The sequence below is a fragment of the Lissotriton helveticus genome, chromosome 4_1 (assembly GCF_964261635.1).
Source record: "Lissotriton helveticus chromosome 4_1, aLisHel1.1, whole genome shotgun sequence".
Classification (NCBI taxonomy): domain Eukaryota; kingdom Metazoa; phylum Chordata; class Amphibia; order Caudata; family Salamandridae; genus Lissotriton; species Lissotriton helveticus.
Window position 1 is genome coordinate 1,032,852,232 of NC_136063.1, and position 72,089 is coordinate 1,032,924,320.

Genomic DNA, 72,089 nt, shown 5'->3' on the forward strand with positions numbered 1-72,089 from the left:
CAAGAGCCTGATGTATGGGCTCCCTATCTGGTCTTGATATTTAATGCCATCCTTAGGGGTATGGAGGTTCCCTGTACTTGGCTGGGTGCAGAGATTGTTCCCATATTTAAGAAGGGATCACCTCTGCTCCCAGCCAACTACAGGCCTATTAGCCTCATAGACGTATCCCAGAGGTTATTCGGTAGGTTGATATTAGATCGCCTCCAAAATTGGATAGAGGAATCCTCTATTCTTAGTCCCTATCAGGCGGGATTTAGAAGGGGGTGTCTACTATGGACCAGATATTCCGCCTGAACCTTTTTATGTATTGGAAGACAGCAGTACTTGAGGGTGGAGCTTGTACGCCGTATTCGTGGACTTGCAAGCCGCCTTCGATTTAGTACCCAGAGACAGACTTTGGACTGTGTTGTTGGAGCTGGGTATCCCGGTTGATATCCTGACTATCCTGGTAAGGCTACACCAGGGAAACTTCGCACGTGTCAGGTGCGGTAGAAATGGGGCATTCTCCGACAGCTTCCCCGTTGGCAGGGGGGTGAGACAGGGTTGTGTGCTCGCACCGACCCTGTTCTGCCTCTTTGTCAATGGGGTAATTGCCTATCTGACTAGGATCAACGACATCGGTGCTCCCAAGCTGAACGGCAGCAGGGTGCCCGCTATTATGTTTGCGGACGACACCCTGCTGCTGTCCAAATCTCCAATGGGAATACAAAGAGTCCTGGACGGATTTACAGCATTCTGTGTGGAGCGGGGGCTTGAGATCAATGCGTCTAAAACCAAATTCATGATTCTCAACCCCCCCCTGTCAACACGCCCCAACCCTACTATAGGTTCATCAAGATTAGAGAGGGTTTTTACCTTTGAATACCTGGGTATAACCATTAACCAGGATATGACGTGGGACACGCACCGGGTCAAGGCCCATATGAAACTGGCCCAGCTAACGGGTGGTATTTCCAGGATGACCAGCAGGTCGACTTATAGACCTTTTAGTGCTGCCCTGGAAATTTACAAAATGCAGGCTAGAGGGGCAGTTTTATATGGAGGGGAATTGTGGGGTCACTGTCCTGCAGAAAAACTCCAGATCACTGAAAACAATTTCATTAGGCAGTTGGCGGCACTACCCGCAAGTACCCCGCTTCTCCCATTGAGACTCGACCAAGGCCTGACACCTATTGTGGAGGAACTGGGATTAAGACCAATCACCTTCTGGCGCCACATCTGGAGCACGCCCGAACTTATGAGCTATAGGAGTGAGCTTCAAGAGATTCTTAGTCTACCCAAGTCAAGACAAATCCCATGGTTAAGTTACATCAAAGAAACATGTGAGAACTTGGGTAGACCAGAACTATGGCTAGATCCAGTTAATACATGCCCCAGGATCCCACGCAAACTCATAGTGAGAGACTTTTATGAGATGAAGCTTACAGTTACAATGGGGGGTATACGGGAGGGGTCCCTGACAGAATTGTTTATTAAGTCTAAAGATTCGTACACACGTGTATTAGATGGCATTTCACGTGTCCTTACTAGAATTTTTTTTATGCAATGGCGATATGGTACGCTTCCCATAAGGGCTTTTACTAAACACTGGGCACAGTCTCCATCAAGAGAGCAATGCCCTTCATGTTTACTCCACCTGGAAGATGATCTGCATATTATATTTTTCTGCAAGGCTTATCGAAGACCTAGGAAATACTGGCTTGTCCCCCTTCTCAAAAAACTGGGCTTCACTAGATATTTCCCAGCTTATAGAATTTTAAAAACAGATCTTTCACCCCTTATTGTATTTGGGGTAGCAACATTTTTAACTGCGATGTGGCACATCCGCAACCACTTTTTAAAACTTGAGTAAGATTTGATGTAAAGGAAATGTTTAGATGATTTCTAACTGTAACATATAGCACATGCTTTTAATACTATTTCTAAGTGTTTTTATAAAGATGTTGGGTGGATATCATCTGTTTCTTAAATTGAATATGTATTTGTACATCTTTTATGATCTAAAATTGATCGAAATAATGATTGAAATGAATGAATGAATGATTTGCATATGGCCATGTCTGAACTGGGGTGGCAGAGTGGGCTAAAGAACGGTGATGGATTAAACCCAGATCTGTTGACTGGGTGTGAGTGTTTGATTGGTTCAGATGCTCCGTCCATCACCACCCCCTTTTGTACCGCTAAATGGAAAAGGTGGCAGACACAAAAACACTCAGTGAAATAGTGCCAGAAACACTTAATGATTCATTCACACAGACAGGGAAGCTGATATGTATCTAGCGCTAAAGAAGGTAGTTGCACACATACTTCAAAAAGCCTATACTCACTAACACAACAAGTAGGCTAACCATGCAGTCTTTTCAATTTCACTTTAGAGAACCAGAGAGGTCACAAACAGAGGCCGTCATTTAAACAGAAACAAGGGTAGTAGTGGATAAAGAAGTTGCACCTCGTGCCCTCAAACTACTTGCTAAAGCACCTTAAATTGTCATAAAGGAAGCAGATGAGGGAGTGATATAATGGTTATGTAAAACAGTGACTATACTTAAGAGATAGACAGACAACTCTCTGATGACAAAGTCGACATAAGACTAACCAATAACATCACAGGACTAATTGAATCCAAACTAAAGGTTTGGAAGGAACAATGTCTGGTCACGGATGTGGAATACAAATACATGTTCATCCCCTCACGGAGGGCACCATGCATGTAAATACTGGCCAAAATACACAATTCAGGTACATTCCTCCCTGGTTGCCCCATTATTTTGGGCATTGGTTCTCCGACAGAGCACATCTCAGACTACATAGATGTTTTTCTACAATCTCATTTGAGGGATAATTATGACCTCTTGAATAAATTGGAAGATATTGAATGGGTAGAAGATTACACTTTTGTTACTTTAGACGTCTGCTCCCTTTATCTTTGAATAAACTTGGAGATGGGAATTCAATCATTGGTAGCTACTTTATCTCTTAAGAGTTGAGACATTGTTTGAACATACAGAAATGTTACTGGATCTAACACGATTAACCCTGGAAAACAATGTCTTTCTTCACCAAGGCAATTGGTTTAGACAGGCTAAGGTGTTGCCATGGGCGGTCAACCCATCAGAAGTTATTGAGCACCTAATTCACTGGGGGGCGCTACATTGACAACATCTTTGTCATTTGGGCCAGAGATGATGTACAGTTAAAAAAATCACTGAGACATCTGAACAAGAACACATATAATCTGCAGTTCACCCACAAGACACAGAAGCAAGAAATAGAATTCCTGTATGTGGTTATTTATGTCAAGGAAAACAGGATCATGTCAAAACTTTTCAGAAAGTCGGCAGCATGCAATTTTATTTTACATGCAACTAGTGCTCACCCACATTCTCAGACAAACGCAATTCCCCTGGGTGAGAAGGCATGGGTTAAGAGAAACTATAGCGAAGACTCTGTCTTTTTGACTGACCTTCAAGGATTGGAAGAACGCTTTATCCGTGGTGGCTACTCACAAAGTCCAGAAACTAGATACTCACCACACTGGGACAGTTATTACTTAAGAACAGGGATGATAAACACAAAAATTCCAAGGACAGGGAGTTAGCATTTTGTGGTGATGCTGGCAGAATCATCAGAAGTGTGTCACCTGGAGTGTTGACAAGCGTCTTGCCACAAGTGTTCTCTATGTGGCAGTTGCTGCTTGTGCCTTGGGTGTGCCAAATGGGACGGCTCTCCGTACCTGCCAAATAAATACCTCAACAGAAAACCTACTACATTGTTCCTTCATCATCCTTTCAGTGGCGACGAGGATGGGATACAAACCCATGCGTGCATAGCCATGCCATATACTAGATTTTACATAAACACTGGTATCTTCTCAGACTGGAACAATCAGTGGAGAAATACATTCTAAACAAACCTAAGATTGTTCATAGCAGGGGCACAACTTTGAGGAATATACTTTGGCCTAGCTATTTAATGCCCAAAAACAACACCCGTCCTGGTTACCAAACTACCACATGGCTTTTACAAATGCACACAATGCAGTGTCTGCAGTGTTGCTCTTAACAAACTGGCACAATTTCAATACAACACATCTACCAAACACTGCATACAACAATTTATCTACTGTAACACCATGTTTGTCGTATATTGCATAACCAAAACAAGTTAAACCTGCAGGAGTGACTAAACCCAGGGCAGTAAATGCAAAACCATCTAATCTAGATACTGCAACATTGCAAGCTTTACCAAGTACAAGTCCCGCTCCTGAGAGTTAGAGGTGGACAATGATTTTCGGATAGAAGTCACCAAACGAATGACCACTTTTCTTGAGTCTCAGTTTACAACTGTTCCATCTTTAATCCATAATGGAGAATCTACACACAAACGCATGACTAATCCACAGGAAAATGCCTGTGCTTGTGGGGATGTGATCACTCCACCATCTTCAAGTATCCCCCCATGTCAGTGAAGCCAGTATTCTTTGCAGGGTTTTGGTCTTTTCACACTCCAGCCGTTCCTTCAGCATCAGGCAGAGCAAAGGGTGGTTTACTACCCTGGTTTCAAACACACTTTCGGTACAAGTAAAACAGTTGGGTCCTGAGAATAATTACTTTCAAATTATCCAATTGGAGATGAAATGTCAGGCTCATTGGATATTAATTAATTTGTACAATAATAATTTTGGGGGCAACATGAAACAAGTGGCTGATAATCTAAATAATGAAGGGGCATATTATCAAGAAAGGGCGTTACATTATCGCCGCTTTTATCGGCAGGAAACTGCTGTTAAAGCGGCGATAATGGGCTTAATAATATGCTCTATGAATTCCAATCGAAGCCCATGTTAGATGTCTTCACATCTAACATGGGCTTCGGTTGGAATTCATAGAGCATATTAGCAAGCCCATTATCTCCGCTTTATCGGCAGTTTCCTGCCGATAAAAGCGGCGACAATGTAACACCCTTTCTTGATAATATGCCCCAAAATTCGATCAATTAACTTACGGACACAGAAGGGCCCTCCCAGCCTTATATGGCTGGGGGATTTTAACACTCATCTATGCAAACATAATGAGGCGAGAGTGTGTGGGCTGGAAGATCCGCAAGGTAACCCACTTATACATTTTGCGCACAGTGAATATGGTGACACGCTCAATAGGCTACTGTATACAAGGCACCTGACTATAGTTAATAGTGGCAAGACAGTCAAATAGAGCCCACATTTAAGAGAACCAACTCGAAGTCCACAATTGATTTTATTTTCGTTTCTTCTGTATTACAGGACAGAATTGATCATTCTAGTAATATTTTTACCAACCACAGTGATCATGTAATATTACTTATTCATTTAAGTATCCCCAAAAGAGTGAAGGGACACCATTCGTTAGTGAATAACATCTCCCTATCTAGAAATAATGGGTATCAACTGAAGTGGGCACAGGTGGAGAAAAGGAACCTGGTCCCTGACATATTAACTAAAATGATGAGGGACATTCTACTCTGTCTAACTGAGGATGTTTCTGCCTACCTTTTAGTCTCTCAGTTTGAACTTCTTCTTCTAAAATTAAAAGTCACACTTACCCGTCATATACCAGCAAATGGTATATCACCCTGTTGGTGATTCGATTCACTTTGCTCCCTAGCTTAGAGAACACTGGATAGTGCCTTAAAAATGAAACCCAGAGTTCCAGCACTGATAAGATCACTTCACAAAGATTATAAGCAGGCAAGAAGTATACGTGTTAAGGAACTAAAGTAGAAGGCTTGGGACAATCTGGCACAAGCAGCAAGTTCAGGTGATAGCAGGGAGTTCTGGAAAGTTATAAATGCTCCATACTTCAAAGACTCAAATGATTCATCCCTGGATAGCCATGTAGATGAAGCTGCATGGATAGGACATTCTGAAAACATCTTTGCATTGCATTCCCCACAAGAGTCTCCCCAATTAGACAAACTGTGCCACACTAATGGGACCCTGACCTTCTCTCTACATGAAGTGAGAAAGGGATTAGAAGCCTGTGTCAAAGGAAAAGCTCTGGGTCCAAACGGGATCCCAATTGACCTTTTCCAGGTCAATTTTGAGCTAAGGGTCCCGTAATTGACAAATGTGCGGTGGTGGGTCCCCTATCTTCTTGGAGCCACAGCATAATAGTCCCAAGTTTTTAAAAAGGGAGATAGAGGTTGCCCCATGAATTACGGGCCCATCTCCCTCCTGGACACAACTGACAAACGTATGGGCTGGCTGTTGCTAGCCAGGTTGGAGGAGTGGCCCAAGACTGCAACATTTTAATGCAAGCGCAATATGGCTTTCAGAAGGGCAAGGGGACAGTGGACCAATGTCTCAATCTTTCGCTTTGCATAGACAAGTACATGAAGGCAAAAGGAGGGAGGTTATATATGGCCTTCATGGACTTGTCAGCGGCCTATGATTGTGTGTCCCACCCTAGACTGTGGCTGAAGATGGAGGGTATGGGGATTGACCCGCTGATTATCAGCTTCATTCATCAGTTGTATGCCAATGCCACTGCCTCCGTGCGGTAGGGCAGAAATGGGGATTGCATGCGGTCATTCAAGATTGAGAAGTGAGTCAGGCAGGGCTGTGTCCTCACCCTGTTTCTTCTTTCCATCTATACTAATGGGGTGGAAGTTGCCCTGTCTGGCCTCGCCCTAGATGGCCAAAATTTGACGACATCTCCCTCCCAATTCTGGCATACGCTGACAATGCGATTTTAATCACCAGGACTGGGATAGCCCTTCAAAGCCTTATATCTGCATATGCCTCATTTATGCCCTCATTAGACCTCAGGGTGAACAAATCTAAATCATTCATTATTATAGCGGGAGCTCCTAGAAGCGCTAAAACACCATATTTCCCTCTGGCTTGAAAAAAAAAATTGAGGTAGTTGATTTGTTTCTATACCTGGGGATCTTGTGTGATAAGAAGCAATCATGGAACAAACTATTTGCAGCAAGGGCCCTGGGTATGGAAAGAGGTACCCAAGACATAAAGAGCTTTGTTGAAAAATCAAGCGCCAGCCCTCTTAATACAATAAAAAACATATATCTAGCTAAAACTAGGGCGGCGACAACCTATGGGGCGGGAGTGTGGGGAATGGCCCAAATTGATCAAATGCAGATAGTGGAAGACACCTTTTTAAGACCTGGGTCTCGCAACTGTCATCCACATCTAATTACATCCTGCACCTCGAATTGGGCCTCCCGTATCTGTCTGACTTTATCAGTTGTGGCTCTCGATTTGGCGAACGGCCACCGTCAACCTAACCCAACGTATAATTGGTGATTGCCTGGGGCTCGAAGGCTATAGCAGGATTGGCTGGCTCAGATATGTGGAGATTGAATTGAATGCAAGAGGGCTGGGAGACCTCTTTAGGGATCCAACAACCTGTATTAAGGTCCATAAACAGAAATGAATTAACCTCTTTCTGCTGAAGGCCAACTGTGACCGCTGGGAAAAGAACAAGCATTCCCAGGTGCTTGCAGTCTATGATCAAATCTCACAAAGATCAGAGGAAGGCTACTGTTACCTTTCTTCCGTAACAGTACCTCAACACAGATTTATTCTGCTGCGCTTCCGCCTGAATCTAATTCCATTGATGTTGGGGTTCCCAGAGAAGAAGCACAAACACACAGATCTAAGGCCCTGTCCCTGTGATAACTGTTCACCACAGTCCGACATACATTTGGTCTTTTTTTGTAAGTTTTATCTGAATGAAAGAAAAAGGTTCCTCCCAATTTTAAGGCAGAAACATTTCTTGCAATGCTCAGTGGCACTGTATTTTCTGAAAGCTCTCTCGAATCCCCATGTCTGTTATTTTGTAGCTTCCTTTTTATGAGCCAGTTGGAGGAATAGAAGGGTCAGGGGTTTGCTGTGATGAATTATGACTCTTAATTTTCACGAATTAAATTGTACAGACAATTTTGGTCTTAACAAATTAAAAAAGCTTAATAAAGTTTTTAAAAATGTTTTATGCTTTTTTACTTAATGTGATTTAATTGATGCATTATTATTTTATGATCTGTCTGTACATAGATTGAATAAAGATTTAAACTGAACTTAAACTGAGTATCAGTTGGATTCGTATCTTTGAACCGGAATAGCTTCTCTAGACGGTCAGTCGATCTTCTATTTCTTCTTGGACAACAGAAGTTTACTACTAGTTCATTTAAATGAGACAAGGGTGGGCTACTCTGGCCTTTTGAATTTCGCGGCAGAGAATAATGAAAAACAGTTAAGTCCCTCTTTTTGTGAGCCATTTGTATACTAGATCAGCAGTTTTTTCCCTCTCTAAGGGGATGGCCGTTTTCGCTTTATAGTCTCGTTCTTCCCATGATAATCCTCTTCTTTGTTTCTTTATTGCAGGTTTGGGCTTCTGTGGTGCGTCATTTCCGGTATGCAAGAAAAAGAAACACAGGGAAAGGAAGGTGAGTAAAAAGGGTCTGGTGTATTTGGTATAGGGAGGGATTGAGTCCTTCACCACACCCAGGGGTGGTAGGTAAATACCTCTTTCTGACGTGAATCATAAGTCATCACCCCCTCCTCTTTTTTTTATCAGGCGGTCCCATGGCTCTCAGGTCGGACCTCCTGGTTTGTGTCCTTGGTTTTTGGCAAAGGGTAGTGCACAAGTAGATCAGGTGAATTTGTAATTTTTTTATTCCCATTATCTTCCCTTTCTGGTTTAGATTCTATATTGGGTTTTCCTTCAAACCCAATTATCATCAATTCTGTCCCCTCTGCATAGTAGAAGTGAACATTACCATAACGTACCACAAGTTCAACTGAAACCACAAAAGACAAAAAAACCCCATAAACAATTGATTCCACCAGGCCCGACCGTTTCTCTGGGTACTGCGGTTCTCGTTTTCTTTTTAGGGCAGCCTCTCCCCCTGGCTCCCACCTTTCTCTTTCTCTTTTCATTTTGAGAGTTCCCTATTTCTCCCACCCTCTTCCCTTCCTACACCCATATCTGGTGAGCCGCAACTCTCCGGAGTTGAGGCAGCAGAATCACGTGTACCAGGGTGAGCATCACTCTTCACTCCAGGATTTTGGTTTAGATTCTATATTGGGTTTTCCTTCAAACCCAATTATCATCAATTCTATCCCCTCTGCATAGTAGAAGTGAACATTACCATAAAGTACCACAAGTTCAACTGAAACCACAAAAGACAAAAAAAAAACATAAACAATTGATTCCACCAGGCCCGACCGTTTCTCTGGGTACTGCGGTTCTCGTTTTCTTTTTAGGGCAGCCTCTCCCCCCGGCTCCCACCTTTCTCTTTCTCTTTTCATTTTGAGAGTTCCCTATTTCTCCCACCCTCTTCCCTTCCTACACCCATATCTGGTGAGCCGCAACTCTCCGGAGTTGAGGCAGCAGAATCACGTGTACCAGGGTGAGCACCACTCTTCACTCCAGGATTCTGGGGGTCCGTCTTCTTTGGGAGCTGGTCTTCCCTCTTTGGTGCGGTCCACGGCACCTCCGACGGCTCCGATGGAACTGGTCCCGCTCTCCTCTCCCCGTACGCGGCTTGGCTCAGCGTTGTTCCTCTAGTCTTCCGGGTTCCACCCCTCCAATCGGCTTGTCCTCTCTTGCCTCTCTGCCCTCCTCTCTGATTCATCATTAACCTCTACAGTCCCACCTTCTGACGTCATCAGGGGTTCCTTGTTAATGACGTTAACCCTTTCTTCTTTTTTCTTCCAGGGACAGAGTTGCTGGCGCAACTGGCAGATACCCAGAGCAGGGTGTACGAGCATGGAGGTAAGGCTGGAAAGCTGATAGCCTGGTTGGAAAAGGGGGTGTGGGAGTCACAGTTGGTACCGGTGTTGCACTCCGACGAATCGGGTAACATAACGGATCCACAGGAGATTGCGGATACGTTCGCTTGTTATTACAAGGCTGTATATGCTGCTGAATGTCATTACTCGGAGTCCGACAATGCAGATATGATTCGGGATATTCCGATGCCCACCCTCTCGGATGAAGACAGGGACTTCCTAGACTTGCCATTTACTAATGACGAAGTGGCCCAGGCCATTAGGGGGTTCGTTCAGGAAAAGCCTCAGGCCCCAATGGTCTCCCCATAGAGCTTTTTAAAGTAAATGCAAATAAATTGGCTCCCTTTGTCAAAGATATGTTTAGCGAAAGCAGGGAGAGGGGCCAGCTTCCCTACGACCAGCGGGTTGCAAATATTGTAGTCATATACAAGGAGAGTAAACCGAAAACTGAATGTTTTTCGTATCGGCCGATGTCCTTACTGAATGCTGAGCCGAAGGTCTTTGCGAAGCTGCTTGCAACTCGGTTGGTCAAGGTCATCACAACGTTGATTCACCTGGATCAGTCCAGTTTCATGCCTCGCCGTAATACGGCTCTTAACCTGTTCAGGCTACATGGGATTCTGGGTGGGGCTTCTCAAATACACAAGCAGACGGTCTTGCTGTCATTAGATGCCACCATGGCATTTGATAGGGTGGAATGGCCCTATCTTTTTGCCGTCCTGGATAAGTTAGGCTTTGGTCCGGAGTTCGCTTCCTGGGTCGGACTCCTGTATTCCGACCCTCTAGCCCGGGTGGTCGTGAATAATCATAAGTCAGCTGATTTTGCCTTAGGGATGGGCACCCGGCAAGGGCGTCCCCTCTCCCCATTGCTCTAAGCTCTGACACTGGAACCGCTCGCGGCGTCGGAACGTTGGGGCAGATCGATCAGGGGCCTCAGGTGGACATCCGAGTGGGAGGATAAGATGTCACTTTATGCCGACGACATATTATTGTATTTGACTTCCCCCCTGACTTCACTTATAGCATTTCTAGATGTCTTGGCGGTGTTTGGGAGGTATTCCGGATTCGCCATTAACTGGGCGAAATCGGTCCTTTTCGTCTTAAGTGGTGATCCTCCAACTGTTCCTGCGGGCTACCCGGTCAGGGTGGAAGAGGGGGGAATTCAAGTATCTTGGCATTTTTGTATCCCTGGATCCACAAAGTAGGTATGTTAATAACTTGTTGCCGCCTTTGGACAGGCTCCGGAGGGATGTAGTGCGGTGGAAGTCTCTTCCACTGGCCATGCTGGGGCATGCGGTGTTGTTTAAGATGATGGCGCTTCCCTGCTTCCTGTACGCGCTCCAGAATTCCATGGATCCGGTCCCCATATCATACTTCAAGGAGATCGAATCTCTTCAGAGACAACTCCAATGGGAAGGCAGGCCCCGAATTGCGTTTGCTAAACTGACTTTGCGTTGGTATGACGGGGGGATTGGCCTACCGAATATCCGGAAGTATTACTGGGTGTCTCAGCTGGCAGCAGTTAACCATGCTATTTATGGTTCGCCGCATGATCCCGGGTATGCTATGGACCGTGGCCAGATACCCGGCGGTGAGTTCTCAAGGGCACTGTATGCCAGAAGGGGGCGTTCCATTGGTGGGGCCTACGGCGGTGGCTGTTCAGGTGTGGCATGACGCTACTCGTTCCCTTAATTGGGAGGGGAAGATAACTATGGCCATGTCATTATGGAATGCTGAATGCTTGGGTAGCCTATGGAAGTCCAAAGGATTCGACAAATGGGACCTTATTGGGATCTCCAGAGTACGGGATATGTGGGGTAAGGATGGGATACTTACGTTTGAGACTTTGCAGGAGCGGTATCAATTGCAGGGGAGTGAGCGGTTTCGCTACTTGCAGATCAGGCACGCGTTGCTGGCCGGTATTTCCCGGGGGGTGACACCCCTGGAGGCCTCCCCGTTGGAGGATCGTGTGCTAGATGGTCATCTTACGACGAAGACGATCTCCCTGATTTATAAAAAACTGGTTAATCATATGGGTGATCTGCTCGTGGCTCTCAGAGATCACTGGGCTGCTGATGGACTGATCCTCGATGAAGAAGATTGGAGGGAGGCAGTGGCTTCTCCTAGAGTCATTGCCATCCAGATGAGACTCAGGCTGGTGCAATTGAAGATCCTCCACCGCTCCTTTGTCACTGGTCCGCGATTGGTGCGCATGGGATTGGCTGTCAGTGGTGAGTGCAGAAGGAGATGTGGTGAGATTGGAACATTCCTACATGTGCTGTGGGACTGTACCCTTATCTGGGGGTATTGGTCGGCTGTTCACGAAAAATACGCTAGGTGTGGGGAGTTGGCTTTGAGTTGGAGGCACAGCGTTGTCTCTTGAATGTCTGGGAACCAACTGATCTTACGTCCCACGGAAAGGTGTGGGCCACGCTCGCATGCGCTATTGCCAAGCGTAATATTGCCCAATTGTGGGGGGCTACTCAACCGCCTACGATCGGGAAGTGGATGGAACACCTGGATTGGTGTATGTTTAGAGAGCGTGCTGTGTATGTGGCTAGGGGGAGGCCCAGGAAGTGGGGGAAAGTCTGGGGTGCCTGGAATGTATATAGGGGGATATTTGTGCTCCCCCGGTCGTGTTAGATGACCCGCCAATGTCGGAGGATCCCTGAGCCCGTGGATCATTAATTGTGCTGTATCTTTTGTGACCAAACAGATGTGACATCTTCAATGTTTTTGCCTGACGGTACCTAGTTTATTTTATTGTTTGTATTTATGATTTATTTTGTGTGTTTTAATAAAAAGAATTATAAAAAAATATATATATAATGTCATAGTATATAATTAAAAGGTAAATATGATTATGCTGTTTTTTCTTTTCAGACATCAATTTGAAGTTAACTATAGACAGATATAATGCCATCAAAGAGTGAGTGAAGAAAGAAACAACAGCAAAAACCCCATGTTATCAGAACTGAGGAACAAAAGGGGCAAAGTGCAGACAAAAGTGGTGAAAGAGAAAAAAGCTGCTTGTAAGAGGACAAAGACATTTGTTAAAATTGTTTGTGCTCAATTGGAAAAAGTGGAAAAAAAGTAAAGAAAAAATAAAATTTCAAATGCAGTAAGAAATTTGAAAAGATACATGGAAAGAAGACTAAGAAACATAACTGAAAAGGACTGACTTTAATTAGAAGGCAGAATCAGTTTAAGGAAATCAGACTTAGAATGTTTCCCAGTAGAGTAATTCAAAATGTAATTACAAGTATGAAGAAGTATAAAAGAAGTGAAGAAGCAGAGAGACAAAAGGAACGTATTGAGGGTGTAGTTGATAATGTCCTGGCTCTGAAAGAAAGCTATTTGTTTTGATACTGAACAGAATCAAAAAAGTTGACTAAATAGTATTGTCAATGAGATGACAAAGCCAAAAGAAAAGACTTGCCAATAGAAGTAAACTTTGCAAGGTTTTTAGTGGTAAATGGATACACACTTCTAGCACTAATCCTTTCTTCAATGAGGAAGGCTTCTTGCAAGACAACACATTAGTGCATACAGTTGATGAAACTGGACGATGTTATGAGTTGAAGAATGGTACTCATATTCCCAAAAAAGAAATGGTACCTAGAAAAGTAGAAAAAGTGAGTTCCGAAGAAGTTCAAGAAATGCGTAGACAGGCCCCTGTGTACAAATTGGATTGTAGTACTGTCTGCAGTGTACAACAGCAATCAATCGATATATTGAGAAATTTCTTTTGCAACCTTTCAGGGAGAAGTCTAAAACAGAAAATGATGGCTTAGCAAGGTGTAGATCAATGCAAACGGAGGAAGCACACTATTTTACAGGGACACTCACTAGCATGTCTATCAAAGAAAGTGTACCAATGCATCTTTCATGATTTCAGAATGATAGGTGTACACCACTCAAAAATGCTAATTTTTGTTAGGATGTTTACTATGTGAACAATCCTGCTCTATGTTTAGGAGAAATGAGTAGAGCTCTTTTGCATGGTACTGTAGTACAGGTAGAAAATGTTAGTGATAAAGTACAGTTTTGTTTCTTTGTCCCTGAACAGGACTGTAGGGAAAATGAAGAGTTGATAACCACAGGAGATGCAGAACAGGATACAGGTATTACTGTTGGTAGTTTTAAAAAAGAGATTGCAAACTTTAACACAATGTGTTCAGAAAAACCAAACTGTGCTTGTATATGTTGTCAACACACTCACTACAAAAGTCTGTAGTGAAGAAGCAGGAAACTGGATAAGCTTGAAGATGTTAATTTCATGGCTAAGTGGATGTGGAGACAGCAGACTGCAAACCAGCTCCACCAGACACAGCTTCAAGCATTCAATTTAATATCTTTAAATGTCCCCTGACAACAGGAAACATTTTAGATAGTACTACAGTTCCAAAATAGAAGAATATGCTTAAAGAGGTATACACAACACATTAACTACATACTACAAAGTCAAACTCAGAATTTTGATTTGTACATTAAAAGTGAAAAAGAGAAAAATGATAAGTGATGATTTGATGTGTCCTTCCGACAAGTTATCTGTTAGAACTGCTATAATAAGTTAGAGGAAAACAAAATGCCTGCTAGAGCGGTACAGAACAAGTTATAAATAGTACCTATTCCAGAAGTACTTAAAGATTTGAATGAATATGTGTCCATACTAATCTAATGTATACATCCATTCCAAGTTATAGTTCAGATGGAGGCAATGACAGGGAAATTACCTCCAGCTGACCTCCAGAGGAGTTCTCAAAGGTAGAATTGTGTACAGAAAAAAACTGGAATAAAACGTCTAAACAAAAGGAGTTAAATGAAGGACTATTTTGGAGCATTAATGTGCAACTACTTTTTCGGCTGCACGACTGGGAATTGGGGTGTAATATCGCTCCACACTGTTCGTTGGATTAGCAATAGCAGCGTGCCAACAGGGCACGGCACTCACCCAGTGAGCAGGCACTCTTGGATCATCATTTTGGTTAAACATGGTTGAATTGACAAGCATGGTGTGCACCCCATCATCCCTGATGTATCATCGTATGAATTTGCCCTTTGGATGGTTTGTACCCGACAGAGAACAGAAGTCATTTTTGTCAAGATTGTCAGCATTGCCACATGTATGGCATAACATCACGTCCCCGAAGCGAGTTTGAGTCATCAGTACATTGAAAAACCACCAATGACATGCATATGTGCATTTTGAACTTTGGAAAATTGTGCATAAATATATGTTTAACAATTCATTACGCAGTGAGCTTGCAAAAACAGTATTTTTTCAAGAATAGTTATTTTGATTCTGGGAACATAATGAGTTATGGGAACTGTAGTTTTTTGGGAAATCAGAGTTGTCTGTGGGTAGATGAAGGAAAGTCAGGTGGTTAATGTACATTCAGTAATGAGGGAGGGGGGATGATGTTGGTTGGTGGTTAAAAATGAGCGGTTAGACGGGGAGGTAACACTTTCACTACAATGGAGGCCGGGATAACAGTGTGTTGCAGTTTACACAGGTACATGAGGAGTTGCGGTCGAGGCGATTGGATGTTTGTTAGTGGCTTGTGTGTGAGAGCAGGGGAGATTATATTGTGAGAAGGCGTGGAATTTGGCAAGAGCGTTATTTAAGCAGTTTGAGTCCCGGAGTTGGAGAGATGGGGGACGTGAGGAGGTCCAGTTGAGGTGTTTGAAAGTTTGTAAGTGGTTTGAGTGCGAGATTAGGGGGAGATTGTAAAATATGAATGTAAGGAAATTTGGCGAGTGTGAAGTATGGAAGCTGGAAGAGAGATGCGGGTTTTAATATCACGGGGTAGGGAAGAGGTGGAATTCTATTAACTTGTCAATTGGGGGATGTATTTTGCAGTTTAGAACAAGGGTGTTTACAACACTAAAAACATGCCACTGAATAAATGTTGTCTTTTGAGCATCGCATTTAGGTTGTACTCATGCAATATGGCCAGGATATATGAAGTAATGGTGGGTTTTTTCAATTAACGTTTGTAGTTACCCCTGAAGAAGGGGTCACAAAGCCCGAAATGCATTGGGTGGAAATAAAGAAAACTGTTTCAAACAAATCTTGTGGTTTTATTTTGTTATTGAAAGAGGTCCGGATGGGCACAGCTTGAGCATGAGAAGATTTTGAAAATAGCATGATAGCCTGCATGTGGTGTGAAGAAAACAGAGTACATGAAAAAACTGGAATAAAACGTTGAAACAAATGGAGTTAAATGAAGGATTATATTGAAGCATTAATGTAAAACTACTTTTTCGGCTGTGCGACTGGGAATCGGGGTGTATTATCGCTCCCCACTGTTTGTTAGAGTTGTGTACTTGCCATTGGATTTCAAGCAAAATATTGAAACTAAAGGGGTGCAGAGAGATTTGGAAGAGGGACTTGCAATTCTAGTAACTGATGTCATTACCAAGAATAAAAATATATGGCAAGAGTCAGTAGATGTTACTAAAGTTAATTAGGCAACTTTATATCTGGTATAAAACATTTTTACTATAGAAACGTGTATATTGTTCAAGATTTCACACACATGGAGTACAACACATCACCATCAACAGGTCAGATAGAAAAAGAGGATTGATATGAACATTATGCCATCCATCCCCTATGCACTAAAGAAATTATTGTTGATGCTATTTATCTGTATCAATTGAAGGAAGAGAATTGAGCTCTGTCAGGAATTTCCCAAAAAAGTTTAGAAGCTCACTGTTTCCCGCATCTCTTTCCTACTGGACAAGGTGGTTGGTACGATGACTGGCCTGGAGAAATACCGAGTGGCTGAGTACAGATCAACTAGAATTTATCGGAGGGTGCTAGATCTCGTCAGTATATCCCTTACTGTAAAAAAAAGTTCAAGGAAAAGATGGACAGCTGGAATACAACCTGATTAAGCTCATGGCATGTCAATGTGGTACTGAGTGTTGGTATCGTTGTCATGGGGAGCTGAAATGCATGTTGAGAAACCCAGGAGCATCTACATGGTTTCTAATACTCAGTTGTACTGAGTATGCATGGGATGACCAGCTAGAATTCTTGCAACTTCAAATATAAAAGGCATCTATCTGAAGACAAGAGAAGAACTCTGCTCATTGGACCCTGCAAACTTTTTCAGATATTTTAAAGATGGATTTCAAGCCATGATGGCTTTTATCTGCAAAAAATCTAATCTTCCTCTCGGTGAAGTGATTGATTTCTTTTAGTGTAAAGAGTACCAAGCTAGAGATGTTCCACATATTCACATAATGCTATGGGTAATAGATGCCCTAAAACTTGGAACAGATACTGATAAGTCTGTGTTGTCTTTCATAGAGCAGTCTGTGACTTGCACAATCCCAAAGGACAGTGGTGGCAAGATCTTAAAACAACAAGTTCTACAATTACGCAATCATATTTGTGGAAATGCTGTTGTCAAAAATACAGATGCAGGGAAAAAATTTACACTAGATGTCATTTGTCATTTTGGATTCCCAGGACCTGTAATCTCAGAGGGAAGCGTGAACAGCTTTTTTGCGCAGACAGACATGCACTCACATGAAAATCACCCAAAAATACATACAACGTGAGAAGAGCAGAGACACCCAAGTGCATTAATGACTACAACCCTGTCATTCTGAAGATGTGAACTGCAAATATGGAGCTACAGTTTGTTATACACAATTCTATTGCTGTTGCTCGCTACATCATTTCATATATAACAAAGTCAGAGATGATAGATTTGTAGTAGGCGATTTCAGCTGAAAAATGTCTTACAAAGAAATTGAACAGAAAATGCTTTCCGACTGTGAAATTGCTTCATATGAATGCTTGGACAGGTTAAGCTCAGCTAGTTTATTCTCTAAGTCATGAGGAATTGTGTGGTTGAGCCTAAGGTGTGCAAACAGTCCTAACAGAGTATTAAAGTATTTACCAGAAATACAAAATCTTGCTGAATTTGAACCTGAGAGTAGAGACATTTTGAAACTTAACATGCTGAATACATACTACCCATGAAGAAGTAAACATCTTGGAGGCATTAACCTACATGAAATTCTTCAGCGCTATAGATATAGAAGTAACACTACTGAAAAGATAGAAGAAGGAAGATATACAGTGCATGGATGTCGTGGTTATTTGGTGAGACACAAGAAAGTAAATCTCATTATCACACTAACCTGAGTTTGCAAACACCATACAAAAAAGGGTTTGTCTATTTGGCATGTTTGCAGTGCAACCCATGGCATGCACAGTAGGAATTATGTGGATACCTTGACTGTTATGAAGACTCTTTTAATGCTGTGATAGACACCATAGACTGCTCAGTATCTCCAAATTACCTTCAAATGTTGAAAGATGAGATTAAACAGGAGGAAACAATTGCTGCTGAGATAGCCAGGGAGAGTTCTCAGAGACACAGTTCAGCGCCAGCAAGTCAATATCCACTTGGAGAGCCAATGATTCAAAATGAAGCAGCTATAGCTATGACTGAGGTGGAGAATGCAATGCAGCATGCAAGAGTTGAAACTGAACACTTTCACCAGTTAGCACAGCAACTGAATACTGAACAGAAACACATTTTCAACACAGTTAAACATTAAATAAAGCATGGACACCTGCATGAAAAGATAAAGTGTAATTGTTCTTCATTTAACCAGTTCTACTGTATATAAGTGGATAGGCTGTTACTGGAAAAAGCTTCTTAATTAAAATACTCACGATTTATCTACAGAAGACTATAGATTAAAATTTCTCATGTGTAGGTACTGCACCAACAGGATTAGATACACATAACATTAAACGATTTACTCTTCATTGACTACTTTTGCTACCTGTGGAAAATGACAACAAACTGGGATACCAAAAGTCATCAGGTGACGCATGTCACAAGGTTGAAAGAGTTTAAAAAAACCTGCAGCTTCTAAATATTGATAAAGTCAGCATAGTGTCAAACCTAATGCTTGCCTTCATATATTTAAGAATCCAGCAGATATTGAAAACAAACTATGTTGTACTGTCTAGTAGAAATCTTTTAATTATATTTGGTGACATTCTACAACTAACACCTATAAAAGGAAATCCTGTTTTCAAGACACTTCAACATAAGGAAAGAAGAAATTCTCTAGGAAGTATTGGAAATGTAAATATTTGGCAATACTTTGAATACAAAGAATTAGTGCAAAATATGCGGTAACTAACAAAGGTGGAATATGGATATATATTAAAGGACATTAGAGTAGGAGCTCTGACAAAATAAGGAAAACATGATTTGGAAACAGACTTGTTTTCTTTAATAAAATTATACATTAGTTGAGGTGGTGTCATGGTCAATGGGAATATTAGTCTGTAGTTTATTTAATGCCAACCCTGAAAGGATGCGCCAACTTCAATGAACAATTACTCCAAATGGAGAATGAAGATTTTTAAGAAATTTCAGCTACCGGTAAAATGTAACATCAGGGAGTAAGGATAATACTGACAGATAAACTAGAAGCAAAGTTGGATTCTTTGGAAAAGTCGCATCAAAAACTGCAGGATTAATGAAGCGATGACATCTTTGCAAAAACTGTCATGTAATTGTACATCAGAATCAAAATGTTGAAGGAAGGTTAGAAAATGGTGCAATGGGTAAAGTATACATGTTGTTAATTATCTAAACGGAGATGACATGGTATACATGGTGATAAAATTTGATGAGGGTAACAGTGTCAAGCAGATTAGTCGATGCGTTGCATGTTTTTTGTTAGTGAAAGACTTATATGTGCAGCAAAAGCAGTTTCCAGTGTCATTGACATAAGCTGTAAAAACTCCCAAATCTGAAGGGTTAACTGTAGATGTAGCCTTTGTAAATATTGGAAGTACTGTATTTAAAGAAGGAATGTCATATGTAGCATTATTGTGAGTTAGAACATTGTCCAGTTGTTTTTCATTGACTTTAATCAGAAAACATATAGTGCTAATGCAAACTGCGTAAGGGAGTACAATCGGTTAAGGAGTGTATTTGCTCCTCATTTAGGCCATTATCCTGATTATGAAAAATGAGTAATCTGTCCAAAGCAGAAGATAACAAAACAGAATATAGATGTTGAACAAAAGGAAGTACAGATGGAAAATCCTCAACAATCAAAGATGAGGAAAGTACTAAATGATGTAGAAATTGTATGTTACCAGTTTTACAACACTTCAGGGGTCAATAGCTATGCAAATGTTATTGTCTATTCAAATTGCCAGTTGTTACTCAGCTATGCAGCAACTTATAATTACTGACGCCTACACACACACTTATCCAATGTTTCATTGGCCCTTATACAGACTGAACTACTTATTGACTTAGCAAATCCAAAGGGGATGATGGACAGAGTGTTAAACAATGCAAGCACTCATCCCCAGTGAACTGATCTGGGTTTAATCCATCATCATTCTTTAGCTCACTCCGCCACCCCAGTTCAGACATGGCCATATGCAAATCAGTCTGACCCTGTGCCTCATGGGAACAGTCCAGCCCGAACTGCCAAACCATGTCTTCCCTGGACCGGAAACAAGCATCCTGGGACAGGATTCTGGCTAATCAGCCGTCATCATCCAGACTAGCTTGAATCCAGTGGCAAAGTGAGCAAGGGACCCACATCTGGGCATACCCTGCCAACTTAGGGCGAACAAAGCAAAACCAATGGGGATGATGGACGGAGTGTTGAACAATGCAAGCACTCACCCCCAGTCAACTGATCTGGGTTTAATCCATCATAATTCTTTAGCTCACTCCGCCAGCCCAGTTCAGACATGGCCATATGTAAATCAGTCTGACCCAGTGCCTCATGGGAACAGTCCAGCCCGAACTGCCAAACCATGTCTTCCCTGGACCGGAAACAAGCATCCTGGGACCAGTTTCTGGCTAATCAGCTGTCATCAGCCAGGCTGGGTTGGTGGAGTGAGCTAACAAATGGTGATGGATTAAACCCAGATCAGTTGACTGGGGGTGAGTGTTTTACTTGCTCAAACGCTCCGTCCATCATCCCCTTTGGTATCGCTATGTTCGCCCTAAGTTGGCAGGGTATGCCCAGAGGTGTGTCCCTTGCTCACTCTACCACTGGATTCAAGATAGACTGACTGATGAGGATTATGAATCTGAAACCGGTCCCAGGATGCTTGTTTCTGCACCAGTTCACTAAGCCATACAGGTGCTTATCCACAGACACCACTCATAAACACATTCAGTTGTAGAAACCAACTTTCTTAGGTTGATACCAAATGTCTAAATTTCCAGGCCCTGACAAAGTTGACATAACATCAACAGGCAAATGCTTGTACTTGTCAATGGCTCACAAAGAAAGCTACTCTTGTAACACAAGGCTTTCTCAAGAAATACATTAGAACAGCACATGTTGCTAGCTTAGCTAGTACATTTCATTAGACTGGAAAGTCCCATAGTTATCATGTACTCATGACACGTGGTCAGCAGCACTATATCTTGGACTATAAAAGGGATAACACAGCTTAGGGCTCCTCTGATTGAACAAATATTCAATGCTTAATGTGTCTTACATGCATTATGACACTCTTTCCTTTTGTGGTTTGTACCAATAAAAGCTGTCAGAAACGTCTCATTTTTGGAAACGCAGTGACTATGCTGACTGTCTCTGTGCTGCATGTATTTGCATTATCTGGTTGACCAAAAATATATTTTATTCATCTTATGTGCAGACAGAGACTTGGTATTAGTTGTTTATTCTCTGTTTTAGTCTTCTACACAGTCACTCATGTATCTCTCATGAACTCATTCAACAATCAACACACTTCTCATTCACTTATGCGGGTAGTAGTTATATATTCATTTAAGTACCCATACACTAGGCATGTACTCAGTCACTCATCCATACTCCTTTTATGCACTGATTCGATCTGTCATGCAGCACTCATCTACATATTCAATCACCCACCCATACACTCGTTCAACTACCCATGCACTACTTACGCATTCTTTCAAACGTCTGTACACCAATCTTACACTCATTTGATCAACCATGCAACAATCATGCATTCAATAAATCATGTGCAGTGCTGTGATACACTCTTTCAATCATGTGTATGCTACTCATGCACGTATTAAAACATCCAAGTACCTCTAATATAGTCATGCAATCATTCATATAATAATCACACACTCATTCTTAGATAGATACACCACTCATGCTTTCATTCAATTATCTTTGTACAAGTCATGCACTCACATTAACATTTATGGACCACTCATGCACTCATTTAATCATGCATGCACTACTCATGTATTTATTTAATCATCCATGTACCACCTATGCACTCATCAAATCATCCATGGACCACATAAACATTCATTCAATCATGGATACACCACTCATGCACTCATTCAATCATCCATGCACCACGTGTGCACTCAATCAATCATCCATATGCCACTCATGCACTCATTCAATCATCAATGCACCACTCATCCAGCCATCCATGAACCACTCATACCTTCATTCAATCATGGATACAGTACTCATGCACTTATTCAATCATCCATACAACACTCATGCACTTATTCAATTATCCATGCAACACTCATGTGTTCATTCTAATATCCATGCCCCAAACATGCACTCATCCAGTCATCCATGCACCACACAAGCACTGATTCAATCATCCATGTGCCACTCACATCCTCATTCAATCATGCATGTACCACTCATGCATGTATTCAATCATCCATGCACCATTCCTGAACTCATCTCATCATCCATGCACCACTCACAATCTAATTCAATCACAGATGCTCCACTCATGTACTCATTCAATCATCCATGCACCACTCATGCACTTATTCTAACATCCATGCACCAGTCACCCAGTCATTCAAATATCCATGCACTAATTTAAACATTCATACACCACTCATGCACTCATTCAATTATCTTTTTACCAGTCATATATCATTTAAACATGCATACACCACTCATGCACTCATTCTAACATCCATGCACCACTCATGCACTTATTCTAACATCCATGCACCAGTCACCCAGTCATTCAATCATCCATGCACTAATTTAAACATTCATACACCACTCATGCACTCATTCAATTATCTTTTTACCAGTCATATATCATTTAAACATGCATACACCACTCATGCACTCATTCTAACATCCATGCACCTGTCACACAGTTATTCAATCATCCATGCACTACTCATTCACTAATTTTAACATTCATGCATCACTCATGCACTCATTCAATGATGTTTTACCAGTCATATATCATTCAACCATGCATACACCACTCATGCACTTATTCATTCATCCATACACCACTCATGCACTTATTCATTCATCCATACACCACTCATGCACTCATTCAATCATCCATGCATCACTCATGCACTCACAGCATCATCCATGCATGACTCATGCACTCATTTTATCATCCATGTACCAACATGCACTTATTCAACCATCCATCCGTCCACTGCACAGGCCCAGTCGGGTGTTCCAGCGCGATATCCGCAGACGGATTAAAAGATTGGCATCTGACATCTCTGAATTAGAGCGGGAATACGACTCTGACCCATCCAATGCAAAATTGGCGACCATATGGGAACTGGTCACGGACCATAACGAGACTGTTGACCAGGAGTTATTGCACTGCTCTCGTCGCCGAATAGCAGAATATTACGGAGAGGGGGGTCGGCCTGGCCCGTTCGCTGGTTCAGAAATTATCGGAGCCACGGAGTCAGGAACAAATAACTGAACTTATCGATGAAACCGGGGAGGCCCGCCATTCGACTGTTGAGCTCCTTGATGTAATGGTGCAATTCTATACCCGCCTTTACACTGCCAAAATGACACCACCGACAGGGGAGATACACAAGTATCTCGACAATGTGGCGCTTGGGTGGCTTTCCGCTGGGCAGTGGGCATATCTCATGCAGCTGTTTGATGAAGACGATGTATGAGAGGCCATCATGTCGCTCCCGACCTGCAAAGCTGCTGGCCCGGACAGCCTGCCTAACCAATTTTACAAGGCATATGTGGCAGACCTCGCCCCGCGGCTCTTAGCAGTATATGCGGAAGCCTACAAGAGCGGGAAGCTACCCCCTTCACTCCGTGAGGCCCTATTGGTCACACTCCTGAAACCGGACAAGCCACCAAATCAGGGCGGTTCATTCCGACCGCTCTCTATGATTAATATAGATGCAAAGGTCCTAGCGAAAATGGTCGCTCTCAGAATGCAACTCCTGATTCCCCTCTAAGTGTTGCCAGACCAGTTGGGATTTGTCATCGAGCGCTGCACCACCCATAATGTCTGCACGCTGTTTTCAACCCTACATTACTTTGATTCCGACTTTCAGGCAGTGGCCGTATTATTAGATGCGGCCAAGGCTTGTGATTCTTTGCAGTGGCCGTTCATGTTCACGGTACTGGACAGGATGGGTTTCCCCCATACTTTCTACAGTGGCTTTGGGTGCTCTACGGGGACCCAGTTGCCAGGGTGCGGGTCAAAGGGTGGATGTCCTCATTGTTTCCCATTGGGGGAGGTACAAGGCAGGGATGCCAACTGTCACCTATGTTATTTGATTTGGCACTGGATCCCCTCGCCTGCAAGCTGCGACAACGACACGCTGCTGTATGTCTGGGAGCCCGAGCTCCACCTATCCACACTACTTAGGGAATATGTACATTTTGACCACTTCTCTGGCCTGGGGATAAACTGGTCCAAGTCAGTGGTGTGTCCCCTAACCGCAAGCACCAAAGAAGTGGAACTGACATGGACAACTGACCCTGTGTAATATCTGTGGTTATGAATGCACAGGGACCCCGGCATCGTAATCTCTGAAAACTATGGCTGCACGGTGACCCGTATCACTGAACAGGCTGTAAGGTGGACACACCTGCCCCTCTCTCTAGTGGACAGGATCACTGTGATAAAAATGGTGTTTCTGCCTACATTATTATATTTATTCATTAACATCCCTATCAAGCTGAATATATTGCTGTTCTGTACCCTGCAGTCTGTGCTGCTGTCCTTTGTATGGGGAGGTAAGAAACCACCGTGTCGCTGGGAACTGCTGGTGCAGCCTTTTGAGAGAGGGGGTTTCGAGGTCCTTGACCTTCGCCTTTACTACCTGTGTGCCCAGGCACAGTTTGCGCATTACTGGCATTTCCCACCGAAGTATCAACCTCATGTGACAATAGAGGCGGATGCCATTCTCCCTTTCCCACTGTGAGCATTGGCACTCACAGCGGGCTCGGGCGGCCCACGGACTGAGATCAACCCCACGTTGCGCTCAGCATGGTCCTGGTGAATACTTGCGGCAAAAGCGCGACTCCTCTATCTGTATGAGCCGCTGCTGCCGTTGCTTTCTCACCCTGGCATCTCGGGGCCCGGGAGGATCTCGCCCTGCAGGAATTTGGCTGCAGCTGGCATTTATCGCCTGGGCGATCTATATGTGGGGGTTGATTTAAAACATTACAAGAGGCGCAGAATGGCTCTGCGTGCGGCATCATGTTCAACTTCACGTACATTTGGGTGTGTCAGGCTATCCACACGGCGTACATGGGATACCCTGCTGAGCCCACCACTCTACAGGCCCTGCAGGTGCTGCTGACAGGAGAGAGCCGAAAGAAACTAGTCACAACACTTTAAAATGCCTCTGCGCGAACTGGACCCAGAGATACACCCTTCTTGCTTGTGATGGCACACCACTCACAATCTAATTCAATCACAGATGCTCCACTCATGTACACATTCAATCATCCATGCACCACTCATGCACTTATTCTAACATCCATGCACCAGTCACCCAGTCATTCAATCATCCATGCACTAACTTAAACATTAATACACCACTCATGCACTCATTCAATTATATTTTTACCAGTCATATATCATTTAAACATGCATACACCACTCATGCACTCATTCTAACATCCATGCGCCAGTCACACAGTTATTCAATCATCTATGTACTACTCATTCACTAATTTTAACATTCATGCATCACTCATGCACTCATTCAATTATGTTTTACCAGTCATATATCATTCAACCATGCATACACCACTCATGCACTTATTCATTCATCCATACACCACTCATGCACTCATTCAATCATCCATGCATCACTCATGCACTCACAGCATCATCCATGCATGACTCATGCACTCATTTTATCATCCATGTACCAACATGCACTTATTCAACCATCCATCCATCCACTGCACATGCACGCATTCAATCATGCAAGCACCATTCATGCACTCATTCAACCATCCATACACCACTCATGCAGTCAATAAATCATCCATGCACCAGACATGCACTAATTCTAACATCCATGCACCGTTCATGCACTCTCTCAATCATCCATGCACCAGTCATGCACTCATTCAAAATCCATACACCATTCATGTACTCATTCAATCATGTATTGACCACTCATGCTCGCATTCAATTATCCATGCACCACTCATGCACACAGTCACTCACCCATACACACGCTCATACAGCCATTTACTCACTCATACACGTGACCATAAACTCATACAGCATAAAATGGGCCACATGTATCAATATTACGAAAAACAATGACCTAATTGCAATTTTCTGCGAATCACAATTAGGACATTGTTATTTTTAACATATGAAACTCCATGAGTTTCATTTAGCGATTCCTAGAGGGTCGTAAATCAACCTACCTAATTAATATTATTGAGGTAGGTCGTAATTTGCGACACCTTAGGAATCGCTAAAATGACAGGGATAGTGGCCTGCTGGGGTAAGCTGACTACCAAGTCCATAATTGCTTTTAAATAAAGCAATGATTTTTTTTAATGCAGCCTGTTTTCCTTAAAGAAAAACGGGTTGCATTTAAAAGAAAAAAATGAAAAATTTTATTTTCCTTTTTAAGAGCTGGCAGTGGTGTATCGGACCACTGCCTACTCTTAAAAAACATTTTCACCACCATTCACAAAGGGGAAGTTGTCCCTAAGGGACCCTTTCCCATTTACAAATGGGTTACCATCAGATTGAATCTGATGGTAAACTGCAAATGTTTTGGAACTGGTATTTGGTTGCAAAACATTCATACATACCACTGTGATTCAGTATTAGGAAGGGACGTCCTAAACACCCCCCTTCCTAATATCGGATCACAAACCCATTTTGTGATTAAATAACAGGATACTGAAGGGTAAAATAGAGGATGGTATATAAGAAAAGCCTTTTTTGCGTTTGCAAACTGTCCGATTCTGCAAATTAACTGTAAAAGATGGTTCCAAGAGGAACCTTTTTTTGGGGGAGGGAGTTTGGGATTTTAAACGTTTTTAAAGTTGAAATAACAAAGGCTACTTGGATAGGAAAAACTTCCAAAAAGCACTCAAAATGTGCAAAAACTATGAAGGGCAAAAAGAAAATTTATATTTGTGATTTTTGGCAGCATTGAGAAAAGTTGTAATGGACTGCTGTCCAGCACTCAATACAACTCCACAGTCCATACAGTATGATGCCATCCAACAAAAATCTGAAGATATGTCTTCAACACCATTCTGCACCTCTGAAGAGACTCTCCCCACAGTGTTGTTGCTGCCACCAATGAAGTTGAGCGTTCTTCAGCCTCTTTCTGTTTTCCTGCTGCCTTCAAGTGATTGAAATGGATATTTATTTCAGTGGTACAGCAAAGACATAGTCCCACATTAATATTTTTTACTTGTGCCCCTAGACAGTGAGTACTCACTTATTGTGCATTGCACAAATTTAGCAACTGTCTTTGATTTACCTGACGGAATCCTAAAGAAATCCCATGCACTGCCTGATTTTTTCTGGGGAGGCCTCTCATCTTCAGAATCCCCAGAAGGCACCTCTTGGACTTCCTGCTCCTCCTGCTGGCCCACCTGATCTCCCTCTGCAGGCTGAGTGCCATTTGTGCCCAAAAAATGCAAAACCAAACTAGGCAGGAAATGTTACTGAGCTGCTCACAATGAAGCGGTCTCAAGGAATATTCAGGAAAGATAAATGGGTATGTACTTCCAAGTCTTATACTTGAAAAGTACATCATCTAATGATCGCATCGTCATCGCAAACAATGGAAATTGCAACAAAAAAAAGTTTTGTTTAAATTAAGTACAGAAACATAAGTTCAATTATTATGGTACCAAATACCTAATGTTCAACATACAATATAATATGTATAAACATCTATTATACACTTTCCCAAAACCACACACTCTTCACGTTTAACATATTGACAACGAGCCCTATCGACGTACAAAGTGAAAACGTATTTCAAAGTCAAATTTTATTACACTGAAATGTAAAACAGATGTGTACACTGTATCATAGAAAACCATTAATGTCTGGTACATTTTAAAATATTTTTATATATGTGTTTTACACTTCATAAAAAATATGCGGTTGTTGCAGATACCGATGTCACAACGAAGAACAGCAATCAAATTCGAAATTACTTTTTAGCAAAACTTAAATCAAAAACATAAGGGTGAATATTATTCTAAAAAAAACGTAATGTCCATCCTACTTTAGATTATGTCTATGTATGTGTTTTCTACTCCCTAAAAAAAAGAATTTGCTCATCGCGTTTAACGAACTGGTTGCAGTGTCCGCAGTCCACACGAACACTGGAAATCATATTTAAAAGTAATATTTATTCAAATAAAACCAAAGCCACAAGTTTCAACTAAACCTCTAATATCCAGCATACACCACAATATCTCTGTACATGCCTTTGACACTTAAAAAAAAATATTCAATCTTTACAGTACTGACATCCGCCCAATGACTGGTGACACCTCGGAAACCAAAAATACAATTATAAAATAGTTTTTAGTGAAACTTCATTAATAAACACAACTTAAAAGGTTAATCTAATAAACCTCATGTGTTCAACATACTGTAAAAAAAAAAGTATATATATATGTTTATAGTATTAAAAAAACTGTACGTTTCGTAGTTTCACCACGCCACAATCGTAATGTTGCCAGAAGAAAGAAAAACTGGAATTTATTAATAACCTTAAGCGAATCAGAGGAGCTTACTTATACAGATGAATGAAATAGTGGGTCGTAACACACCTATAATCAACAATATCCAATTTTCAAATCAAAAAAAGAAAAATGTAAGAAACACTAAAAGAACATACATTACTGGGAGTTATAGTTAGAAAACATAATTTTTAAAAAGTTTACAAATTGACTGTAAAAAAACAAATGTTACAGCAACATGAAAGTTATAAAACAATAATTTAAAATAACCTCGCAACGGGGTGCTAGAGGACGCCAGGCAAGATAGCTGCACTTTAGTGCAGCTCCGCCCGGCTGATCCACAATCTGTCTACTATCGGCGTTTAAACGAGGCATCCATACGTGCACTTTGCTGGGAGGTGTGAGGTCTCATCCCTGCCTTTCATTGAGCCGGAAACAGAGGCTTGCTAGCAAACTGGCACCCACTGAGGAGGAGAGGTGCGCTCCATCTGCTGCGATGCCAAGATGGCGGACTGACCTGGCTGCGGAGGGTACCTGATCATTCACCGTTGCTGAGGAGTGGGAGCAGCGATCCGTGAGAGTCGGTGCCTGGGTCCTGTGCGAACATTGGACGGCAGACCCATGAACTGTTTGGACAGCCAGACTCGCTGAGGGATGGGATGCCGTGAATCCCATTGCGGCGTCCCTCCTCATTTCTGCGTGCTGCTGATTGACCTGCGGGTGGTAGCTGAGGACAGCGGTGGAGCTCGTCGGAGACATCAGGGCCCGGAGGTGACTGCTGGCTGTGCCCGACGTGGGCTGCGGTATGTGGGGGCAGCCCAGGCCTTGGCCCGCGGCTGTGGAGGCGGGTGGGGGCCGACGCCATTAAATCGCGGCCTGCCGGCTGATGTCTGCGGGGGTGGCTAGCGGAAAGTTGATTGTGCCCTCTGCGGGACCTCCTTGGGAGCTGGGTGAGCTGTGTCACAGCATTCTGGCTCGTAAACTACGGAGCCCCGATACTTGCTGTCTTGCTGAGGTCTTCCTCCCATCTCTCCAGAGGCTCCTGTCTGAACCTGGTCCCCCTTGCGGATCCGCACTGTAGTGCTGGGGCGCGGAGACCGCGTTGGTACGCGCCTGCTGTGGAGCAGCCTAGATTCCACTGACTGCAAGGGTGCTGTGGACATTATTGAGGTAAGAGGGATTTCTTGGGTCCCACCAATTCTGTTTGCCACTCGACGGATAGCACCACTGCCTTTAGGTTGCATTGTTGTCATAGGGCAGCCAGGATCTTACAACTAGGAACTCTACCATACCCCAGTTTGCTGCTGCTAGGAGGTCCACTCCACGCCTCAGGGGATTAATATTGGTGTGTGGCTGCATATCAACTGGTGCACTATATTGGTAGGCCTTTTATCAGGCTCTGGCTATACTGGTGGCTGTCGAGTCTCATTGATCCCTGGTATACTTCATCATGGGGAAGCCGGACTAATCGCAGCCCTGTCTCACTTTTGAGGCGCGTAAATCTGGCAGGGCTCAACAGTAGGCAGCCTCTGACTCTGAGGCTGATAGACAGGGAAACTCACCTCCTAATCTGGAGTCCAAGCTTCTAGCCATGCAGAAAAGTTTACAAGCTATAGAGGGGGGAATGTCCACTATAAATCACAGGCTAGACCATATGTCCTCTCAATTGGAGAAGCAGTCCACGAGAATGGGGGAGGGCGAGCAGAGGGTCTCAAATGCTGAGGACGGGCTCAGTGAGGTGACGAGCAAGGCCCTCAATATGGAAAAAGTACTTTCCCTCATTCAGGCCAAGAACGAGGACTTGGAGGCTAGTTCCAGGAGGAATAATATTCGCATTCTTGGCCTGCCTGAATCAACGAACACTGGTAAAATGGAACCTTTTATAGAGGCATTGCTCACTGAACTTTTTGGCCCAAGCAACTATCATCCATGTTTGTAGTGGAGCGTGCCCACCGCTTCGTGGCTGCGCACCCCATCCCAGGAGCCCCACCTCGCCCTATTATAGCTAGGCTATTGAATTATCGGGACAGTGACACCGTCCTGAGACTGTCCAGGGAGAGGGGGACTATTAATCATCACGGGAATACCTTGTCCTTCTTTCCTGACTTTACTGTAGCAGTCCAGGCTGCAAGGCGCGAGTATGGCGCAGTTAAAAAATGTCTGCAATCGGAAAATATCCCGTACGCCATGCTTTACCCTGCGAGACTCCATGTGGGGCCGGAGGGGAACTTTAAGATTTTTTCTACTCCTAAGGGCGCGATGGAACATGCTAAGCAACTAAAGAGGCAAAGGCGAGAGGCCACAGTGGCATGAGAGGCAGATGATTGATATTAATTGATAACCTACCAGTGGGCTCTAACTGTACAGGCTCTATTCTTTGTTTTGACAGGTGCCTTACTCATCAACAGTTGTATGTGTGCAGTGGTGGTGATGTCACTAGTTCCGTCAAACTCTAATGTGAAATATGTATGCGACAGGAAGTCTTATGCTCTGGTATCCAGATTATTATTGTAACACAGGTTCTAGACATGATCAGCTGCCTCCTACGGTGTGGGAGGACAATAGCGCTCTGACGCCCCCCGTATGGGAGTTCCCCACACCATGCTGTTGTGCTGTTGTTCGGAAGGGGTTTATTTTGCTGTTTTGGGGATGGCTTGGGCTAGTTGGGGTTGCCAAAGTGGGAGGGGGGTTTATTGGGGGAAGGGCTGGGATGGGCCTTGGGATGGCTTTGGCTTGTTGGGGCAGTTGGAGTGGGTGGGGCCGGGTTAATACGGGATAGACAAAATGGAGATTGTACACCTTCGGATGGACACCATGAATGTTGGCATTTCATGTATGATTTTCGCATATTTGACATTTGCTTAGGTGAACGCGTACGGCGGGTCCTCCATGATGAATAGTGTGGTCAAGTTCCTCATCTGGAATGTTCGTGGCCTCAACACGCCTAAAAAGATTAGATCAGCGTTTGCATGTCTTGACCGTATGGGAGTGCAGGTTTCCTTTCTGCAAGAAACTCACCTTACTACTGAATCTGCCGGCAAAGTGGGTACGAGATGGGCGGGAGCACAGGTGTCTTCCTCCTTTTCCACTTACTCCAGAGGGGTAATGAATCTAGTGAAGAAGGGGGTTCCCTTTACTGTGATCAGGACTGAAGTGGATGATGTTGGCCGGGTCGCGATAGTGCTTGGCCACTTGTCTGGAGAGAGCGTGTTACTTGTGAATGTGTACGGGTCAAATGTGGATGACCCCTCGTTCTATTCAGATGTGTGGCAGCGGATATCACTGTTCCCTCCGGCATCGATTATATGGGGGGGGATTTTAATTTATGCCTCAACACCACTATGGAACAAACTGGCAGCAGCGAGGCCCGACCTAAACGTGCTGTGGATATTTTATTGGGGCTTCTAGACGCTGGTCACCTATATGACATATGGCATTACCGCCACCCTGCGGCTGGCAAGAGCACGTTCGCCTCCTCCTTGCATGGCTCGTGGTCCCGCATAGACTTCTGGCTAGTCTCTGCGTCGGTCTGCACTTGGACAGTAGCGGTCTCGCACGAGGCCCGAACCCTATCAGAACACTACCCGGTGCTCCTGGCACTACAGATCCCTACATATCGGACGCCGCCATTTGTGTGGTGGTTGCAGTCTTCAGAGCTCAAAAACCCGATTTTTAAACAGACTATAGCAGAAGCCATAAAAACTATTTCTGGGGAAACGAGGGACCGGTGGACAGCGTGGGAATGCTCTGGGAAGCGGGGAGCTTGCATCAAGGCCCAGTCGGGTGGTCTGCGTGATATCCGCAGACGGATTATAAGATTGGCATCTGACATCTCTGAATTAGAGCGGTAATACGACTCTGACCCATCCAATGCAAAATTGGCGACCATACGGGAACTGGTCACGGACCATAACAAGACTGTTGACCAGGAGTTATTGTACTGCTCCCGTCGCCTAATAGCACGATATTACGGAGAGGGGGTCGGCCTGGCCGTTCGTTGGTTCAGAGATTATCGGAGCCACGGATTCAGTAACAAATAACTGAACTTATCTATGAAACTCGCCATTCGACTGCTGAGCTCTGCGACGTAATGCTGCAATTCTATACCCGCCTTTACACTGCCAAAATGACACTTCCGACGGGGGAGATACATGAGTATCTCGACAATGTGGCGCTTGGTGGCTTTCCGCTGGGTAGTGGGCATATCTTGTGCAGCTGTTCGATGAAGAAGATGTACTAGAGGCCATCATGTCGCTCCCGATCTGCAAAGCTGCTGGCCCGGATGGCCTGCCTAGCGAATTTTACAAGGCATATGTGGCAGACCTCGCCCCGCGGCTCTTAGCAGTATATGCGGAAGCCTACAAGAGCGGGAAGCTACCCCCTTCACTCCGTGAGGCCCTATTAGTCACACTCCTGAAAACGGACAAGCCACCAAATCAGTGCGGATCATTCTGACAGCTCTCTATGATTAATATAGATGCGAAGGTCCTAGCAAAAATGATCACTCTCAGAATGCAACTCCTGATTTCCCTCTTAATGTTGCCGGACGAGTCGGGATTTGTCATGGAGCGCTCCACCACTCATAATTTGTGCATGCTGTTTTCAACTCTACATTACTTTGAATTCGACTTTCAGGTGGTGGCCGTATTATTAGATTCTTTGCAGTCCGTTCATGTTCACGGTACTGGACAGGATGGGTTTCCCCCGTTCCTTCTACAGTGGCTTTGGGTGCTATACGGGGACCCAGTTGCCAGGGTGTGGGTCAACAGGTGGGTGTCCTCATTGTTTCCCATTGGGGGAGGTACAAGACAGGGATGCCCACTGTCACCTATGTTATTGGATTTGGAACTGGACTCCTCTCCTGCAAGCTGCGACAACGACCCGCTGCAGCTGCGCTGCGGTTCCGACAAAGGCCCTTGATAGAATCTCTTTATGCAGATGACGTGCTGCTGTATGTCTGGGAGCCCGAGGTCCACCTATCCACACTACTCAGGGAATATGTACAATTTGAACGCTTCTCTGGCCTGGGGATAAACTGGTCCAAGTCAGTGGTGTGTCCCCTAACCGCAAGCACCAAAGAAGTGGAACTGACATGGACAACTGACCCTGTGAATTATCTGTGGGTATGAATGCACATTGACCCCGACATCGTAATCTCTGAAAACTATGGTTGCATGATGACCTGTATCACTGAACTGGCTGCAAGGTGGACACATCTGCCCCTCTCTCTAGTGGACAGGATCGCTGTGATAAAAATGTTTTTTCTGCCTACATTATTATATTTATTCATTAACATCCCTATCAAGCTGAATATATCGCTTTTTTAAAATCCGTAAATATGTATGGATCCATCCAACTCGTTTCCTGCAAACAGAGTATATCTAAATCTAAAATCAAGTCACACCACATTTGATTATTGACCTTATTGCACAGCCCTGTGACGTTCCAAGATACAATCTTGCACAGATTGTGATCGTTATTTAACACAGTTCCCCTTTGTTCTGTCGTTGTAGTGATAGATCTTAACTGCGCCATGGGGGGTGTTATATTCGTTTAGGAGTCATACAATCCGGATATTGGGGGTGAACTACCTGGTCTGTGCAGTCCGTTAGGCAGTTCTAGCTCTAATGGGATGAATGAAACTTGGGCAGTAATTCCCCAACATCTTTTCTGCGACCTTTAAGGGGAGTTACAACACCACTCGAACTAGAGGGGTCTTTATCCTGCACCATTTCACAACTTAATGGGGCCAGTCAGTCGGTGTCCTCCAGTGTATTAAAGACATCATAGCGTTGAGTGATTGGAGTAGTGTACCTAGTTTGACTCGGCCCGAATGGTCTATCTTCCTCAAACATAAATTGTGGAAATCTATCCGGTTGGTAAAAAAAAAAGAGGTAAAATACTTATCCTTGGTGTGTTCATGGTCCCCCCTACCTAGTATGGTATGAACAACTGCTGGGGTCCTAAAGGTTAAGACTACACAGCCCCCCTCTAGGCACCTTTTAGAAATATATACCTAGCCAATCCGCAGGGCCACTTTGAACTCTGAAAATATAGAATATTAAAATACCTGTTCTAGCTGATAATAGATGCAGAGATCTATTCCTGAGTGTTGATCAATGCTCCAAGTCCCCTGGTGCCAGTTTGGTAACATTGGCCAAAATGACTGTGTATGGTGTAACCTCCGGTGGGAAGTTGCAAGTTGCCATGGCATTCTTCATTGCCTCTAGTTGGGTTCTGTTTTCCTGGATCTCTTACCGACTGCGCTCCCTGATTGTACATACCCCTCTCAGGAAAATTATCTTTTTGTATAATAGGCATTCGTTTACTGACTCTATTCAAATCCTGTGAAGGCTGTTGTTGATTATTAATGGGGCATGTTTCTGTTAGGCGTGGTGGACCAGACCCAGCGGGGGAATTAGTGTTATTGCGTGTTTCTTGTTGATACTGTCTAGACACGCCGCTATCCCCCGGGTTTCTACTCTCTTCGTGGATTAAACCCACAGGGTTACTAGTTAAAGTTTCTACTACCTTGCATTGGCAAGTCTTGTGGGGGGCTAGGGTTGGATTAGTCGCCCAATGTTCAACCTTTGCTACGCTCTCCTCAATAGCAGATCATTTGAGCATTAATGGGTTAAGGATGGCTAATATTACTGTTTCTATCTTTTTCCAAAAGTCCGAGGAATCATTGACCTGGCCTAAGGCGGGAGCAGAATGAACAATTTCATTAGGTATCATTGAGACATCTGTGCAGACCCCCCACTCCATTGTGTTGTGATTGTGTCCCATTGCCTTTGAGAGAGGGAGGTTTTTCCTATTAGAGGACTGGGCCTTTCTTTTCTTAGCAGGTGGTGCTGAGGCTAATCCATGTCTAGTTTTACCTTTCTGAGCCCTTGTGACTACCTTGGGTCTTGTTGCTATATAAATCTCTGAGATACTTTCCACATTCTCTGAGTCAGATCCCAGAGAGTGCTGAACTCTCATTAAAGGTGAGTTGGGTGCAAGATTGGAGTTTTCGGAGGAAGCATTTACACTCACGTGGCAGACGGGGCAGTTAGGTTCTAGGGAAAATCTTCGCTCCATGTGGGCGATTTCGTGGATTTAAATTGACTCTGCCCTTAATAAAAAGGCATCTGATGCCCCCACAATGCCCTGACCAATAAGCTTTCTCATGCTCTCCTCCCCCAATTTATTAACAACAGAAACCAATACTACGTGTTCTACGACGATCTCTATAGTGGTCAAGCCCAAAATGAGAGCATAAGAAAAAGGTAACAATCAAGATCCAGATCTAATTCCTCAACAATCAGTCTTAATCAGGTTCTGCAAATGTCCTTGAGTCTTGCAAATGTTAATACCCTGGCCCAGCCCAGCCTCCTTCGGCCTCTGACGGGCTCGGACGGGCCCTCCCTTTACCCAGGCTTTGCCCGGGCACGCAAGCGCGTGTCCCGTGCTGCGGGAGGCGGAAGCTGCCTTTCTGCGCCGGGTGGCGTGTGATTCTAACGCGGCTCCTGATGCAGCACCCCCCGTCTTTGCAGTCCTCATGGCGTGTGGCTGTATCAGGCGAGACTCCACCAATGTGTCATATTAGTCAAATAAGCCATGTTCACAATCTTTAAAACATACATATTTTAAGGAGGGTTACTTGTGTCTGTTGTGTCACACTCGCAATGTGTAACCTTTGTTTTTCTATGTGTATCACGGGGCCTATTGTGGATTGAACAATTTAAAGTATTTACATTTGCTTGCTTCCCTGTACACGTTATGTCTCATGTCATAAATGTCAATTAAATATGGTGTCGTTTTCAAATATAAAGAAACAATGACAATATCTGGTTAAGTAGCGGAGCTCAACATGATAAAGGATTGGATATATTTCCATTAAAAAACTACAAGGGCTATCCAACACCCCTGAACCAGGGACAACTAATTGTAGCAGCAAACAGATGGTTCAGGTGAACAATTATAACATAAATAAATTACAAAGGGAAAAGAAGAAGCCTAAATGTACACATAGATAAATTTACAAAAGCAATAAGAATTTATTGTACATGTATTTCATTTTTCATATAAAAACAATCCAAGACACACAACGCTCAAGAGGAATGTTGGCAAAACAAAAAACACAATTCACATGCAAACACGTGACTAACAATCAAACATTATATCTACAAGGAACATCAAAGACAAGATAATGTGTCCTTCTCAGATTATGGCCACAAAAGGCGTATACGGCGTTTCGACCGCTGGGTTACTATGTGGTCACCATCAGGACAAAAAGTGACTTGAGCGAGGAAATTTTGCTGGATGTACAATCAGCCAATCAAAAATTGTAATGGCCCTTGAACAGATACCCAAACTTTAGCAAATTCCACAAAGGAAACAGAGACTAGCAGGTAGGCGTCTCAATACTGCCTGCAAGTATCCTCAAGACCAGTGGGATCAGCAGGTGGTGTCTTTAAATTGTGCTCATCAACATATCCAATTAAATTGGCTCAGCTCCACGGTCACTCGCAGTAGCGATGCTCTCAACACAGCACTTTTTGTCCTGATGATGACCGCATAGTAAACCAGCGGTCGAAATGCCGTCGACGCCTTTTGTGGCCATAATCTGAGAAGGACACATTATCTTGTCTTTGTTGTTCCTTGTAGATATAATGTTTGTTTGTTAGCCACGTGTTTGGCATGTGAATTGTGTTTTTTGTTTTGCCAACATTCCTCTTGAGCGTTGTGTGTCTTGGATTGTTTTTATATGAAAAATGAAATACATGTACAATAAATTCTTATTGTTTTTGTAAATTTATCTATGTGTACATTTAGGCTTCTTCTTTTCCCTTTGTAATTTATTTGGATATAATTCCAGGCAGATGACTTACAAATGTTATATGAGATAGAAATACTGGCCATAGTACTTCATCATGCTTAGAAAAAGTTTGTGATTCCAAGTCTGACTGAAGAAGCGTATATTTATGCTATAATCAAAGGTGTGTTTAACTTTCTTCTTCCTTCGCATCCAAAAATTTATCAAGCATAATTATCAATCATGTGTTCAACTCGTAGATTTTGTAAATATTCATTAGGAGTATAAAACGGCCGATACTTGCCATTACACTTATACTATTACACACGTATGTACTAACAATCATCATGTCATATCATATTGTAGGATTATCTCCCAGAACCGAAGGTTCTGAAACGACACCTACAACTCTGACAGCTGTTTAAACTCCTGCAGAAGTCTTCAGTTGTGATGCATCTGCTTCTTGTCCTGATCTGGATAATGAGCAGCCTGGTCCATCAAGTGTGTCTTAGCTGGCTGCTAGTGTGAGACTTAATCTGCCTACCACAATTATATCACCGTTGTTGTATCTCCAACTCTGCAACAGCCAGTATTCGTCACCGCTCCATGTGGCCCAACATCACAATTTACATCTACAGTGCTCCCCCCAGTCCTGTTTCCTGGTTTGAAACATGCAACGTTAAATCCAACATCTGCAGGTGAACCAGGACCCAGTGTGATGGTGTTTACTCTAACAGAGCCACAGGGCAGTGTTGGTGCGGGAGGATACTAATTAGGCAGCAGAGTGAGGCAACTGATGTCCATAATCTTAGGGAAACTATGGGCCAAAACATCATGCCTCCCAGCATGCAGACTAGATGGGTCAGATCATAGAACTCCTCAGAGTCCACAAAAGTTCAAAATCATTACATTTACCTTAAATAATACTTCAGTAAACTCAAAAAGACTGAACCACAATGTGTCAACTTTAAAAGACAATTGTGTGCTCATATAAACACAATGGCATTATCAGATTCAAGGATTTCCAAACTGCCATGTAATAGTACACATCACCATTTAAAACCACCTTTTGTAAACAAAAACTTAAACTTACTAATTAAGCATAAACTGCAAGAGACTGTCACCTGCAAACCAAGATTGTTACATTTACATTCATACCCTAAACTGATATTTACTCGCATGAGAAGACGTTGTAGATGACATCTTCATGTAAATCATTATCTTATTCCTCACCACTGTCAACTTCGTTTGGCAATTTTTCTACATAAACTGGGGCTTTCTCATTGTAGTCATCATCTGGGATAAAGGGAATGTTCCACCACAGGGCAGTGTTGTGCAGCATACAACAGAGCACTATCTTGCACACTTTCTCATGTGAGTAGAGGAGGGCTCCACTAGACTTATCAAGACAACAGAATCTAGCTTTCAGGAGCTCAAATGCCAGCTCCATAGATCTACTAGTTCTACCATGTGCCTCTTTGAAGCGGACTTCGGATATGTTGTAGGATTTCTTAGTGGTGGTAACAACCAAGGTCTATCAGGATATTCAGAGTCTCCTAGAAAACATACAATATTGACAAAATGCACGTTTTAGAAAAATTAGTTTGGAAGGATAACATAACAATATTATATGATTATGACATATATTCACATGAAGCACTTACCAACAAGCCAGACACTCACATTTCCTAGTTGTGGCATTTTCTGTTATATGCTGCTATTGTGTAGCACGCATGAATCATATGCATATCAAGAGAAGAGTACACACAAGCTGGTGATGTACAGATCAGTTAGGTAAAACACTGACACATTTGTCGAATTAAAGTTTTTCCTGTTGCTGCACACTTGCTCCCTGTCATATGGTGGTACGTAGGCAATGCATGTCCCATCAATGGCACTAATGATATGTGAAATATAACCCAAAGTGTAAAATGATGATTTCATATTGTTCAGTTTATCTACACTACTTGAGAATTGGATGCCACCATTCCTGTGGGTCAGCATCACTGCCATGAACTCCTCTGGTGCACCATTACAGTTGCTTGGGACATCCAGTTGCATGGTTACATGGTGTGTTGGAAGGAGCCTGTGGCAACAAAATGAAGAAGAGCCATGGTTTTTACCTGTGGTGTAACTGCTGCAGGATTTCAGTTCAGTAGCAAACGTTGTGACTCAAGTTGATCGCATAAATCCAAGAAAGTTTGGCGTTTTAGGTGTAATTTTCTGATCACTTCACGCTCGCCACAGGGTAGGTATGCCTAGGTCAGCGTTACCATAGAAAATGCGTTTTTTGTGTTGCTAATAACTTTGGCTCTGTTTGTTGAATCTTAATCCAACTTTCCAAAAAAGTATTCTTTTTCTGTTTAGTTTGCGGTTGGAAAGTTTCAGAGTGATCCGTCAAACAGGGTTGTGAGAAAACGGGGTCACAGAATGCAAAATTTCCATGCATTTTCCATTGAGTTCTTTAAGAAGCACTAAAGTAAAAACTGCTGAAGGGAATTACACCAAATTTGGCACAAAGCTAGATCTTGGTTTACAGACTGTGCTTTTCATAGTTTGTGGTAAATCAATTCAGTAGTTTTTGAGGAATCAAGCTTCAAAGATATTTGTATATCTGTATAGTTGAGTTCAAGGGACTCTTGCAAGAGTCCCTCAAACCCAATTTTACAAACTAGACTGTTTTGATTGGCCAGGGAGCTTTTTTCCCTTCGGCCTCTTCACTCTTACAGAGTGAGCGCTCTGATTGTCTGACAGCAAGATGATAATAATGTTGCTGCCAGCCATTACAGGACTAAGGGACTAAGTTGTATGCCCTGAAGTTTTAAAAAAAAGAATCGTGCCCCAGGGGCTGGGTATATTAATGAAGATTAGAGCAGGCATGTTGCCCACTTCCCATGCAGTTTTCAGCCCAGGGGACCCCAGGCCCAATGTATTTACTAAGGGGAATAGGCATATGCCCCCCTCTCCAGGCCAAAGAAGGCTCCAGGGATCCTATCCCCAGGGCCTTAATTAAAAATAAAGTAGAGGGGGGCACACAGCCAACATCCCTGAGCCTTGAAAATGCCAGAGTACCCATTCCAAGGGGCTGTGATTCTAATTAAAAGTGAGTGGGCACATGGCCCCCCTTTAAAGGCCCCAGGGACCCCATCCCCTTGGGCTGGCTCACAAACTGTGCTGGGCAGACACAGCAGTGTCCTTGCCCACACTAATGTGGGCAGTGAAACAAGCCTTTGCTGCTGTCTGCAGGAGTATCTCCTGGGATGCTCGGTTTCTTTTTCCACATCCTCATTAGGATGGAGGCAGTCGCAAAGGAAACCAACTAGTCATTCCTGCTGGCTTCCAAGCCCGTCTGCCAGTCAGATGCTGGCTGGTTGGGCCTTTCGGACCTTAAGATTACGATGCACGTTTCCGACATGGTTTCCATGCAGGTCTTTCCACATGAAAACCATTTCTGAAAGTATGTTTGGGGGCCCCCAGAAGGGCCCCTTTTGTGCGTTGCCTCTGGTTGGAGGCTGAGGGGGCACCTAAGGTGTCCCCCTGTTGATCCTGCACCTTATGGCAGGCACTTTGAGGATGAACCTCACCTCCCATTTTACTATGGGATCATGCATTATGTCCGGTTTATGGCTGTAATGCATGCTCCCAGAGGGCAATATATAGGAATGCGACCGAACAGTGTTCGGTCACATCCTGATAAAGTGGTCGGGACCGCCGGCCGGGTGTCAGTCAGCCCCAGGAACGAGTCGGTGTCATGCAGAAGAAATTCCACCTGACAACAAAATCAGGGCTTAAATCTGCTCCCAGCTGGTGGAAGATTTAAAACTTCTCCTGCTTGCTGGGATCAGACTTGTGTTTTGTTTCCCTGCCTGCCTTGATGAGAGCAGGAAAGCAGAAGATAGAGCAGCATAAATAGTGCTCCCTCTGGGCGGGAGCAATGGTGGCTACTTCACCATACGGAATATAAGCTAGTACCGCAGGGGCCCTGGGGCTCCCTCTAGACCCCTCAACAAGGGCTTGGTGGGTGTCCTGGGTGGGCACTGGGACACCCATCTATTTATTATGTAGGCCCTGGGGAATGGGATCTTGGGGCTTTTTAAAAAACAGTTGTCCTTGCTGCCCCCCCTCCCATTTTGAAAAACTGGGGATGGGGCCCACGGGGTCTAATAAGGCTCAGGAAGGGGAGCCGTGCACCCTCCTGTTTTTTTATTATATTTTGTCCTAGAGATGGGGTCCCTGGGGCCTATTAGAGCTTAGAAAGGGGGGACACCCCCTGCTTCCTGTTTAATTGTATTTGTCTCTAGGGATGGGATACCTGGGGCCTTTCTGGGCTCGGGAAGGGGGCTACATGCCCTCTCCCCCTACCATATATATTTTGGCCCAAGGGGATGAAGTCCCTGGGGCTCAAAGGCCAACTCTATGCCACACACAACTAAAAACTTTGCATGGCATGGGGCTGGCTGCCTATTGGTGGGTTGGTTGCCTTTGCGTGGGTTGGCAACACCTTCAGTGCACAGCCGAAGGCTGTATGGAGCATGGGGTTGGCTGCCAGCAACCAACCTCCTGGCGCACACAGCTGAAGGCCGTGGTGGTAAAGGGTTGGCATCACCTATGGTAATAAAATAGTACTTTATGGGCCAGATGTAGGAGAGCAAATACCGGTCGGTAACGGCCGAATTTGGCCGTTACCGACCGGTATTTGGGTTTTCATATGTAGGGGCCATTATTTTACAGAATCGGTAAATTTACCATTCGGTAAATTTACAGATTCTGTAAAATACCGAATCGGTAATTATACCGATTCGGTAAATCCAAATGTAGGTGACACTCCTGAGAGTGTCACAGGCCCTTAAGAGTCGGTATTTTACCACACAATCCTATTGTGTGGTAAAATACCGAATCCAGGTGTGCATGTACATCTGTGCATGCACACTGTGCAATGTGACACACAGACATGCCCTTAGGGCAAGTATGTGTGCCACATGTCACACATGCCTTTACTTCGGGTGCTAGAGGGTGTCAAAGTGACACCCCCTGCACCCTTGCAACATTCGGTATTTACCCATTCGGTAAATACCGATTCGGTATTTACCGAATCGGTAAATACCGAATGTTACCGATTCGGTATTTCTAATTAGAAAATTAGCTACATCTCCCTCCTTCATATTTACCAATTCATAAATACCGAATCGGTAAAATTCGGTATTTATGAGTCGGTAAATGTCCCTCACCTACATCTGGCCCATAGTTACAAAAAAACTAGAAATTTAGAGATAAAACCAAAAACTAAAGTAATGTTATAGTTAGGTTTGATGAAAAGGTCAGTTTTTGTTTTAGAAAAACCTTTAAAATTCAGTGAAAAAAACCAAAAGTTAAAACGACTGCTATAATATGGTTTACGTTATAGTTAGATGAATATCTCAGTGATAACATTAATGTTTTGAACAAAAATAAACACAGAACTTCACCAGTTATAGTTAGCTGAATAACGATACCTTGTGCCCCCGCCATGACCTACTTATTACATCACATATGACATCACTCATGACATGTTCTATGGCATCATTTGTGACATCACTGATGACATCATCCAAGCTTCTTTCACACATATTGCTCTACAAACGAGTATGGCATTAGAGGTCTGAAAAAAGTACAACATACATTATAATATTATGAAGCATCATTAATGATATCATGTATACAACCCTCTTAGGTGAATCAAGCCTGTGTTATGTGCAACATTGACCCTAAACCAGACACTTGCATTGGATATAGCTATCTTTTTATGTGCTGAGTCTCTGCCACACGTGTGGAGACTGCAGTCTAAAATATTTGACTTGCAAAATTCATTTGGGTTAACCAAAATAACTTAAACTTCAACTAAAGTGTAAGATTACCTTTGTGTAAAAGGGCATGAGTGTGTAAGATTACTAAATCTAAAATGTATGGTGCCCTGGCAACCTATCACTCACACACAGTCAGGATGGTAACTTTGGCCTACCCCTAACTCATAAGCCCACCCTGTATGAAGATTATAACACACATTTCAGGTATCCAACTGTCGTGAGTCAGTGTGCAGACGATGAACCCTGCAGGTAACACATGAGTATGTCCATGCTCCGTATATAGTAGGTATAAACATAAACATCAGCCTAGAATATGGCCTGCTTATCAGATTAATCAGGGGTGACTTATGATAAGAATTGTAGGATTTGGAAGAAGGTTACAGGTTCTAATAAGTGCTCATATCCAAAATAAAAGCAGAGGCAGGTCCATATAGACCTCATCTATTTGATGCAGATTATATACTGAGGTGTGTCCTATCTGAAGTGGTGAAGGAGCAGTGCTGAAATGAAGTCTGTGATTGTGTACATACATGTACAATTACTTAACGTTGACTGATTGCGTAAAATTAACAGTACCAGGAGGATGTTTAGCTATTTGCTGGTGTCACAGACATTTCTATAAGACTCTAACACTAGTCAGTGGTTGTGCTGTCCACAGAATCATGATGACATGATACATTTGTGCTGTACACAGCAGCTCAGTGGTTGAAACATTGGTAATGGCTTTACAAGTGGTTTTATTTCATGAGTATCAAGTGCCTGTAGGTTCATAATTCTTAGTTTCCATTATCAGTGTCCTCCAGAATATGCGAGGATGATTATGGCCTTGAAGGTGACGTAGCAAATGTCAGCTGGGAGGCTGAAGATGGTACCACCAAAACTGGAGGACCCAGTGAAGAGGAGAACTCAACTTCATCTAACTCAGAGGACTCTACAGGACACCAGTCCCAAGTGGAGGTGGATTCAATGCAATCTAATACACTTACAAATTAATCCATCACCACCAGGAAGATCAACACCCTCCCTACTGTTCTCCCCGTTGCTGGCCAACACCCAGCTTCTAAAAGGGATGTGGTGTCCTTCACCCCAGGCATCTCTTCTCCTGCACCATTCCTTCCAGCAGTGGTGTTTGAAGAGATTCTGGATGTGTTGCGCAGCACTTCTGTTGGCCAGACTGCAATGTTGGTTGCCATTCAGGAAGTCAGTCAACAGTTACCCCAGCTACTAGCCTTTCAGGATGGAATCCATAGTGCAGTGTGTGCCACTCAAAGGGGCATGGCATGTCTAAGACCCCCCTCAGACATCATTGCCTCCCACCAAACAACCCATGTCCCTTCCTCTTAAGATCCTTCCTCTCCTCTAGCCTAGTCTAGTCCTATCCTACTCCCACCAAACACCTTGGTGCCCATATCAGCCACTACCTCTACACTCACACCCATGCACTCAGGCAAACATACAGACACACAGACATACAAACACAGAGGAACTCCTACTAAAAAGAAAACACATACCCACAATCATGCACATTCAGACATAGATGCCCACACTATACCCTCAACCACCACCACATGAACTGTGACCACCACAGCCACCACCACCTCCTAAAACATCTCCACAACCACAACCACCACCACACCCATAACCCCCACCACAACCTCAACCACCAGCACACCCTAAACCTCCAGCACACCCACAATTACCACTACTCCCACAACCACCATGCCCTCAACATCCACAGGAACTCTGACTACCACCACATCCTCTACCACCACCACACCCTCTACCACCACCACACTCACTGCCACCACCACAACCACCACAACACCCTCAGCTAAACACACTATATCACAAACAATCCACACCACAGAAACAAAAACACTCAGACAAGCACAGACCATCACCCACACAAACACAACATAAACATACACCCTCAGACAAGCACACACCATCACCTAAACAAACAACACAGAAACACGAACCCTTAGACAAGCACACATCATCACCCAGACAAACAACACAGGAAAAACAACCTCAGACAAGAACCTAAAAATCACAACAGAAACACACACCTAGAGCTACTACATCCACAAAACAAACACATTAATTCCAATAAAAATCTAACGAACATTACAGAACACGTCATTACAGACACCCTAAAGCACTACCACACATCACCATGGTACTTCTGACACACACTCAGCCACACAAGAACACAAACACACACACACATGTATCCACTACAAATGCCCCTACACCCCTTACTTCTCACACAGCTCAAACACTCACCCCATCCACCTTACCTTCTCCCTCCCAAATCACCCCTACTCCTCCCAAACCACTGAAGAGAAACCCACCCCTATTCCTGATTGGTAGATTGAGGTGCCTAGCTACCATGCATATGTTCATGGGGTGGCTAGTACTGAGCGGGGTCTGCCAACATTGGTGAATTTTTTTGCCCAATTTATGGGTAAAAGTTGTTTACAACGCGGTGTTTACACCGCACGACCTTTACCACGCTGCCATTACAACGCAAGTCGTTGCTATGACTTGCGCTGGATGGCGCTGTTGGTTAAGGAATATTGTAGTTTTATATTCCAACACCTTCCCTACTGTTACGTGGACTGGTGTTGGAATATAAAATTATAATATTCCTAAATCCAAGCCCTCCAACGCAAGTCGTTGTAATGACTTGCGTTGTAATAACCGCGTTGTTAAGTACCACGATCTAAAAGAGTGCGTTGTACTGACATACATCCCAATTTATGGGGAATCAGGATCTGTTGATCAATAATGCAAGGTCCTATGTCATGTAAGTGGGTTCTCGCTCAAGTAGACCATACACCTTGAAAGTAGGGCCCAGCTCCGTTCCAAGGACCAGTGTGTTTTCCTACCTGGGGTTTTTGTTAGATCCAAAAAACGAAATGGGGGCACCTAATAGCCCCCAAAAGAAAAATGACGTAACCCCGGAGACTGTAGCTATTTTTAACTTTGCTCAAGACTGGGAAAAAGACTGGTGTGGGAGTTATTATAGCTTTATAGGGCCAAGAGTATTGCAAAAGCCTTATATGACAGTGAAATCTGGGGGTATACCACCCTCAATGATCTTCAAGTTGCAGAGAACAAGTTCTTGAGGCAGCTTTTTTTTGTCCCCAGGCTAATGTCTCTTTCACTGTACATGAGTAGCTTGGTTTGACCTACATCTCTAATTTGATAACCTGCCATCTTGTGTCCCTTTGGTTAAGAATTTGGACTGGAAAGGGGTCATCATTGAACAAAATGATTCTACAGGATTATCAGGCTCTTGATGAGGCCTTCAGAGTACCATGGCTTAAATATATCAAGGAGAGTTTTATGAGCTTGTGGAGAGGTGACTTTTTTATTAAACCTGAGCTGAATAACAAGAAGGACTTAAATTGTATTAAAGTGGGTTTTTTCAAGCAGCAGACAATGGCCAGGAAAGAGAAGGATCTTTTGAAACCCAGGGTACATTGTTTCATCATGTTAAGAACCACTTACTGGGTTTTGTTAATTCTTATGATCGATTCCGACTGACAAGTTTTCAGTTTGTTCTTTTCCATCTCCTTCTCGCTGATCCAAGGGGGCAGTATAAGGGCAAGTAAATAATCAAAATAGGGAGTGAAGAGGTTATGCCTGGAAGGCAAAAGAGGTGGATACATCCTCCTCTGGTCAATCTATAAGAAACAAAAGGATCCACCCCAAAAGGATATGTGTCCTTGCTCTCCCAAACTAGGCGTGTCTCCTACAGTGGTGGAAAGCACACAGTTTTGTTTAAGTACCCCTCACACACCAACACAACAACTCCACCACCTCCACCTTGATCGACCTCGGCAACCTCGGACTCAGACAACTCGTCACAACACCCACTCACTCTGCCGGCCACACACTTGACCCCATCTTCTCAGCAAGCAACCACGTCTCCTTCGACCGCACTACTGAACTCTACAGGACTTAACACCACTGCATCCACTTCACCTTCCGGAAACCCACCAGAGCACCCAGCCGAGACCAAGCGAACCTGCCAAAAACTAGAAAAAAACTGTACCAGTGAAAGAACACCGGAAAGCTACACCGCCCACAGGAACGCCGACACCACCAACTCATCAGATCTACCAAAAGGACCACCTTTAGAGACCGCATAGACAACAACGCACACAACAGCAAAGAGCTCTTCAGCATCGTGAAGGAACTCTCCAACCCCAGCTCCAACACCAACGACATCCTACGGTCTCAAGACCTGTGTGACTCACTGTCCACCTTCTTCTATCACAAGATCGCAGACATCCACGACAGCTTCAACGCCGTCATCACCCCGGCAACCACCGTCACCCCTGCCCCCACAGCCACCACCCGCACCAACCGCCTGCTCGCATGGACCAACATCAACGACGACGACACCATCAAGATCATGAACACTGTTCCACTCCGGATCCCCAGAAGACCCCTGCCCACACCACATTTTCAACAAAGTCAGCAGCACCATCGCACCCCATCTCCGGAAAAGCATCAACATCTCCTTCGAGACAGCAACCTTGCCGGAGAACTGGAAACACGCAGAGATCAACGCCTTACTCAAGAAACCAAAGGCAGACCCCAAGGACCTAAAGAACTTCCGACCCATCTCCCTGCTCCCGTTCCCTGCAAAGGTGATCAAAAAGGCCGTCAACAAACAACTGACCAGCTTCCTCAAAGAGAACAGCATCCTAGACATGTCCCAATCCGGATTCCGTTGCAACCACAGCACCGAAACAGCCCTCATCGCCACCACAGATGACATCAGGATCCTGCTGTACAACAGAGAAACCGCAGCCCTCATCCTCCTGGACCTGTCAGCCGCTTTCGACACAGTCTGCCATCGCAAGCTAAAAACACGCCTACACGACGCCGGAATCCGAGAAAAGGCCCTGGGCTGGGCTGGACCACCTCCTTCCTCACCGGGATAACCCAGTGCGTCCGCCTCCCCCATACCACTACAAAGACACCGAGATCATCTGCGGCGCAACGATAGGCTCATCCCCCAGCCCAACGTTGTTCAACGTATACATGGCAACGCTCGCCCACGTCGCCCGACAACACGACCTAAACATCATCTCCTATGCTGACGACACGCAAATGATCCTCTCGCTCACCAAGGACCCCCACACCGCCAAAACCAACCTCCACGAAGGAATAAAGTCCATCACCGACTGGATGAGGAACAGCCGTCTGAAGCTGAACTCAGACAAGACGGAGGTCCTCATCCTCGGTCCCACCTCCTCAGCCTGGGAGGACCCCTGGTGGCCGACCGCAATAGGAGCACCCCCTACACCCACCGACCACGCACGAAAGCTGGGGGTCATCCTCGACTCCACAATATCCATGACAAAGCAGGTCAATGCTGTCTCCTCCTCCTGCTTTAACACCCTCCGCATGCTTCGCAGGATCTTCAAGTGGATCCTGACCACAACTATAAGGACAGTCACACTGGCCCTCGTCAGCAGTAGACTGGACTATGGGAACACACTAAGCAGGAGCCCCGGCCAAACTCCTGAAACGGCTCCAACGCATCCTGAATGCCTCTGAACGCCTGATCCTCGACATCCCGTGCCGCAGCCACATCACACCCCACCTGAGAGACCTACACTGGCTCCCCATCAACAAGAGGATAACCTTCAAGCTCCTCACCCTTACACACAAGGCACTCCAAGGCACCAGACCAGCGTACCTCAACAGCCGACTCAGCCTCTACATACCATCCCACCAGCTCCGCTCTGCAGACCGCGCCCTCACCACGGTCCCCCGCATCCGAAGAGTGCCCGCCAGTGGCAGATCATTCTCCCACCTCGCCGTCAAGACATGGAACACCCTCCCCACCAACCTACAGCAGACCGAAGACCTCCTAACCTTCAGGAGACTCCTCAAGACCTGGCTCTAGGAACTGTAGCAGCATCCCCCACCCCCCCAGCGCCTTGAGACCCTCACAGGAATGTAGTGTGCTTTACAAATGCTATGATTGATTGATTGGTATCATGCTTCATCAAGGGGTTCTTCCCGCCCTGCTGAGGGACGGGCGTGCATCAACCTACGACTATGCGGGAGCACTATTGGTTGGACAAAGCTATGTGTTGTGTAGGTATGTGAGTGGAAGGGTCAGGAGTGAATGGAGGAGTGAATATATCAAGAAATACCTGGATCTGTGGAAAAAAATCTTTAATGTTCCGTTGAGCTGGTATTGTTAAAAATGGGGAAAAGAGATGGAGGGACAGAGCTATAATGAGCTGTTCCTCCTATTCAACATGTTTCGAAGCCCTCCCCTAGCTTCTTCATCGGGACCATGAGATCCCTTCTACACTCAAACTTGAAATTTAAGTGAATTTAGAAAAAGTGTATTTACATGTAGATACTACTATGTGGTGAGAACATGTGAGAATTAAACATGCACTGTATGCAATACCTCAATAGGTATGCTACATACTAAAGTATCTTGAAGAAAAGAACATAATATTAAAAGAAACAAGACATTTTCATCATCCATCACAATTGGTGGTGACCTGTAAAAAAGTGTTCTGCACTGTGATATATTCCATTTTAGCACAATCAATAAAGATTTTGCTAGTGCTATGTGCGCCTGATGGAGAGAATGACAATTACAAAAAAACGGACATACATTTAACATAAATCACACACACTAGGTCATAATGGAGCGCAGAATGCGCAACCAAGGTTTAGTTATTGTAGACATTGATGGTATATTATAATTACAAATGGTAGGTATCCTTAGTAGGAGTTAGGTCACATACTTTTTCTAAAAGAGGATGTTGCACCATGAGCCTTAGACCGGGGTGGGAAGGAGTGTCTGTAGTCAACACTAAACAGAAAAAAGGAATTGGAGAAAAAACGTTAGCTTTATGTGGATAGATCCCTAAGGGAGGCGTCGGGGTTACTCTGGTGCCCTTGGAAAACGAAGTGGCTATGCCGTACTTACAATCTTGAGATCACTGCCTTTCTAGGATACTGCCTCCCTGTGGCTCTACCACTAACAATTAACCTCAGTTTTGGCGGTTTTTCAGCCAATTAACTATAGTATTTAAGGAAACTCCCCCCGCGGTCTCATCGTTCAACAGAGCCACAGGGAGGCAGGAACCAATGGGGTTCCCGTAGATCTCTTTAAATACAAACCAGATATATGGTCCCCAATCTTACTTAGAGTTTTAGAAGCAGCCAGGAAGGTCGGTCTGGTTAATTCGTGGTCCACATCAATTCTGGTGCCGATTTTTAAAAAAGGCGATCGCCAGAGTCCTACCTGTTACAGACCCATATCGTTACTAGACTCCCTTGGTAAAATCGCTGGACGAATCCTTTTAGATCGCCTGCAGGACTGGGCAAGCGATAATAGCATAATATCTGATCTCCAATATGGGTTCCGAGAGGGTCGGGGTACAGTTGATCAGGCATTAAACTTGTCACTTCTCATGGGGAAGTATGTCCTAGCAAAAAAAGGGTTTCTCCACATGGTTTATGTCGACCTGACAGCAGCCTTTGTCTGCGGTGGTCATTCCAAACTGTGGGCAATTTTAGTGACCATGGGAGTGGATCTCCCGTTGGTGAATTTTTTGAGGGAACTTTACTCGGAGGCAACCGCAAGAGTGAGGTATGGAATAGGGGGAGAACTCAGCGAGCCCTTTCGGATAGAGAGGGGGGTCAGACAAGGTTGTTATTCTGGCCCCCTTCCCATTCACATTATATACCAATGGGCTGGAATTGGAGATGTTGAAGGGAAGTCAGGACTTGCCAACTATCTGTCGTCGGCCAATTCCGGCGCTACTCTATGCCGACGACGCTGTAAGATTGGCAAGAAAACCGGTCCAGCTCCAGCGGTCATTAGACAAATACTGTAATTTTATGAACTCCCTGAACCTCAAAATAAACATAAAAAAGACATACGTCATGCATGCTGGTCCCAGACCAAAAAAAAACAGAGACATTTTTGTTAATAACAGCAGTCTAGAGAGCACGACTACATATCCCTATCTAGGGATTTTAATAGACCACAAGCTCAAATGGGCAGCGACTATACAGGCTAGGAAACTACAGTTCCTGAGGGCCACTTCTGCATTGGTGGCGTTTGCGCAGAAGCTAGTAAAGAGGCCACCACAGGAAATTCTCAAAATCTATCAGGCAAAGTGCACCAGTGTTGCTAGTTATGGTTCAGGGTTGTGGGGGTACACAAATACGGGCGATATACAGAGAGTGGAAAACTCCTTTTTGCGCTATCTACTTGCAGTCCCACAAAGTAGTACGACTTATGGCTGCCATGTAGAACTTTGGCTGGACTATATTTCTGATATCTTAAAGGCCCAGCCAATTATGCTATGGAGGTGCATTTGGACCACACAGCAGTGCGAACTGATGCGCATTCTTATTCAGGAATGCATGGAACTGGATAACAGGGAGAAAATAGGATGGTTGGCATATGTAGGGTCCTTCTTGGAGGACTTAGGTCTGCAGAAATATTTTACCGACCCATCGACCATCTCTGAAGTGTCAAGGAAAGATTTGAAAAAACTGTGCCTTTCCCATCTCGGCGAGCTACGACTCTCCCAAGAAATAAGGAAACCCTCAGTACAACACTTGGTAGCGATACAACCACTCTCTCCATCCAGCCCTATTTGATGTTTAACTTGAACCAGTACAAAAAGTTCCTGCTAACAACATTTAGATTTGATAGCTTTCATTGGTTGATTTCCTTTCCCTAGCAAAATGATTGGACAAGGAACCTAGCACCCTGCCCGTGCGACTCTAAGGTCCCACAATCCTCAATTCATACTTTATTGTTTTGTAGATATTATGAAACTCCATGCAAACGTTGGATAGTCCCCATACTAAGAACTATGAGACTTCGAGCTTGCCCCCCCGCTTTCCTAGTGCTTCAATTTCTAGATAATGAATTACATGCTAAATCAGTAGCCTGTTTTTTTAAATTCTGTGTAAACCATCGTGGAAACCTTAATCTCAATTAACTGTTGGTATCATGTATGCATTGAGCTATGTTATTTTACAATTGTTCTTTTAAACATGTTTTATCCATGCTTTTACGGTTTTCTACGAATTATGGAAGCCGAATAAAGATGGTTTTGATTTTTGATTTTTGATTGAGTACAAATGTTGATGGACTCAATGACAATATACCTTGGGGTCAACTCATGTGATACCTCTGTGGTCTGTTGGACCTCAAGGAACCATTGTTTCTCTGCTTGTATGCACTTTCCCAACGAAACACTGAAAAAGGACCTTTAGCCATAACAGGTATGACTGTCGTGAGGACCCAGTTAAACTCAGGGCCATTCAACCATAATTGTTTGGCTCTCAAGGGATACAGTACCTAAGCTCTTGCACTATGGATTTGGCACAAAAAGGGAGCTATCCCTTTACCCCGAGTAATGACTATGGATTGAGACCTACAAGTGTTCCTACAACACGTCTGTCTCACAAATCCCGCATTCCCCTCTGGCATCACCAATTGAATTTGTTCGCCCAATTGAAAGTTTCTAATAGTCGCTGTGTACCCTTTGTGGGTTAGTGGTCCAAGTTTTGGGAGACTGTAAGAGTGAACAGAAATTCTGACCACACAACACATGTGGCGTACAATCATGACAACATGATCACAAACAATGTGATTTAGAAGTCTCACTAAAAAGACTGTCCTCGATTTTTTCATACCAAATATGATACTATTGTTTGAGAAGTGGGAGTCATGAACCCCCAAAATGAGGGAGACCAGAAGTTTATCTTTCTTCAAGACCAAGGTTGGCGTTCTAGTGCACCACTAACAATTAACCTCCCTTGTGGCGGTTTATCAGCCAATTAACTATGATATTCGAACACCTTAATTTAGAAGTTACATTGAAAGATGGTCCTCCAGTGTTTTCTGAACCGAACATGATACTATTTTAGTTTTTGGAGAACTGGGAGTCCCGGACCCTGAAATGAGGAGTGGGTCTTTCCTCGCGACAAAGGTTGGCGGTCTAGTGCACCACTAACAATTAACCTCCGTTTCGGCGGTTTTTCAGCCAATTAACTATGGTATTTAAGGACACCCCCACGGTGTCATCGTTCAACTGAGCCACAGGGACGCAGTATCCTGGGGAGGCAGTGATCTCAAGATTGTAAGTACGGCATAGTCGCTTCAATTTCCAAGGGCACGAGAGCAATGCCGACCCCTCCCGTAAGGGTAAATCCTTATAAAACTAACGTCTTTTCTCTGATTCCTTTATTCTATTCAGTGTTGACTACAGACACTCCTTCCCACCCCGGTGTAAGGCTCGTGGGGCATTATTCTCCTTTAGAAAAAGTATGTAACCTAACTCCTCCTAAGGATACCTACCATTTGTAATTATAATATGCCATCAATGTCTGCAATAACTAAACCTTGGACGGGCATTCTGTGCTCCATTGTGACCTAGTGTGTATGATTTATGTTAAATGTATGTCCATCTTTTGTAATTGTCTTTCTCTCGATCAGCAGCACATAACACTGGCCAAATCTTTACTGATAGTACTAAAATGGAATATATCACAGTGCAGACCACTTTTTTACAGGTCACCACCAATTGTGATGGAAGATGAAAATATATTGTTACTTTTAATGTTATATTATTTTCTTCCAGATACTTTAGTATGTAGCATACATATTGAGGTATTGTATACAGTGCATGTTTAATTCTGACATGTTATCACTAGGGGTGGGTGTAAGTCGCGTAGGAGGTCTACGCGGAGAGGCACGGAGATGGAACTAATCTCCACACTCTCTGCTTAGCTCTGCTATGCCCCGCCCACCTCCCCCGCAGTATTAAAACTTTACAAAACATTATAATAACAATTTAAATCACCTTACCTTATCAGTGGCATTTCCAGGCTTCCCTCCATCTCCATTGCGTCTTCTTCTGGGAAACTGGGCATCCCGAGCTCCCGCACATGCGCATTCCTTGCTCAATCCTTTTGAGGGGTTGAGTAACACCGATCCTAGTCCCAACAGTTCTGATTGGGACGAGTTGGCAAATCTGAGAAGAACACCTTGTCATGTTGGAAAATAAAGGGATCATTACGAACAATCAGGCCATGTGGTGCTCTATTTGCCCTTAGGTATTCTGTCATGGCTACTATTTTACAACATGACAAGGTGTTCAAAAAGGATTGGTCGCTGATCTCGTGTCACTGTACCCATGACTGGCTGATTCTCATAAAAAAAACAGCCACACGTTTGACCCAAGAACTCATGATCGAGATCCAACAGTTGGAGGTACGACTGAAGAGTTTCCAGTCTCCAAGTATCCTCAACAAATGCCTAGAGGGGGGAGGAGCCTAGCTCGCGACCGAGATGGCCGCGTTTTAGCTCGGCTCCGTTCAACCACCTGTTTTCTTCGATTATCCTGAATTTCTCCTGCCCCGGGAAGCCCTCCTTGCGGTGTTTCGGTACCGCGGGCACTTTGCGGATACTTACCCGTTGCTCCGGTGATCCTGGGTGCTGTCGATCCTCTGCGGTGGTCCCGCTCGGAGCCTTCGGGGCGGACTGGCCTGGACCTCCTGGCAGCGACGGGACGTGACGGAGCGCGATGGTCGGCCCTTGCTGGCGCTGTGGATCTGGTTGCGGGGGCTGATGTGCGAATAGGCCGGCTGTGCCCGTTGTCGGACCCGACTGGCCTGGGCCCAGGGGTGCGGACGCTGCCTCCTGCGGGAGAGCCTCCTCATTTCTCCGGCTTGGTCCCCCCTTTGTTCCCCGGCCCGGCCATTTTGGATTTTCCGCCCGGGCTCGGAGAACGGGGCCGGCGGCACGAAGGGGCCGCCGAACATCCTTCTTCTGGTGGGTCTCCTTCCTGCCTTGGGGCGCCCCGCCGCAGTTCGGCTGACCTCCTTTTGCTTTGGTGTTGCTCCGGCCGGGGCCCCCGACGGCCGAGGGCTTGCTGGGCTCCTAAGATGGCGGCCGACCCTGGGAGTCTCTGCCGGGCCTGGGCGAGCACTGGGGGCCCGCCACACGGCCCGGATGTCGGATCTTGTGAAGGGTTTCCTGCACTTCAAGTTGTCCTGGATGCACTATACTCCTGGCGGACTTCCGTGGCTGTGCCTGTTTCTTCTGTGGAGGCGGACCCACTTTTTGATTTATGCGGGCCCCCATCGTTGGATTTTGCTTCCTTGTTGCGGGGTACGGCTGGTGTGCTCCTGGTCTCTGTGCCTCCGGCGGAGACCGCATCCTTGAATTGGAGACTCTCCGACGCCCTTCGTCGTCCTGCTTTGTTGCCTCGGCCGCTGGTCTGCGGTCCGTTTGCATCCTGTCCAGGCCTCGATGATCCTTTCTGTTTCTCATCGCGTCGGCTCCCCGGCCGGGGCGCCAGTGCCGACCCAGCTGGGCTTGCCTCGTTGGACTTTTCCATAGAACTGTGCCTGCGGTGCGAAGATTGTACCGTAACTTTTTTGTATTCTCCGTATTTTCTTTCACGTTTCTCCTCAGGACTGCCGCTGGATTTCCTCCTGAACCCTGTGTCCCTCTTCGTTTGGACTTTGTTTGTTTGGATGATTACAACCTTGGACAAAAGCGGACAGGGCTGAAATGACTTCTTATATGCGGTAGTCTTGTTTTTGATCTATGGCGACATGTGCTGTTGTGATGTTGCGTAACTTCGTGGGACTCCTGAAACTTATCCTGATGTCGTTTAACTTCCCGTGGGCTCTGCCTCTCCCCTTTTCACAGGTGGTGGGATGGTTGCAGATTATCCTGTTTTTTGCCCTCTCCCGTGTGTAATGTTCCTTCTTTTCCCTGGCCCTTCTTTTTTGCCTTTGTTTCTACCTTGTTTCTTTCTCCTATATTTCGGGTTCTATTTAGGGCGACAGGCACGCTGCTGGGGGGTTGGCCGTAGCCTTCTGCAGGGGTGTAGGGTGGGCTTGTGGGGTGGGTGGGGGGGTCTGTTGCTGTTTTTGGGGGATCTTTTTCCTCCTTTCTTCTCCCTTTTTGGTTCTATGGCCCTTGTGTATCCCTTCTTTCGGGGCTCTGTCTCATCGTCTGTCCCCCTGGTGTCTTTCTGGGGTATTTTTCCGGTATCGCGATGATTCTGATTTGCTGGGTGTGTTTTCTGTATTTTCAATGTCTATTTTGTACCGGGTTGTTGTTTTCCTGTTTCGTCGCCCGGGGGCGGGTGTTTGGATAAGAGTCCTTTCCTTCTTCCCCCTTCCTTTCCCCTCCCCCCCCCCCTTATGCGGGGTTCTTTTCTTTTATTGGGGGTCCGTTTCGTATTGTTCTTGTATTTGGGTCCTTTTCTGTGCTGTTCGATGGGACAGGTGGTGGCTGCGGTGGGCGGACATTGGACGATGTGTGCGGTGGCCTTTCCTCATGTCTCTTGTTTTGACCGGTGCTTATTGGTCTGCCTGTTTCGTATTTGTTTCTCCTGTTTTTTATGATCATTGTATTGCTGCCCGCCGCGGCCCCGCCCCTTTGGTTTGTCTCCCGGCCCGCCATACTCCTGTATTCCCTAACCCGTCCTTTAACAGTAAGAAAACTACCTTTCTAATTCTTATCTCCTGTGATTGCTCTAAGATGCTTGTTATTTCTCCTGTTTCTTTGCCTTTGTATGTTGTGATACTCTGTGCATTGCTCCTGACCTTCGGCTCTGTGGTGGCCAGCCCGGTGGGTTGTAGGCCCGTATTTGTGAGCTCTTTCTGTACAATAAAGGTTTTCAAAAAAAAAAAAAAAATGCCTAGAGGAACTGAACCAACAGGTGAGTAAGTTTCATTCATAACATTTGTAAAGTGCACTACATACCTGTGATGGTCTCAAGGCGGTAGGGGGGGTGCTGCTACTGTTCGAAGAGCCAGGTCTTGCGGAGTCTCCTGAAGGTTAGAAGGTATTCTGTCTGCTGTAGGCGGATGGGGAGGATGTTCCACGCCTTGGCGATGAGGTGGGAGAATGATCTGCCACCGGCGGTCACTCTTCGAATGTGGGGGACGGTGGCAAGGGCTTGGTCTGCGGAGCAGAGCTGGTGGGCGGGGGTGTAGAGGCTGAGTCGTCTGTTGAGGTACGCTAGTCCGGTGTCTTGGAGTGCCTTGTGTGCGTGGGTGAGGAGCTTGAAGGTTATCCTCTTGTTGATGGGGAGCCAGTGCAGGTCTTTCAGGTGGGGTGTGATGTGGCTGCGGCGGGGTATGTTGAAGAACAGGCATGTGAAGGCGTTCTGGCTGCGTTGTAGTCGTTTCAGGAGTTTGGCCGGGGCTGCTGCATAGAGTGCATTGCCGTAGTCCAGTCTGCTGCTGACGAGGGCCTGGGTGACCGTCCTTTTAATTTCGGTGGGGATCCACTTGAAGATTCTGCGAAGCATTCAGAGGGTGGTGAAGTTTGAGGTCACCTTGAAGCAGAGCACGTATAATAAACTCAAGAAAGACACTGCACGCTTCAGCCACGAGAAGGTTTACCCTTACTCCAAGGACAACTATGTACCTAGGTGTCAGAATCCAGACTAGAGTTCGATGGTGATAGGTCCGACACGGGATCCACCAGCTCCAACTCCAGCAGAGAAAGTAATTCACGATACAAACAAGGGGCCAACCAGTACCAGCGACCACATGGAAGAGGACAGAGAGGATGGGGGAACCATCAAGGACAACCCCCTTTTTTCCACCATATCCTTATGGCCTGCCACAGATGGGAGGACACTACCAACCTTGGTTACCTTCACCACAAGAATATAAATACAACTGCTATGGCCCGCCACCTTTTTTAGGGGCACGCCCTGGACCACGGAGGGGCAGGAACCGGAGGGGCAACAACTGCACTGGTCCACACCAGAAGACGAAACACCGCGAGTGTCCACAAGGAGCATGACGGGCGCGTCAAACAACCTACCGTCAACCAGCAGGAGGGGAACTTAGTACTAAACCTTTCCGACTACAAATTCACACCAGCACAGGAACATGTTCTGGAATGGTGACTGGGTTTTGTACCCACAAACAAACTGGATAAAATCAAACTATGCGCCGAGATGAAGGAGTTCATCCAGAAGCTTAAACTACAGGCATTCTTCAGAGGGAAGGAACACACTACAGGAGACAGGGAGGACACTGGACTACGGAAAAAATCAACCTTTACCCCCCTCTCAACTCTCCCGATGGAAATTCTAGCCTTTGAGAAAGCGGTCATGCAATATATGGAGAACATCCCTTTACAAGAGAACAAAACCTTCTAAAACACTTCCAAGGAGGAAAAAGTGGCCATCCACCAACTTTCAACAAACAGTGACATTGTCATCAAGCCTCCCCTGCTTACGACAACTAATGCAGGCGACTCCTTGAAGACCAAAGGAAATGTGGGATTCTACACGGTGACAACACAAAATCAGTAAAAAAACGGATAGCCGCTATGGTCGAAGAAGCAGTCTCTCACGACTGGATCTCCAAGAAGGAAGCGGAGTTCCTCATTAATGAATCACAGAGAATCCTTTACTTCTACATCATTCCCAAGATTCATAAGAGACTTGCCCAACCGCCAGGCCGCCCGATAGTGTCGGGCATAAATTCCATCCTGGAACCTTTATCAAAATTTGCGGACGCTTTTCTACCTCCTCTGGTCCAAAGAACTGGGACCTACCTAAAGGACACAAAGGCGGCCCTGTAGCTTCTTAGGAATATGTCTTTTGATCCAGAGACACACCTCCTGACGGGCCTAGATGTAGAGAGCCTCTAGATGAGCTTCCCCCATGGAGAGACATTAGACATCATTGAGGAGGTCTTGTTCACCACTCCTTGGGAATATCAGACACCACGTAATGTGGTTATGGAGTGTGTTGTAAATTGGCATTGATCGGGGTTAGCATTTAGCTGAAGCCATATTTTATTCGGCAGCCATCTTGTCTACCATGTGCTCACCATGTGCTCTGTCCTACCTTGCTGTCCTTTACTCTTGCACTCTGCTTATAGACAGACTATATTTAGGGTCTGCTACTCTGCACATGCGCAGAGGAGACTGTGACTGTCCATACACCTGTTCTAGTCTGTAAATGTCAGGTTATTCTTACCGGAGTAAGCAAACTGCTAGCTCCTCCCTATTGTTGACTGTGCATTTCTGTATGACCTTTTCTGTATGTAACCCTTCTCCTCTGTACTTGTACCACCTTATTTTGAGCCCCTGTGTGGGTATAAAAGGACCATGCTCCTTCTGTTCAGTGTGCTACTTAATACACTACCGAAGGGTGTTGGGTGAATGTAGTTCGACCTCATGAGGTTAAAAAAACTTTGTTTTATATTCCAGTTTCCATGCCAACTTCTATCCTATTGTTCTGAGGACTTTGTGCAGAGAAGGGCAAACCCCTAGCACTGGTAGGCCTAGCTGAGGCCCACCCCGACAGAGTGTGTCTCACTGGCCCTCACAAAAAGCTTGTTTGCATATGAGGACACTATCTACATACAGAAAATGGGAACAGCATGGGGAGCACCTTTGCTCCCAGCATAGCTGGTCTCTATGTACATCATCTAGAGGTGAAAAAGATCTTACACCCCGACAATCCTTTCTTCACCAAAATAAGGACTTTTAAGCTTTACATAGATGATATCCTGGTGGTGTGTGAAGGTGACGAACAATCCACTGAAGCCTTCATGACCTGGCTTAATCAACAGAATGTTTTCTTGAAATTCACATACACCACCTCGAAGACTAATCTTATTTTCCTTGATCTCAATATATACCTGGACGAAGGGACCCTGAAGACCATGACCCACTACAAAACTGTTTATTGCTGTATGACAGTTTCCACCCTCGCCAGTTCCGAGATAACCTTCCATATGGGCAGTTCCTCCGCCTTCGAAGGAACTACACAGAGCTATTGAATTTCGAAACACAAGCAGCTGACTTACAGGTCAATCCAAAAAAAGAATCTACCCGACAACAGTCATCAACAAAGCTGTGAAAAGGGCCCGTAACAATCACAGGGATGCAGTCCTGGAGGAGGGGGGTCAAGAAGGAACGGGAGGATAGACCAATATGTGTCACCACATTCAACACCAACTCCAATCAGTTGTCTAGGATCATAAATAAGCACTGGAGACTCCTCACATGTTTCGATCAAACACTTCCAAAACCCATGTTTGCATACGAAAGGGGCAGGAATCTGAAGGGCATGCTCGTCCACAAAAGACCACAACTTGAACCTACGAGGTCCGTTGGGAGTGCACTTCTACCACCAGTACAGGGCCACCAGCCATGTGGTAATTGTAGCGCTTGCAAACTAACCACGAGAAGCAGACACATAAGGTTTAGGATAACAAGAATGTGGTGTACATGGTAAATTTCCTCTGTGGTGTAGAAAACGTCGGGATGATGACAAGGCAGGTGAAGATCTGCATTGGTGAACATAAAAGCGATATACATTGCAAAAAGACAAACACCAAAATGGCAAACCACTATCTGGTACATCAGCACACAGTGGACGACCTCTAATCGAACAGCTTAATAATGAGAATGGTCTTTTCCAAAAGGAACAATGGTGGATGTTCTATTTGAGAACACCTGTTGATGGACTCAACGACTATATACCTTGGGGCCAACTCACGTGATACCTCTGTGGTCCGTTTGACTTCAAGGAACCATTATTTATCTTCCTGTATGCACTTTCCCAATGAAACACTGAAACAGGACATTGAGCCATATCAGGTATGACTGTTGTGAGGACCCAGTTGAACTCAGGGCCCTTCAACCATAATTGTTTGGCTCTCAAAGGATACAATACCTAAGCTCTTGAACTATGGATTTGGGACAAAAAAGGGAGCCATCCCTTTACCCCGAGTAATGATAATGGATTGAGACCTACAAGCGTTCCAACAACAGGTCTGTCTCACCAATACCGCATTCCCCTCTGGCATCACCAATTGAATTTTTTCGCCCTATTGAAAGATTCTAATAGTCCCTGGGTACCCATTGTGGGATAGCAGACCAACTTTTTCGAGACTGTAAGAGCACAGAAACTCTGACCACACAACATGTGTGGCGTAAAATCACAGCAACATTATCACGAACAATATAATTTAGAAGTCACACTAAAAAGACAGTCCTCTATTTTTTCTTACCAAATAGGATATTATTTTCAATGTTTGAGAACTGGGAGTCTCGAACCCCCGAAATGATGGAGACCTGAAGTGGATCTTTCCTCACGACCAAGGTTGGCGTTCTAGTGCACCACAAACAATTAAGCTCCCTTGTGGCGGTTTTTCAGCCAATTAACTATGGTAGTCAAATACTGTAATTTGGAAGTCACACTGAAAGATGATCCTCCAGTGTTTTCAAACCAAATATGATACTATTTAAAATTTTGGAGAACTGGGAGCCTCGGAAACCCAAAATGAGGGCTACCAGAAGTGGGTCTTTCCTCACGACAAAGGTTGGAGGTCTTGTGTACCACTAACAATTAACCCCCGTTTTGGCAGTTTTTCTGCCAATTAACTATGGTAATTAAGGACACTCCCCTGCATTCTCATCGTTCAACGGAGCCGCGGGGAGGCAGTATCCTGGACAGGCAGTGATCTCAAGATTGTAAGTACGGCATAGCCGCATCATTTCACAAGGGCACCAGAGCAATGCTGACACCTCCTGTTAGGGTCTATCCACATAAAACTAACGTATTTTCTCTGATTCCTTTTTGCTGTTCAGTGTCGACTACACACACTCCTTCCCACCCTGGTCTAAGGCTCATGGGGCAACATTCTCTTTCAGAAAAAGTATATGACCTAACCCCCCCCTAAGGATACCTTTTTGCCTTGAGTTCAGAATAGCACCGCTTAGTAAATAAATCTAAATAATGAACAATGTCGCTTGATTAGTGTCCTTATTGATACGCTGAGTCTTGGTATGTATTTTCAATATGTCTTTAATGTTCCTTTGAAAAAGATTTTTGAATAATAGCCAGCCAACGCGTTTCGTTCTAGAGCAGAACTTCTTCAGGGCAAAAGGTTGCGCCAAACGCGGTTAAATCCAAAACAAATCCTTTATGTCAAGTAATCCGGACACCCTCCATGTTAAGAGTGACGTTCAAATGTCAGGGTCTATTCGTCGTATAATGCCAATGTTTTCCAAGCAAAAAATCTTCCTATTTCTATATTTGTTAATTGTAGCATAAAGTTTTTGCTTAAATCTCCATATTTCGTTTACTTGAAAAGAACCACAGAAACATGTATTTTTTCTTTGCGTATTTCAAGGCCAGGGTAAGGATACCCTAAGGATACCTACCATTTGTAATTATAATATGCCATCAATATCTGCAATAACTAAACCTTGGAAGCGCATTCTGCGCTCTATTATGACCTAGTGTGTGTGATTTCTGATAAATGTTACGCCGTATTTTGTCATTGTCTTTCTCTCCATCAGCAGTACATAAAACTGGCTAAATCTTCACTGATAGTGCTAAAATGTAATATATTATAGTGCAGACCACTTTTTAACAGGTCACCAGCAATTGTGATGGATGATGAAAATATCCTGTTTCTTTTAATGTTATATTCTTTTCTTCCAGATACTTTAGTATGTAGCATACCTATTGAGGTATTGTATACAGTGCATGTTTAATTCTGACATGTTCTCACCACGTAGTAGTATCTACATGTAAATACACTTTTTCTAAATTCACTTAAATGTCAGGTTTGAGTGTAGAAGGGATCTTATGATCCTGACGAAGAAGCCAGGGGAGGGTTTCGAAACATGTTGACATAGGAGGAACAGCTCATTATGGCTCTGTCCCTCCATCTCTCTTCCCCATTTTTACCAATACCAGCTCAACAAAACATTAAAGTTTTTTTTCCCACAGAGCCAGGTATTTTTTTATATATTCACTTCTCCACTCACCCCTGACCCTTCCACTCACATTCCTACACAACACAAAGCTTTGTCCAACTAATAGTGCTCCCGCGTAGTCGTAGGTTGTAGCACGCCCCGTCTCGAAGCGGGGCGGGAAGACCCCCTTGAAGAAGCATGACACCATGACACCAAGGCTCCTTTTGTTGTGTGAGGGTTTTTTAAACAAAACTGTGTGCTTTCCACCACTGTAGGAGCCACACCTAGTTTGGGAGAACACGGACACATATCCTTTTGGGGTGGATCCTTTTGTTTCATATGGCAGTATAAGGGCCACAGTCTGCCCCTCGGTGGCTGTGATGGTTATTCCCCACTAGACATGGGTCGTTTTACAATGCTTTGCAGTAGAATGACCTTTTTAGTTCCAATCCTGAAAAGGCAAATTTCAGGCAAGGGTCGGCCGCTTTTATTTTTTTACAAATGCTTACGGTTAGCCATGTCTTTTACTTGCTTAATTTTTTTTAATCTACTGTTAGGCTCAGGTCTAGCTGTGATTAATTACCCTGTACTCATAGTCTGTTCATGGCTTTGTTTATCCTTGATCATCATCAAATGTTTTTATTAGTTGTGTTTTGTTGTTGTCAACATGAGCGTTTCTTCTACTTGGTACTGTCTGTGACACATTGGGGGCATTTGATTTTGTATTCTTTCGGCCGGCCTAGGGTATTATCTTATTTGGTCTGGTAATGTGAGGAGTGTTTTATCTCATTTTATGTATGCTTTTATGGTTTTACCTTTTGAAAATGAATAAAGATTATTCCGATCTGGAGTGACATATCCCCTTTGCAAGGAGATATTTTGGATTCCATTGACTATGGTTTCAAATTCCTCTATGGGATTGGGATCCAGAACATATCCTGTATAGTCTTTTCGTTTTGTAAATCTCTTTTTATTTGTGATGATTATGATTTGATTTATTTACATTACAAGTATCTCATTCTGTAAAAATGTATTTTTGCTTACAAACGTGTTTATTCGTCAGGCGTACACAGACACATTATTCTGATGCATTTGTTTTTAACCATTTAAAAATGGATTATACACTTCATATATTTTGAAGTCTAAGTTGACCTCTGTTATTCTGCTCTTCCTATGTGGTTCACTACATTATTTGATTACACCTCTAGTCTCATATATATCTATCTAAATATGAAAGCATATATCTTGTAATGACATGCTAAATACATTTTATTTCCCACTTTTTTAGTACTTCCCACAACAAGTGTTGGTAGGACACAGTAACATCAGATGCCCTGACCCTGCCAACATTGATTTACAGTTGCTTTGACATGTAAGTGCTAATGTAATCTTGCAAATTGGTGTAAGGCAAATGTGTGAGGCAAATTACATTCAAATTCGATTGCAAAGATTAAGAAACAATATCAATGACATATGCCAGGCATGTTGAGATAACAGGAGAGGTGAGGGAGCACATTTATTGTGGTCACTCTTCGGAGAGGGCAATGTGAAAAAAAAACGATTTTAAAAATACTGTATTAACCCATTACTTAAATGTGTATATTTGGTATATGCTTTTCTGATTAGATAAATTATGAAACTTTGAAATTTGGTGTATTTGACACACACTTAAAAGTGTAAGTGTATCACGGATGTTGGAGATATTTTGCATGAAATTATTAATTTATTAATGGGGAAATGTTGGCATCTAAAGCTGATATTTTGTATGAACTTCCGTAATGATGACAGATGATGACACCACACACACTATTTGGTGGACTTTTTATATGTCCACAATGTAGCTGACCATATGTACACTTTAATTAATTCACTTTAAGTTCAACATAAAACATTTATTAGTTTGGCAGACATCTCAATTAAAACCAACATTTTTAATTTTCAAGTTAAGATTTGCCGTACTCTCAACAGAATGCATTTCATATGTGTACGGCCACTATAATGAAGATTTTATTTTTATAGGATATGTTTCGCTGCACAATGTGGTGGGTTGTCATCCATATCCAAGAACAGGTATGAAGCACATTGCTGCGACTGGTCTTCTTATCAATCTTTTGCATTTCTTAAGCGCAAATTGATAAACAATATAAAACAGTGATAACAAGAAATCCTTTACATTTTCAAAGTAACAAAAAATATATTTGCACACAAGTTACCTTGCATCAAAATAAAGACCTGTTGCTACTCTGCTAGCTCTTGCATGGGTTACATGACACTTCATTTACGCCCCCTGTAACAACCCACCACTATATCTGAAAGAAAATATTTACATAGAGCTACATTGACAAGCTAAGTAATCAAATTAGTTGCAACATTTGACACTTGTCTATATAGCTATCTTAGACATAAAGCTATCCTTTACACTGACCGCAACACTAACCATAACTTACCCCTAATTTTAACCATAACACATACACACTCCCATTTTTACATTTACCCTAAGCCTAAACTTAACTCTAACTCTAGTGCTCAACCTTAGTATGAATCTAACTCTAACCTTCCCTAACTCTACCACTTAAACTATTCCTAGACCTAGCTTTACCTTAACATAAACCTGACCTAAATTTAATATTGAACCCTAAACCTTAATCTTAGCTATTTCCCTTACTCTAAACTTTAAACTAAGCCCTATTCCTAAACCTAAAACGAACTCTAAAGGGTATCTGTACCCTGGCCCTAACCATAAGTTAAACTTTGACCCATCATCTAGCCTAATCAGAACCCTAAAGCTTAAGTGAAGCCTATCTCTTGTCATAACCCTACACTTAAACCTATGATGTTGCTCGTGATACTCTCAAAACTAACTCTACCACTTACTCTAACAGTTGTCTTAGAGTTACTTATTAAATAAAGTGACATTTCATTAGGGCATTCATAGATGTAGCATTTTTTAAATCTAATTGTAGACCAATGTAGTGGAGGGGTAAAATAAAATAAATCCAGTATGTGTAAAGAGCACAGCTACCCGGAGGAATCCCAGGGCTGGAGGCCGTCGGGAAGATTAAGCGAGCTTTTGTGCAGAGTCACATGGTGCTGGGCTGACCTGCCACCGGTGCCGGGGCTCGAACCATGAGCCCCAGTGTCCCGTATGCGTCGCCTTGGACGCAGGGCCACACCTCATCCCTTTCCATGCATGTAATCAATTGATGTCGTATTTAATATTTTAACTTAAACCAACTATAAAATATACTCCAACTCAGAGACGAATATTGTTACTAGTACAGTGATAACAATTCCCCGGTAAATTCAAATAGAATAGCCATTCATGTCTACGGTAACCACATATTTAAATAGCAAAAATAAAATACTTGTGTATAAATAGTCAAAAAAGGTGCATGACAGTTAAGATTGGGTTAGCTGAGACACCAAATAGTAAAATCAGGTTAGATCATCAGGATAGTCACTAAGATATGCAGATCAGCTGTGCAGGCATTCACTGTATACAACTCGAGCTCAGACATAATAATTGTGGATAGTCTAAGAACTGCTGAATATTTCCTACTCAGTCGCTCCATGAATTCAGCCCTAAATAATCTTTATCCATGCAGCGATGCATCTCCAATGTATACAGTGTGTTAGTCACTGCAGTGAATACATATTAATCAAATGATGACGAAAGACATTAAAGTGTTAAGAGATGCTCACATCAGATTGTTTTCATGGTTTCCCTCGCCCTACATAAGGATGCAATATTACGCTCAGCATCAACAGAAGCTATGTTTTGAGTCTGAGCGTGGCTAAATGCATTATATGAATCATTTACTCTGTCTATCAATGATAGATAGTTCGTGGAAGGAAATGCAGTCGAACTGTTTTCAATTCCCCAGGCCGTTGTTGATCAAGCTGTGTTACATCTCCAAGTTTGACAGATCAACAGACCGTCTGCCTCACGTGATGCAGTGGCTGCTCAGAGCTGTTTTGCACCTGTTTTTTTTTTCATTTAATGTCTGTCATTATTTGTAAAAGGTATAGCTCAGTATTGTGTATTTTGCTTAAAATGCAAATCCAGTTTTATTAGTGAAATTTCCCATAGTAAATGATGCACTTATTCAATTCCCTAAAACATGTTGCCCATGTGTTTTATGGCAATATTGATCGGGCGATGAGGTATTTTAAATTTCAAAATATGATGCTATTTATTTCTTTATTTTTTTACTGGAGATATGGTACATTTTTCTCAATTAGATTTGACTATAAGTCAATGTTCATTTCTGGGAAATAGAGACAAGTCTGCCTCCCTAGAAGAAGGCGTGACTGGAAACAAAATGAACTAATGATGAATTGATTTCAGCTACACGCGAAGAAATGGAAAATCAGTGGTTACTTCTGTTTATGCTTTTTTTTTTTAAAACACTCACGCCACAAAACAACTTACATCAGCCTATTGACGGATGGATTTGAAATGTGTAAGTTTACAAAGTATTCTGTTTACTTCATGTACTACTTCATACCCCTGAGTAAGTGAGACAGTGCATTTGTGGGTAGGTATCGCACTCCTCTGCGGGAGTGCTTTGGGTTGAAGTGTGTGTGTGTGTCTGTGAAGGTCTATAGTAGATTTTCGTTGTTGTGCATAAGGAGCAGAGTTGTGCCCTTTTATCAAGTGCTGTCACGTTGCCGTGTGGGGGGGGGGGGGGCTTGAAATAAAAAACCTCTTATGCACCGTCTCCTTACTTTTACCAGCTACTCCTGTCACAGGAAAATTCAGCAAATCCATGCTTGGTAAGGGAAATGTGAAAGTCGAGTATATGATTCGTTGTAAAAGCATGCGCGGCAAGTGCATATGCATTATAATGCCATGTGTTGTAATGGCATTGCGGAGTAATGGTAGTTGTGTTGTGTTGGAATGTGGGGTAATGGGATTTGTGGTAACATTTTCATTGTAATGGCTGTGTACCGTGAAAGTCCCCCACATGCCCAATCTTCCTGTCCCATTGTCCCTTTTTTACACTCACCAAGAGGGAGCAGAAGGAGCTTCATGAAAAGGATAACTCACATAGAAGCATGGTCCGGTAAGTAGCATAGAAAATGGTTGGTAGAGATGCAGTAGAATATAATCAAACGTTTTGAACGTTAGCAGGGGTTGGCAGATACAGGGAGGTAGAGATATGAGGGCTCACCACTAATATGTTGTGATCGGTGGTGTAAATACCTATGAAATATAATTGAATGAGGTCAAGCGTGCCAATGCTCGCTCTTCTAGTAGGATTTGGGAAGTGGATTTCCCTTGCTGACCCTCCCCCACCCAATTGAAGTACGAATTCTCTCTCCTAAAATATTATAGGAAAAATGATTTCAAAATAGTGTTGGTTAGCCTAATTTACATAACTATTGCCTAAAAAAATACATATTAGAGGCAGTTAATAATAGAATGGGATGCAATTACACATGGCCTAAATGTTTTTTTTGAAGATGCATAGCACCCTTCCTAATTTCTACTCAGCCCTTCATTCCATTTTTAGATCTTGTCCCTTCAAAGTAGATTTCCAGTCATATGCTAATCCAGAGTATCTACTTCGAAGGGCAAGGATAGAAACATTAAAAGTTATCCAGGCGTCACAATTTTAGGCTGCAGACACCAGTGATACCCATGAGATGGCACCCACCTATGTCAGAATGAGACCATTAATAGGCATTGCTAAAGTACTGTTGAAGAAGTCGCTTGGGTGATATACACTGTTCACTTACTTGAAGGAGATTTTCAACACCGCTTATTTTTCCAGATGGGTATTACATGCTCCCTGCACCTCAGCAATAACAAGGGCCATTTCTGTTGCCTTGCACCATGGCGTCAAGCCTCCCACCCAATAACAATAGAAGTAGTCTACAACAAATTCAGAATCCCAGAGTGATTTCACCTACAAAACTTTCTTCCTCGCCAAAATTCTCCAAATAGCAAATAAACGTATAGATGCAACACTCATAAATAAAATGCTAAACTTCCAATAAACAGGCAGATAGCTCAACTAAACCAAATGAGAAACAAAAACTACCAACCGCTTTCCACACTAAGGGCCAGATTTAGAATTCGGTGGAGGGGTTGCTCCATCACAATGGTGAAGGATTTTCCATCTGCCAATAGATTCATAGCAAGTGGACAGGCTGCAGCAAAGCAGCGCCAACAGATACAGACAATGAGGGTACAAAGAAAGTACCTGGCTTTCCAGCTCCTAGCCTGGTTTTTTCATCTGGCAGAGAGTGAGGAGCAGCTGGGTGTGAGGAGTGAGGAGCGGAGGAGTGGTGAGCAGCTGAACAGCTGCAACCCTGGAAACCCGGCCGAAAGCCTTGTAAAAGCTGCTGAAGCCGCCGAGGCCGCCCGCTGAAGCCCGCCCGCCCGCAGCCGCAAGCCCGCAAGGCTGCTGCGCAGCGACCGCAGCCTGCAAATTGGTGAGCCAGGGACCGGGCTGCCTTCACCAGCGGTGGCCTCCTGGGTTTTACTGTGGATGTTCTGTGCCACGGAGACCCGCTGCGGCAGGAGTACGTTTCCTCACCGCAAGGAGTGAGGAGCTGTGGAGTGGTGGGGAGAGAAGGGATTTGTGAGTGCCTGGGAGTTGGCCCCTTGAGGAAAGAGGCAAAGCCGGGTATGGCTATATGCAAATCAGTCTGACCCTGTGCCTCATGGGAACAGTCCAGCCCGAACTGCCAAGCCATGCCTTCCCTGGACCGGAAACAAGCTTCTGAGGACCGGTTTCTGGCATTCCAGCCGTCTTCAGCCCGGCTTGCTTGAATCCAGTGGCAAAGTGAGCAAGGGACTCACGTCTGAGTATACCCTGCCACACGTATGGCGGCCAAAGCAGTACAAAAGGGGGTGGTGATGGATGGAGCATCTGAAGACGGCTGGAATGCCAGAAACCGGTCCTCGGAAGCTTGTTTCCGGTCCAGGGAAGACATGGCTTGGCAGTTCGGGCTGGACTGTTTCCATGAGGCACAGGGTCAGACTGATTTGCATGTAGCCATGTCTGAACTGGGGTAGCAGAGTGGGCTAAAGAACGGTGATGGATTAAACCCAGATCTTTTGACTGGGTGTGAGTGTTTGATTGATTCAGATGCTCCGTCCATCACCACCTCCTTTTGTACCGCTTTTGGCCGCCATTAGTGTGGCAGGGTATGCTCAGACGTGAGTCCCTTGCTCACTTTGCCACTGGATTCAAGCAAGCCGGGCTGAAGACGGCTGGAATGCCAGAAACCGGTCCTCGGAAGCTTGTTTCCGGTCCAGGGAAGACATGGCTTGGCAGTTCGGGCTGGACTGTTCCCATGAGGCACAGGGTCAGAATGATTTGCATGTAGCCATGTCTGAACTGGGGTGGCAGAGTGGGCTAAAGAACGGTGATGGATTAAACCCAGATCTTTTGACTGGGTGTGAGTGTTTGATGGATTCAGATGCTTCGTCCATCACCACCCCCTTTTGTACGGCTTTTGGCCGCCATTAGTGTGGCAGGGTATGCTCAGACGTGAGTCCCTTGCTCACTTTGCCACTGGATTCAAGCAAGCCGGGCTGAAGACGGCTGGAATGCCAGAAACCGGTCCTCGGAAGCTTGTTTCCGGTCCAGGGAAGACATGGCTTGGCAGTTCGGGCTGGACTGTTCCCATGAGGCAGAGGGTCAGACTGATTTGCATGTAGCCATGTCTGAACTGGGGTTGCAGAGTGGGCTAAAGAACGGTGATGGATAAAACCCAGATATTTTGACTGGGTGTGAGTGTCTGATTGATTCAGATGCTCCGTCCATCACCACCCCCTTTTGTACCGCGGCCCTCTATCTGGCCGCCCCTCGTCCCTCCCCAGGCTCCCGCCAGTGGTAGCATTTATAACCCAACCTTTTGTGCCACCGTGCTGGCGCTCAACCCAGCAGGAGCTGCACATAGGTTTTTCCCCACGCTGATTTGGCTCCACTCCCCGACCTTAATACCCAACTACAGGGCGGAAAAGGTGGTGACAGCAAGTGCAACCAGTGATAAGTGGATAGTGGTGGCAGGAGAAACCCACAACTGCACAGAGGCAACTAGCTCACACCGGAGCAATCGGAGACGGAGCCAGAGCAAACGTGTGAGCAGAAATGGTGGTGGTCAGATAGCGAAGTGGAGCAGAGCAGAAGGAGTACCGCAGAGCAGAAGGAGTACCGCAAAATCGCAACTGCCAAAAAAACCGCTACAGAAATCAAACGTGTAGGATGCGAGTGAGCGCGAGCAGCAGCAGGCAGGCAGGCAATTGGAAAAGACGCTCTGGGGCAGCAGCGCCACCTGTTTACACGCCTCAGCTGGCAGTGCATTGTGGGTGCCGAGTCTGGGGTAAGTTGGTCTCTTCCACCCCTCGGCACCTCAGTACTCGGAGCAGAGTGGTGCAGCTGATTGAGTTCGTGGGTTGCGCCTGCCCCTGTCTCTGTGCCGCCCGCGCTCCTCCAGTGCCTATCCTTGTGACTGGGTGTAAATTGTCATCTATGCATCTATGCACCTAGGTTCCAGGGGACTCCTGAGGATAATAGGTGCAATTGGGCCAAGGTGTGAAAGCCCAGAGTGGGCTAGGTGCAGGGAGTTCTGGTGCTAGTTTAAAAAATAAAATAAAAATAAATAAATGAATAAATAAACAAACAAACAAACTAACAAACAAACAAACAAATAAATAAATAAATAAATAATAACTAACAGGACACCCCATAGGCGGCATCGGATACAGACATATCACACACTACAACTACCACAAAGCACCGTATGGCCATTAACATAGACAAGACCGATATTCAGTAGCATAATGAGGTCAGGCAGGACAAGAAAAAATCCGCCACAACCTATGAAACGGAAAAGCAAGGCTAAATTGAA